Source organism: Coregonus clupeaformis, chromosome 27 (genome assembly GCF_020615455.1).
Source record: "Coregonus clupeaformis isolate EN_2021a chromosome 27, ASM2061545v1, whole genome shotgun sequence".
NCBI classification, from domain to species: domain Eukaryota; kingdom Metazoa; phylum Chordata; class Actinopteri; order Salmoniformes; family Salmonidae; genus Coregonus; species Coregonus clupeaformis.
Genome location: NC_059218.1, coordinates 46,115,685 through 46,187,773, shown reverse-complemented (window position 1 = coordinate 46,187,773; position 72,089 = coordinate 46,115,685). Strand labels below are relative to the sequence as shown.

Here is a 72,089-nt window from a genome sequence, read left to right as displayed (position 1 = left end):
ACTCTCAGTAACAACTACTCCCAGTGACAGCTACTCTCAGTAACAGCTAGTGTCAGAGACATCTACTCTCAGTGACAGCTACTCTCAGTGACAGCTACTCTCAGTGACAGCTACTCTCAGTGACAGCTACTCTCAGTAACAGCTAGTGTCAGTAACAGCTAGTGTCAGTGACAGCTACTCTCAGTAACAGCTACTCTCAGTGACAGCTACTCTCAGTGATAGCTACTCTCAGTAACAGCTACTCTCAGTGACAGCTACTCTCAGTAACAGCTACTCTCAGTGACAGCTACTCTCAGTGACAGCTACTCTCAGTGACAGCTACTCTCAGTAACAGCTACTCTCAGTGACAGCTACTCTCAGTAACAGCTACTCTCAGTAACAGCTACTCTCAGTAACAGCTACTCTCAGTGACAGCTACTCTCAGTGACAGCTACTCTCAGTGACAGCTACTCTCAGTGACAGCTACTCTCAGTAGCAGCTACTCTCAGTAACAGCTAGTGTCAGTGACCGCTACTCTCAGTAACAGCTACTCTCAGTGACAGCTACTTTCAGTAACAGCTACTCTCAGTAACAGCTACTCTCAGTGACAGCTACTCTCAGTAACAGCTAGTGTCAGTGACAGCTACTCTCAGTAACAGCTACTCTCAGTAACAGCTAGTGTCAGAGACATCTACTCTCAGTGACAGCTACTCTCAGTGACAGCTACTCTCAGTGACAGCTACTCTCAGTGACAGCTACTCTCAGTAACAGCTACTCCCAGTGACAGCTACTCTCAGTGACAGCTAGTGTCAGTGACAGCTACTCTCAGTGACAGCTAGTGTCAGTGACAGCTACTCTCAGTAACAGCTACTCTCAGTAACAGCTACTATCAGTGACAGCTACTCTCAGTGACAGCTACTCTCAGTAACAGCTACTCTCAGTGACAGCTACTCTCAGTGACAGCTACTCTCGGTAACAGCTACTCTCAGTAACAGCTACTCTCAGTAACAGCTACTCTCAGTAACAGCTACTCTCAGTAACAGCTACTCTCAGTGACAGCTACTCTCAGTGACAGCTACTCTCAGTGACAGCTACTCTCAGTAACAGCTACTCTCAGTAACAGCTAGTGTCAGTAACAGCTACTCTCAGTAACAGCTACTCTCAGTGACAGCTAGTGTCAGTGACAGCTACTCTCAGTGACAGCTACTCTCAGTGACAGCTACTCTCAGTGACAGCTACTCTCAGTGACATCTACTCTCAGTAACAGCTAATCTCAGTGACAGCTACTCTCAGTAACAGCTACTCTCAGTGACAGCTACTCTCAGTGACAGCTACTCTCAGTGACAGCTACTCTCAGTGACAGCTACTCTCAGTAACAGCTACTCTCGGTGACAGCTACTCTCAGTAACAGCTACTCTCAGTAACAGCTAGTGTCAGTAACAGCTACTCTCAGTAACAGCTACTCTCAGTGACAGCTAGTGTCAGTGACAGCTACTCTCAGTGACAGCTACTCTCAGTGACAGCTACTCTCAGTGACATCTACTCTCAGTAACAGCTAATCTCAGTGACAGCTACTCTCAGTTACAGCTACTCTCAGTGACAGCTACTCTCAGTGACAGCTACTCTCAGTGACAGCTACTCTCAGTGACAGCTACTCTCAGTAACAGCTACTCTCAGTGACAGCTAGTGTCAGTGACAGCTACTCTCAGTAACAGCTACTCTCAGTGACAGCTACTCTCAGCGACAGCTACTCTCAGTAGCATCTACTCTCAGTGACAGCTACTCTCAGTGACAGCTACTCTCAGTAACAGCTACTCTCAGTGACAGCTACTCTCAGCGACAGCTACTCTCAGTAACATCTACTCTCAGTGACAGCTACTCTCAGTAACAGCTACTCCCAGTGACAGCTACTCTCAGTAACAGCTACTCCCAGTGACAGCTACTCTCAGTAACATCTACTCCCAGTGACAGCTACTCTCAGTAACAGCTAGTGTCAGAGACATCTACTCTCAGTGACAGCTACTCTCAGTGACAGCTACTCTCAGTGACAGCTACTCTCAGTGACAGCTACTCTCAGTAACAGCTACTCCCAGTGACAGCTACTCTCAGTAACAGCTAGTGTCAGTGACATCTACTCTCAGTGACAGCTACTCTCAGTAACAGCTACTCTCAGTGACAGCTACTCTCAGTGACAGCTACTCTCAGTAACAGCTACTCCCAGTGACATCTACTCTCAGTAACAGCTACTCCCAGTGACAGCTACTCTCAGTAACAACTACTCCCAGTGACAGCTACTCTCAGTAACAGCTAGTGTCAGAGACATCTACTCTCAGTGACAGCTACTCTCAGTGACAGCTACTCTCAGTGACAGCTACTCTCAGTAACAACTACTCCCAGTGACAGCTACTCTCAGTAACAGCTAGTGTCAGAGACATCTACTCTCAGTGACAGCTACTCTCAGTGACAGCTACTCTCAGTGACAGCTACTCTCAGTGACAGCTACTCTCAGTAACAGCTAGTGTCAGTAACAGCTAGTGTCAGTGACAGCTACTCTCAGTAACAGCTACTCTCAGTGACAGCTACTCTCAGTGATAGCTACTCTCAGTAACAGCTACTCTCAGTGACAGCTACTCTCAGTAACAGCTACTCTCAGTGACAGCTACTCTTAGTGACAGCTACTCTCAGTGACAGCTACTCTCAGTAACAGCTACTCTCAGTGACAGCTACTCTCAGTAACAGCTACTCTCAGTAACAGCTACTCTCAGTAACAGCTACTCTCAGTGACAGCTACTCTCAGTGACAGCTACTCTCAGTGACAGCTACTCTCAGTGACAGCTACTCTCAGTAGCAGCTACTCTCAGTAACAGCTAGTGTCAGTGACCGCTACTCTCAGTAACAGCTACTCTCAGTGACAGCTACTTTCAGTAACAGCTACTCTCAGTAACAGCTACTCTCAGTGACAGCTACTCTCAGTAACAGCTAGTGTCAGTGACAGCTACTCTCAGTAACAGCTACTCTCAGTAACAGCTAGTGTCAGAGACATCTACTCTCAGTGACAGCTACTCTCAGTGACAGCTACTCTCAGTGACAGCTACTCTCAGTAACAGCTACTCCCAGTGACAGCTACTCTCAGTGACAGCTAGTGTCAGTGACAGCTACTCTCAGTGACAGCTAGTGTCAGTGACAGCTACTCTCAGTAACAGCTACTCTCAGTAACAGCTACTATCAGTGACAGCTACTCTCAGTGACAGCTACTCTCAGTAACAGCTACTCTCAGTGACAGCTACTCTCAGTGACAGCTACTCTCGGTAACAGCTACTCTCAGTAACAGCTACTCTCAGTAACAGCTACTCTCAGTGACAGCTACTCTCAGTGACAGCTACTCTCAGTGACAGCTACTCTCAGTGACAGCTACTCTCAGTAACAGCTACTCTCAGTAACAGCTAGTGTCAGTAACAGCTACTCTCAGTAACAGCTACTCTCAGTGACAGCTAGTGTCAGTGACAGCTACTCTCAGTGACAGCTACTCTCAGTGACAGCTACTCTCAGTGACAGCTACTCTCAGTGACATCTACTCTCAGTAACAGCTAATCTCAGTGACAGCTACTCTCAGTAACAGCTACTCTCAGTGACAGCTACTCTCAGTGACAGCTACTCTCAGTGACAGCTACTCTCAGTGACAGCTACTCTCAGTAACAGCTACTCTCAGTAACAGCTAGTGTCAGTAACAGCTACTCTCAGTAACAGCTACTCTCAGTGACAGCTAGTGTCAGTGACAGCTACTCTCAGTGACAGCTACTCTCAGTGACAGCTACTCTCAGTGACATCTACTCTCAGTAACAGCTAATCTCAGTGACAGCTACTCTCAGTTACAGCTACTCTCAGTGACAGCTACTCTCAGTGACAGCTACTCTCAGTGACAGCTACTCTCAGTGACAGCTACTCTCAGTAACAGCTACTCTCGGTGACAGCTACTCTCAGTGACTGCTACTCTCAGTGACAGCTACTTTCAGTGACAGCTACTCTCAGTAACAGCTACTCTCAGTGACAGCTACTCTCAGTACTCTCAGTGACAGCTACTCTCAGTGACAGCTACTCTCAGTGACAGCTACTCTCAGTGACAGCTACTCTCAGTAACAGCTACTCCCAGTGACAGCTACTCTCAGTAACAGCTAGTGTCAGTGACATCTACTCTCAGTGACAGCTACTCTCAGTAACAGCTACTCTCAGTGACAGCTACTCTCAGTGACAGCTACTCTCAGTAACAGCTACTCCCAGTGACAGCTACTCTCAGTAACAGCTACTCCCAGTGACAGCTACTCTCAGTAACAACTACTCCCAGTGACAGCTACTCTCAGTAACAGCTAGTGTCAGAGACATCTACTCTCAGTGACAGCTACTCTCAGTGACAGCTACTCTCAGTGACAGCTACTCTCAGTGACAGCTACTCCCAGTGACAGCTACTCTCAGTAACAGCTAGTGTCAGTGACATATACTCTCAGTGACAGCTACTCTCAGTGACAGCTACTCTCAGTGACAGCTACTCTCAGTAACAGCTAGTGTCAGTAACAGCTAGTGTCAGTGACAGCTACTCTCAGTAACAGCTACTCTCAGTAACAGCTACTCTCAGTAACAGCTACTCTCAGTGACAGCTACTCTCAGTAACAGCTACTCTCAGTGACAGCTACTCTCAGTGACAGCTACTCTCAGTGACAGCTACTCTCAGTGACAGCTACTCTCAGTAACAGCTACTCTCAGTAACAGCTAGTGTCAGTAACAGCTACTCTCAGTAACAGCTACTCTCAGTGACAGCTAGTGTCAGTGACAGCTACTCTCAGTGACAGCTACTCTCAGTGACAGCTACTCTCAGTGATAGCTACTCTCAGTGACATCTACTCTCAGTAACAGCTAATCTCAGTGACAGCTACTCTCAGTAACAGCTACTCTCAGTGACAGCTACCCTAAGTGACAGCTACTCTCAGTGACAGCTACTCTCAGTAACAGCTACTCTCGGTAACAGCTACTCTCAGTAACAGCTACTCTCAGTGACAGCTACTCTCAGTGACAGCTACTCTCAGTGACAGCTACTCTCAGTGACAGCTACTCTCAGTAACAGCTACTCTCAGTAACAGCTACTCTCAGTGACAGCTACTCTCAGTGACAGCTACTCTCAGTAACAGCTACTCTCAGTGACAGCTACTGTCAGTGACAGCTACTCTCAGTGACAGCTACTCTCAGTAGCAGCTACTCTCAGTAACAGCTAGTGTCAGTGACCGCTACTCTCAGTAACAGCTACTCTCAGTGACAGCTACTTTCAGTAACAGCTACTCTCAGTAACAGCTACTCTCAGTGACAGCTACTCTCAGTAACAGCTAGTGTCAGTGACAGCTACTCTCAGTAACAGCTACTCTCAGTAACAGCTAGTGTCAGTGACAGCTACTCTCAGTGACAGCTACTCTCAGTGATAGCAAAAGTTATCAAAAACCAACCTGTCTAAAGAATGCATTCTGTGAAAAAACCAGTTTAATTTAATTTGAAGTTAGAAATAGTTTTTATCTCCAATAAGATTTATTGTAAAGTCATGATGACGGTTGAATGGGTCCTAACGTCATGCTGACGGTACATACAATATGTTTGTGTATGTGTGTGTGTGTGTGTTGAGGGTTGGTTAGGTTGCTTATACCTTTGTACTCCGCAGTTTTAGGCTCAAAGTCCTCTGGAGAGGCTGAGAACAGCAGCTGACACTGAGATCGTGAATAATCAGCAGTACTCATGGTGTGTGTGTGTGTATTGTCATATTGTACTGTGTTTATTGGTGTGTATGTGCATGCGTGTGTGTGCATGAGTTTGTATGAACGTGTGTGTGTGTGTGTGTGTGGTCCAGCCACAGTCATTTGCTTCATTGCCCCCATGCTTGTTGTTTCAGCTAATACTCCACCAGGGACATTACTAAGTGGATAAGGGGATTACAATGCCACATTGTCTTTGAAGGAGTGGATTGAGTGTGTGTGTGGGTCGTGTGTATGTGTGTGTGTGTGTGTGTGTAGTGGGAGTCTCTGTGTGTGTGTATGTTGTGTGTCTGTGTGTCTGTGTGTAGTGTAGTGTGTGTTTGTGTGTGTGGGTGGCTCACAACGATAAGCACTCTGGGGTCACAGGTTTACTGGGGGGGGACACACAGGATGCATCCCAAATGGCACCCTATTCCCTATATACTGTAGTGCACTACTTTTGATCAGGGCCAATAGCTCTCTGGTCAAAAGTAGTGCGCTATGTAGGGAATATAGTGGCATTTGGAACGCAAACACTGACACCTTGCAGTGAGACTAGTTAAGGTGGGATGACGGTAGGATGTGTGTGTGTGTCTGTGTGAGGGGGAGCCAGGGAGGTAGGATGTGTGTGGGGGGAGGAGGGGGGTTGGGTATGTGTGTTTGGGGAGGGGGCAAGGGGGGTTAGGGGTGTGTGTGTGTATTAACATGTGAACTCTGACATACAAGGATTTTGAAGAGTTTGTACAGTGGGGAAAAAAAGTATTTAGTCAGCCACCAATTGTGCAAGTTCTCCCACTTAAAAAGATGAGAGAGGCCTGTAATTTTCATCATAGGTACACGTCAACTATAACAGACAAATTGAGAAAAAAATTCCAGAAAATCACATTGTAGGATTTTTTATGAATTTCTTTGCAAATTATGGTGGAAAATAAGTATTTGGTCACCTACAAACAAGCAAGATTTCTGGCTCTCACAGACCTGTAACTTCTTCTTTAAGAGGCTCCTCTGTCCTCCACTCGTTACCTGTATTAATGGCACCTGTTTGAACTTGTTATCAGTATAAAAGACACCTGTCCACAACCTCAAACAGTCACACTCCAAACTCCACTATGGCCAAGACCAAAGAGCTGTCAAAGAACACCAGAAACAAAATTGTAGACCTGCACCAGGCTGGGAAGACTGAATCTGCAATAGGTAAGCAGCTTGGTTTGAAGAAATCAACTGTGGGAGCAATTATTAGGAAATGGAAGACATACAAGACCACTGATAATCTCCCTCGATCTGGGGCTCCACGCAAGATCTCACCCCGTGGGGTCAAAATGATCACAAGAACGGTGAGCAAAAATCCCAGAACCACACGGGGGGACCTAGTGAATGACCTGCAGAGAGCTGGGACCAAAGTAACAAAGCCTACCATCAGTAACACACTACGCCGCCAGGGACTCAAATCCTGCAGTGCCAGACGTGTCCCACTGCTTAAGCCAGTACATGTCCAGGCCCGTCTGAAGTTTGCTAGAATGCATTTGGATGATCCAGAAGAGGATTGGGAGAATGTCATATGGTCAGATGAAACCAAAATAGAACTTTTTGGTAAAAACTCAACTAGTCGTGTTTGGAGGACAAAGAATGCTGAGTTGCATCCAAAGAACACCATACCTACTGTGAAGCATGGGGGTGGAAACATCATGCTTTGGGGCTGTTTTTCTGCAACGGGACCAGGACGACTGATCCATGTAAAGGAAAGAATGAATGGGGCCATGTATCGTGAGACTTTGAGTGAAAACCTCCTTCCATCAGCAAGGGCATTGAAGATGAAACGTGGCTGGGTCTTTCAGCATGACAATGATCCCAAACACACCGCCCAGGCAACGAAGGAGTGGCTTCGTAAGAAGCATTTCAAGGTCCTGGAGTGGCCTAGCCAGTCTCCAGATCTCAACCCCATAGAAAATCTTTGGAGGGAGTTGAAAGTCCGTGTTGCCCAGCGACAGCCCCAAAACATCACTGCTCTAGAGGAGATCTGCATGGAGGAATGGGCCAAAATACCAGCAACAGTGTGTGAAAACCTTGTGAAGACTTACAGAAATTGCCAACAAAGGGTATATAACAAAGTATTGAGAAAATTTTGTTATTGACCAAATACTTATTTTCCACCATAATTGGCAAATAAATTCATTAAAAATCCTACAATGTGATTTTCTGGATTTTTTTGTCTCATTTTGTCTGTCATAGTTGACGTGTACCTATGATGAAAATTACAAGCCTCTCTCATCTTTTTAAGTGGGAGAACTCGCACAATTGGTGGCTGACTAAATACTTTTTTCCCCCACTGTATACCCCTCCACCCACACACAGACACACACACACAGCACACACTCTTTTGGTAACTTTGAGAAGGGAAAATAAATTGTTCCGGTGAGGGACTTCATCAGACAGACAACTCTCCCAACACATCACAAGCAGACATGCCAGAACGTTGCGAATAAAAACCAAAGTTTGGAGGCTAAACCTTTTATTGGTTTTGATGCAAACTAGCCACTTGCGAAATAAATGTTAGCAAATTTATTTAAAATAAATAAATAAATGAAATATCAAATTTACTTAAGTATTCAGACCCTTTACTCAGTACTTTGTAGAAGCACCTTTGGCAGCAATTACCGTCTCGAGTCTTCTTGACGCTACAAGCTTGGCACACCTGTATTTGGGGAGTTTCTCCCATTCTTCTCTGAAGATCCTCTCAAGTTCTGTCAGGTTGGATTGGGAGCATCGTGGCACAGCTATTTTCAGGTCTCTCCAGAGATGTTCGATTGGGTTGATGTCCGGGCTCTGGCTGGGCCACTCAAGGACATTCAGAGACTTGTCCCGAAGCTACTCCTGCGTTGTCTTGGATGTGTGCTTAGGGTCGTTGTCCTGTTGGAAGGTGAACCTTTGCCCCAGTCTGAGATCCTGAGCACTCTGGAGCAGGTTTTCATCAAGGATCTCGCTGTACTTTGCTCCGTTCATCTTTCCCTCGATCCTGACTAGTCTCTCTGCCACTGAAAAACTTCCCCACAGCATGATGCTGCCACCACCATGCTTCACCGTAGGGATGGTGCCAGGTTTCCTCCAGATGTGATGCTTGGCATTCAGGCCAAAGAGTTCAATCTTGGTTTCATCAGACCAGAGAATCTTGTTTCTCATGGTCTGAGAGTCCTTTAGGTACCTTTTGGCAAACTCGAAGCGGGCTGTCATGTGCCTTTTACTGAGGAGTGGCTTCCGTCTGGCCACTCTACCACAACTGCTGTGGAGATGGTTGTCCTTCTGGAAGGTTCTCCCATCTCCACAGAGGAACTCTGGAGCTCTGTCAGAGTGACCATCGGGTTCTGGTCACCTCCCTGACCAAGGTCCTTCTCCCCTGATTGCTCAGTTTGGCCGGGAGGCCAGATCTGGGAAGAGTCTTGGTGATTCCAAACTGCTTCCATTTAAGAATGATGGAGGCCTCTGTGTTCTTGGGGACCTTCAATGCTGCAGACATTGGTTGGTACCCTTCCCCAGATCTGTGCCTCGACACAATCCTGTCTCGGAGCTCTACGGACAATTCCTTCAACCTTATGGCTTGGTGTTTGCTCTTACATGCACTGTCAACTGTGAGTCCTTATATAGACAATTGTGTGCCTTTCCAAATCATGTCCAATCAATTGAATTTACCACAGGTGGACTCCAATCAGGTTGTAGAAACATCTCAAGGATGATTAATGGAAACAGGATGCACCTGAGCTCAATTTCGAGTCTCATAGCAAAGGGTCTGAATACTTATGCAAATAAGGTATGTCTAAAAACCTAAAATGTCTAAAAACCAGTTTTCACTTTGTCATTATGGGGTTTTGTGTGTAGATTGATGAGAAAATATTTTTATTTAATCCATTTTAGAATAAGGCTGTAACGTAACAAAATGTGGAAAAAGTTAAGGGGTCTGAATACTTTCCGAATGCACTGTAGGTAGGGATAAAGTGACTAGGCAACAGGATGGATAATGAATAGTAACAGCAGCGAATGTGAGGAGTAAAAAAAGTCAATGCAGACAGTCCGGGTAGCTATTTGGTTAAATATTTAACTAACTATTTAGCAGTCTTATGGCTTGGAGGTAGAAGCTGTTCAGGGTCCTGTTGGTTCCAGACTTGATGCATTGGTACCGCTTGCCACAGTCTATGATTTGGGTGGCTGGAGTCTTTCACAATTTTTAAGGCATTCCTCTGACACTACCTGGTATAGAAGTCCTGGATGGCAGGGAGCTCGGCCCCAGTGATGTACTGGGCTGTACACACTACCTTCTGTAGCGCCTTGCGGTCGGATGCCGAGCAGTTGACGCAGCCAGTCAAGATGCTCTCAATGCTGCAGTTTAGAACTTTTGGAGGATCTAAGGGCCCATGCCAAATATTTTCTGCTTTAATTTCTGGTGAGTGACCGCCGATCTAATGTCCAAAAGTTATTTTCGGCTGTAGGAAATAATACAAGAAAAGTTCTGAGCAAATAATGTAAGGAATAACACCAAAAATAAGCTAGAAACAGGGTGACTGTGTCTGTTGGCGCCATCTTGTTTGGGTCATCTTGCGTGGGTGAACTACACCAGTTGTTCTCAGGAGACAGGTCAGTGTGTGTAGAGATAACACATTTGACCAGGTGGAGTCGGACTTCTACTTCATCGCCCTGGACCACTACACCAATGAAGCAGAGGACCTCAAGTTTGGACCAGTGAGTCACCAACTCATCTTATGCCTTACACAACTCAGCACATATGTATCGCTCCACCTTCCTCAAACTCCAGTACCTTACTTTTGTTGACCTTTTTACCAATGTCTATGGATGCGAGGACTCACCATCCCACCTCCAATGGGTTTTGAGAAGGATGCGAGTAGAGAGGAAGTGAGGAGTTTTAGGTGGAATCTTATGTTGAATGATACTTTTAGTATCTGTTTGCACTTATTCTTTGTTCTACTTGTCCTCTTTCCACAGATTGCTATGGCTTGATGATAACATCTGATCTGATGAGACTCCTCTTTCCACAGATTGTTATGGCTTGATGATAACATCTGATCTGATGAGACTCCTCTTTCCATAGATGGCTATGGCTTGATGATAACATCTGATCTGATGAGACTCCTCTTTCCACAGATGGCTATGGCTTGATGATAACATCTGATCTGATGAGACTCCTCTTTCCACAGATGGCTATGGCTTGATGATAACATCTGATCTGATGAGACTCCTCTTTCCACAGATGGCTATGGCTTGATGATAACATCTGATCTGATGAGACTCCTCCTTCCACAGATGGCTATGGCTTGCTGATAACATCAGATCTGATGAGACTCCTCTTTCCACAGATGGCTATGGCTTGATGATAACATCTGATCTGATGAGACTCCTCCTTCCACAGATGGCTATGGCTTGCTGATAACATCTGATCTGATGAGACTTCCTGGGCTCTATTTTAACAAACCTAACGCAAATCTAAGCACAGGCGTTAGATGTTCTAGCCATAAAACAGGATAGTGAATCATTGTGATAAGTTATACATTTACATTACATTTTAGTCATTTAGCAGACACTCTTATCCAGAGCGACTTACAGGAGCAATTAGGGTTAAGTGCCTTGCTCAAGGGCACATTGACATATTTTTCACCTAGTCGGCTCGGGGATTAGAACCAGCGACCTTTCGGGTACTGGAAATACAACGATGGCCGTTATACAACAATACATGTAAAATGTAATGATATTATAAAATCGGCAGCATAAAAAAAATACACAAGTCATTGTTGCTGAACCAGCTTTCTTTATAGTAGGACTAGGGTAAGGGGAGCCTACAGAGGACTTGGGTTTTAAAAATATGAAACGGGAAACAAACAATTGTTACAGGAAAATTACTTCTAAATAACAGTTTCACTGGTATTCACCGAGGTTCTCATCTCTTGTTTCATGATGGGCATGAACACATGTAGCCTACATCATGGAGGGAGTCTTACGCACGTCCAAAGCATGGCTAAAATAATGTGGGCCTGCCTACAATACATAGATAAAAAGGGAATGTCAGCTCACTGTTTTACTCCTCTCAAACTAGATATTTTTATAAAGCTTTGGTGATGAAGATTTATTTCCAAGTGGTCTCAGGAGCCAAACCCTTTAGACGGTCTTGACTAGCCTACTTCATTAAATTGGGCAGGACAAAAAGAAAAGAGAGGAGGGGAGGCTGGTTTTTAATCATATAAAACTAAACGGGGAAAAAATATCAGTGTTTTATGTTTCTAAATACGAAGTATACAGGCACCAAAAACACATCTTGTCCCATGTGCATATGGACAGTGTATCAGACCTCAGGATAAGACCCAGATGCAGACAGTTCGAAGTAACAAAAGTTTATTACAACAACAGGGGCAGGCAAGCAACAGGTCAAGGGCAGGCAGAGGTCATTAATCCAGGGCAGTGTCACAAAGTACAGAACGGCAGGAAAGAGGAGACAGAGTGCTGTGAGAGAGGTTTAATCCTTGATACATGAAACGTGGGATGTATACGGAGGGTGCGGGGCAACAGAAGACGAACAGCAGAGGGGCTAAGGATCTTGGAAATGGGGAAAGGGGAAAGGGCATATAAAATGGGGGGAATGTTTGCGGGACTCTACCAGGAGGGGCAGATCCCGAGTGGACAGCCATACCCTCTGCCCAAGACGATAGCGGGGAGCCGGGGCCCGGTGGCAGTCCTCCTCTCCCTCCTAGGGACGGCCATCTATCCGGATGGTCAAGGCGATGAGCGAATTGAGATCAGTAGGCAGCTCACGGGCTGCGTGCTCGTCCTTAACCTCCTCCGATAATCCATGAAGGAATGTGTCGAACAGGGATTCCGGGTTCCAGGCACTCTCGGCAGCCGACGTGGGGAAATCAACCGCATAGTCCGCCACACTGCGGGAGTCTTGGCGAAGCTGGAGTAACTTCCGGGCAGCCTCTCTCCCGGATAATGGAGAATCGAAAACCTTTTTCACCTCAGCCACAAACTCCTCCAGGCTGAAACACACGGCAGATTGTTGTTTCCACACCGCCGTAGCCCAGGTGAGAGCCCTCCCGGACATCAGCTTTATGAGATACGCTACCTTCGAGTGGTCCGAGGGGAAGGACGAGGGCTGCAACTGGAAGATGAGGGAACACTGGGAGAAAAACGCCCGACAGGTTCCTAACCCTCCCGTGAAGCATTCCGGAGGAGGTAAGCGGGGTTCTCAGGAAGCCGGGGTGGCCTGGAGAGACACACTACTGACAGCGGTGTTACTGGGGGGCTGGGAGGCTACTGTCGTGGCCGGCTGCCTCACAGATAATCAGCGGAATTGCTCCAGCAATGTATTCAAGGCACAGTCATGGCGTTCTGCCAAGGTCTGGAATCCGTCCATAAGACCTTGAAGTAACTCCTCGTGTCTCCTTACATTTTACATTTTATATTTGAGTAATTTAGCAGACGCTCTTATCCAGAACCACTTACAGTTAGTGAGTGCATACATTTTTCATCCTTGGGCGGAGATGGCGTTACGGAGCTGGTCCGAGTCTGCTGGGTCAGTCATGGCCAGTTCGTACTATCAGACCTCAGGATAAGACCCAGATGCAGAAGTAACAAAAGTTTATTACAACAACAGGGGCAGGCAAGCAACAGGTCAAGGGCAGGCAGAGGTCAGTAATCCAGAGCAGAGTCCGAAAGGTACAGAACGGCAGGCAGGCTCAGGGTCAGGGTCAGGCAGAGGTCAGAAATCCAGGGCAGTGTCACAAGGTACAGAATGGCAGCCAGGCTCAGGGTCAGGGCAGGCAGAATGGTCAAAACCGGGAAAACTAGAAAACAGGGACTAGGGCGAAAACAGGAGTACTGGAAAACCGCTGGTAGGCTTGACCAGACAAGACGAACTGGCAACAGACAAACAAAAAACACAGGTATACATGCACAGGGGATAATGGGGAAAATGGGCGACACCTGGAGGGGGGTGGAGACAAGCACAAGACAGGTGAAACAGATCAGGGTGTGACACAGTGTGCGTCACGGCTGGATAGGCTGCATTTCCGCTGTCAAAAGTAATGCCATAACCAACTGCATTACTGTTAAAACCAGCTTTTGGTTGTATTAAATATCCCTAACTGCCTGAAATTAGCACTTTGGATCATGTTTTTAAGGACACACCTCAAATATATTCACCCATCTGAGCGCGAGCTTGCTAATGTTAGACAGGTAAATTGCCGAATCTGGTGTTAGGCCTGGAAAATGCCATTGCGGCAGTTTTTACATGACGAAATTGCAAACTAACGTGTGTTTGATGCTAGCGCCGCCTTAATGCCAGTTGAAAATAGAGCCCCCTATGTGATTTGACTCCCGTATTATTAGATTTTAGTCATTTAGCAGACGCTCTTATCCAGAGCGACTTACAGTTAGTGAGTGCATACATTAAAAAAATTATAATAATTCATACTGGCCCCCCGTGGGAATCGAACCCACAACCCTGGCGTTGCAAACGCCATGCTCTACCAACTGAGCGACACGGGACTGTATTCAATAAAACTTCCAATGCCAAATTGAAATAATTTGAGATTCTGTAATTGATAGACGATGGTAGTTCCCAATCAGACAATTACTATAACACTAATCTGTTTTCATCAGTGCAATGTTTGGAGAATGCATGGTGTTGTTTTGTCCTCAGTCCTCCTTTGAATGCTGTGTGTACTGATTCAGTTCTAAACGAGTCCATCCTCACCTCCTCCATCACTGCAACAGATTGTCTGGTCTACTGAGAGGGTCTTTGGCCCTCCATCGAGGTCCTGCACGACTCCAGGGCAAGGAAACGCACAGGAAAGATCATCGCCGACCCATTCCACCCACTCTTCCAAAGACTCCCCTCTGGCAAACGGTTCAGGTAAATCATGACCAAAACCTCTCGCCACCTGAACAGTTTCTTCCCCCTGCGCCGTGGCCATCACCAACCGGTCACCTGGTCCACGATGATCCTCTCATCTATGGACTTTGCACTCTGCACTATTCATCCACAGACTACGCACCCTGCACTATCATCCCAGAAGTGCACATTGCTCTTTGCACTCTCTGCACATCTCTTACATGCATAATTTATAATGTAGCTTATAGTGTTCACAGTGCAGTCAATATAGTTTTTAGTTTATAGTGTTCATAGTGTAGTCTATATAGTTTACAGTGTTCATAGTGTAGTCTATATAGTTTATAGTGTTCATAGTGTAGTCTATATAGTTTATAGTGTTCATAGTGTAGTCTATATAGTTTATAGTGTTCATAGTGTAGTCTATATAGTTTATAGTGTTCATAGTGTAGTCTATATAGTTTATAGTGTACATAGTGTAGTCTATATAGTTTATAGTGTTCATAGTGAAGTCTATATAGTTTATAGTGTAGTCTATATAGTTTATAGTGTAGTCTATATAGTTTATAGTGTTCATAGTGTAGTCTATATAGTTTATAGTGTTCATAGTGTAGTCTATATAGTTTATAGTGTTCATAGTGTAGTCTATATAGTTTCTAGTGTTCATAGTGTAGTCTATATAGTTTATAGTGTTCATAGTGTAGTCTATATAGTTTATAGTGTTCATAGTGTAGTCTATATAGTTTATAGTGTACATAGTGTAGTCTATATAGTTTATAGTGTTCATAGTGTAGTCTATATAGTTTACAGTGTTCATAGTGTAGTCTATATAGTTTATAGTGTTCATAGTGTAGTCTATATAGTTTATAGTGTTCATAGTGTAGTCTATATAGTTTATAGTGTTCATAGTGTAGTCTATATAGTTTATAGTGTTCATAGTGTAGTCTATATAGTTTATAGTGTTCATAGTGTAGTCTATATAGTTTTTAGTTTATAGTGTTCATAGTGTAGTCTATATAGTTTATAGTGTTCATAGTGTAGTCTATATAGTTTATAGTGTTCATAGTGTAGTCTATATAGTTTATAGTGTTCATAGTGTAGTCTATATAGTTTATAGTGTTCATAGTGTAGTCTATATAGTTTATAGTGTTCATAGTGTAGTCTATATAGTTTATAGTGTTCATAGTGTAGTCTATATAGTTTATAGTGTTCATAGTGTAGTCTATATAGTTTATAGTGTTCATAGTGTAGTCTATATAGTGTTCATAGTGTAGTCTATATAGTTTATAGTGTTCATAGTGTAGTCTATATAGTTTACAGTGTTCATAGTGTAGTCTATATAGTTTTTAACTTATAGTGTTCATAGTGTAGTCTATATAGTTTATAGTGTTCATAGTGTAGTCTATATAGTTTTTAACTTATAGTGTTCATAGTGTAGTCTATATAGTTTATAGTGTTCATAGTGTACGTATGTGGATCTGTGGAAATTCTGCATGTATATATCTTGTCTGTATATTCTGTTTATCGTCTGTCAATTCAGTTTATGTGACAGTACCATTTTACTGAGTCAAATTCCTGTACAAGAAAATGTATTTGGCGAATAAAGCTGATTCTGACATGTTAACCCGAGTTTAGCTGGTTTATCATTTCAGTTTACATTCTATTATTTGGGACTGGTTATGTACTGGATGAACGGTAGCAGGTAGCAGATTCTCCTCTTTGTGTCTTCATATAATCCAAAATCCCTGTGTGTGTGTGTGTGTGTGTGTGTGTGTGTGTGTGTGTGTGTGTCCTTGGGCTTAATACCCTAAATATTGGCTTCCATTTTGGTGTTTCACTAGAGCTGACTGTCTGCTTTTGGTTTTACAGACGAACGTTGCTGGCTAACAAGTAATTACTTAACTTACTTTAGCAAATAGATTTCACTCAACTTAATTTAAATGTAAATGTATTTCCCAATTAATTTGGTTATCAAGCTGCTGGGTATCCCCTATCTGGAATCTTTGGGACATCCCTACCCCATTGAAGTTTAAATGTAAAATGGTTAACGTAAGGGTTATGGTTAGGGTAAGGGTTAGGGACGTCCCAAGGATCCTGATAGCACTGACCCGTACTTCTCAAGCCGGCTAGCTAGCTAAACCTTACAGTCTATGAGCTAAACAGACTCAACAACCGATTCACAATCACTAGCCCTCTCTGTGAACCTCTTACACACTAGTCCTGCCATAGACACACCCTCTGTGTGTGTGTGTGTGTGTTTGTGTGTGTGTCTGTATATGTGTTTTTGTGCATGTGTGTGCATCAAAGAACTGTGTGTGTGTGTGTCAGTGTGTGTGTGTACGTTGTATGTGTGTGTCAGTGTGTGTGTGTATCAAAGACCTCCAAATTAAGATTCTTAGAGCGTCTTGGACTTCGGCTCTGGGTAGCAAGAGAATGGACACACTGAAACACTTCCATCACACAGATTAGGGTTAACACACACACACACACAAACACATACATCATATCTTAGCCCCTTTGAATTGAATTGACAGAGTTGATCTGGTGACGTATTGAGAGTCTTGGCCTACAGGCTGAAGAGTTCAGAGGGCCCCTCTCACACACACAGACACACAGGCAGGCCCTGTCTGAAGGTTTTTTACGTACTTTACTTACAATTTTCACCCCTGTTCCAAGATGAACCCCTAAACCCCGGCACCCCCCCCCAGTACTGGCTGCTCTCAGAACCAGAGATACGGGCCCAGATCTGCTCTGCTCTCCCCCAGTCAGGACCTCAACCATCGGTGGAAAACCACCATACTGCCCCAGGAATTATACGCCTTTTAGATCTCCCATACCTCTCACTGACCAAGCGTCAGACATGCATTATAGGCCTATAATATTATTCATAAACATTCATTTCCTTTTTTAATGTTCCAAACAAAAACATAGGGTTATGTATATAAATTAATATATAATTTATAATGTACCAGGCAAGTATACAGTCAACTACAGCGATTTAATTACATTAACCCTTATGACTCATATAGTAGGCTATAAAATATGGGTGCTGCCAAAACATCCTGATTAATCTAACTCAAATTCGAGCAAGCCTATTAGTAAAACATGAATCATAGTTTAGTGCCACAGTGAAGAATGGCCTTCTGTTTAATCATGTAGTTTCTTTAGTCTTTTTATAGACTGGTCACCTTGGTGTGTCTAGGGTCACTTTGACTCGACCCCCCTGGGAGTGTGAGTGTGCCTGTGTTCATTCGTGTGAAAATAACCCCCCCACTTTCTGCCCCCTTCTCAACACCGAGGCCTATGCAAGCAAGCGTTCCTCCACCAAACGACACCGAGACCGTTTTATCTTTCCAACTCGCAACAGTAGTCTCCCCCTCCTCCCTTCAGTTCAGCGCTTTTTTCCTACTGTGAAGTGAACTGCCGCCATGTTCTTCTGAGCCATTATGACAGTCAGACGGGAGGAAGAGAGACAGGGACACAGTCTGTGACTAAACCGACGGTTTAACTCAGCTTTTCGGAGTATGACCGAGATATTTTAACGCCACAGAACGTCTAGAACGGTGGAAGTTTTCCGTTTTTTAACATTTGAAACAAAAGAGTCGTTCGGATTTACAGCGAGATCGGTGTGTCCGGATGTTACAGCGCGATATATTTGAGTTTCCTATGGCGTAGGCACCTTTTTATAAAGGCAGATCTTTTTACATATTTGGGGGCTCGGAGTGGGGGCCTCCTGTCGAATCTATAAGCACATCTAGTCTTTTTTTAAAAACCTGTTTTTTAACGTAAAAAAATACACGGAGTAAATGTGTAATTTATGTGAAATAGAAGAAAAACACATTCCAACATTCGTTCGTGACTCTGAAAGGATGACTATCGATACCAACGTCATTTAATTGGTATTTTGGACGTTTAACTGATTATCAAAGACTCATCATTTGCAGTCTACGGGATTTTAAAGACGACGATAGAGGAAATACTATTATTTCCTTCAGTGAAGCGGATTCCAAAGATGACGGGCTCTACCCCGGCGGACATGGTGAGAAATTGTGCTAAATGTTTCAGAAAATGTAACCAGTTCGGTGCCCTCCAACGTCAAACACATATTGTGAATAGGTCTATAATAAATTATCTTATTAGTGTGATCAAACTCTGTCTACAAACTGAAGAATAGACCAACTTGAAGATGACTAGATAACAATATTAATCTATCAAATAATGTTATTTTGGCTGGTCAGATGGCTATCATTGATTTTTTTATTAAATAAAAGGTTAATAATTAAGCGATATTTGATATCAAATAAAGAAAAGGACGAGAAGCACAGATAGCAGCAGTAGCTATAACATTTGGCACAGTAGGGCTACTGTTTACATTTAGCTGCTGTCTGTGTGGGGTGCCCTTGCAGTCCTCAGTCATGCTGCTTTTCTATAGGCGTATCTTTGAGTTACATATTGGGGGGTCAGGGTTAATTGACTCCGGTGTCAATGTCCCTCTAGGGGGATCCATGTGGATACCCCCCCCCCTCCCAATGGTGCTCTCTCTATTAGGGTTGTGAGAAATTGATTTAACGTTTTTCTGTTAAAATTATAAGAAAAATCATAAAATTCCACCTCAATATACAGTGCAGGATAATGGTCCTATTATGTATGTATGACCGTTAGGGCCAGGCTATCTACCGCAACCCTTTACAGACATAGAACGCAGCTACAGTAACATGTCGATAGCGACAATTGGTAACTTTTTCAGACAATAAAGAAAAGTGACAGAATTCTGCTCCAGCATAAAATGTTCAGTATTTTTTTCCTAACAACAATAAATGTTGCTGATTTGATGTACTGCTGTTGTTTTTTATGCTGTGTTTTTATGGTATGGTAGCTAGATGTGTTTTATTTCTACTAAATGTATTGGTAAGTCACAGTATTTAACAAACTTTAAAGTACTTTTTTTAGGAGCGATGGTCCTGAGTGCAGGCAGCAGCTAGTCGCCTAGTGATGGACTTTAGTCCCGCTTCAGAAGCCTCATTCCTTTACAGACAAGTAAAATGCCTGTTCATATCTCCAGAGAAGGTTTCGTGTTGGTATTTAAAAATCCGTAGTGTAGCCTACCCTAACAAACAAACAGACAAAGATGCCGTAGCCAAGGCGCTTTCAAGGGGCCACATTGCATTATTTCTGAAAAGACATAAAGACACAATGCTAAACACATGTATGTGACAAATAAAATTTGATTTGATTTGAGTAATCGATAACGTAGCTATCAGTAGAGTCAGAACTAGAAGGGGGGGGCGAGGTGAGGAGGGGGATAATTTAAGATGCTGTTTGAAGAGGTAAGGTTTCCGATGTTTTCGGAAGATGAGCAAGGACTCTGCTGTCCTAGCTTCAGGGGGAAGCTGGTGCCACCATTGGGGTGTCAGGACAGAGAAGAGCTTGGACTGGGCTGAGCGGGAGCTGCCCCCCCCCAGGCCAAGAGACCTGAGGTGGCAGAACGGAGTGCTCGGGTTGGGGTGTATGACAAACATGGCTGGCCTTAACAATGATGGGGTAAGCTTAGTAACATGAATTAGATTTTGCTTTTATTAGCTACATTATTTATTTACTGTCTGGCGATATGTATCAACTAGCTCTCACAGTCTCACGTCAGAATTAGACGTTCATCTATGTTTCTCAAACATCACATTTAGAAGTGTTTAAGGTTAAGTTTAGGCATTAACTCTGAAATCTTAAGGTTAGGCATTAACTCTGAATGGTTAAGGTAAAGGTTAATGTTTGGGATAGGCTTACAACAAAAATCTCAACAACAACTTTCTATCGCTGGATTCGAACTTGCAACCTTTGGAATCAGAGGGAGATGCTTACTCCCATCCCTGTCCACAACACTTTAGCAAAACTGAAACCCTTCAAAATTGATTCCCCTCATCAATCTACACACAATACCCCATAATGACAAATCAAAACTGTTTTTTAGAAATGTTTGCAAATGTATTAAAAATAAAAAACTGATATCACATTTATGTAAGTATTCAGACCCTTTACTCAGTACTTTGCTGAAGCACGTTTAGAAATGATTACAGCCTCGAGTCTTCTTGGGTATGACACTACAAGCTTGGCACACCTGTATTTGGGAAGTTTCTCCCATTCTTCTCTGCAGATCCTCTCAAGCTCTGTCAGGTTGGATGGGGAGTGTCGCTGCACAGATATTTTCAGGTCTCTCCAGAGATGTTCGATCAGGTTCAAGTCCAAGGTCTGGCTGGGCCACTCAAGGACATTCAGAGACTTGTCTCGCAGCCACTCCTGCATTGTCTTGGCTGTGTGCTTAGGTTCGTTGTCCTGTTGAAAGTCTGAGGTCCTGAGCGCTCTGGAGCATGTTTTCATCAAGGATTTCGCTGTACTTTGCTCTGTTAATCTTTCACTCGATCCTGACTAGTCTCCCAGTCCCTGCCGCTGAAAAACATCCCCACAGCATGATGCTGCCACCACCATGCTTCATCGTAGGTATGGTGTCGGGTTTCCTCCAGACGTGACGCTTGGCATTCAGGCCAAAGAGTTCAATCTTTGTTTCATCAGACCATATAATCTTGTTTCTCATGGTCTGAGAGTCCTTTAGGTACCTTTAGGCAGACTGCAAGCGGGCTGTCATGTTCCTTTTTCTGAGGAGTGGCTTCCGTCTGGCCACTGTACCATAAAGGCCTGATTGGTGGAGTGCTGCAGAGATGGTTGTCCTTCTGTAAGGTTCTCCCATCTCCACAGAGGAACTCTGGAGCTCTGTCAGAGTGACCATCGGGTTCTTGGTCACCTCCCTGACCAAGGCCCTTCTCCCCCGATTGCTCAGTTTGGCCGGGACGGCCAGCACTAGGAGGAGTCTTGGTGGTTCCAAACGTCTTCCATTTAAGAATGATGGAGGCCACTGTGTTCTTGGGGACCTTCAATGCTGCAGACATTTTTTGTTACCCTTCCCCAGTTCTGTGCCTCGACACAATCCTGTCTCGGAGCTCTAAAGACAATTCCTTCGATCTCATGGCTTGGTTTTTGCTCTGACATGCACTATGGGACCTTATATAGACAGATGGGTGCCTTTCCAAATCATGTCCAATCATGCAAAAATGTCTAAAAAACTGTTTTTGCTTTGTCATTATGGGGTATTGTGTGTAGATTTATGAGATTTTTATTTTATTTTAGAATAAGGCTGTAACGTAACAAAATGTGGAAAAAGTCAAGGGGTCTGAATACTTTCCGAATGCATCATTGGTTGGAACCTCCATTAAGGGCACTAGCTATGTTTTCACTGACCACTGACTCTCTGAGTGCTGCCCATCTGAAACTGCAGTTAAAAAGGGGAAGATCCAGATACTGCGCTAGCATTGGCGCTAGGTTAGCGTCCTAACATTGGCCTAGCTAAAATAGCCAACCTAGCTTTGGCGCTAGCTTAGCATCCTAACATTAGCCTAGCTAAAATAGCCAACCTAGTTTTGGCGCTAGCTTAGCTTCCTAACATTAGGCTAGTTTTCAAGCCCTGCCACATCCGAGGAGCGTCAGAGCTGGTGTAGTACGATTCAATCTTACTCCTGTATTGACTCTTTGCCTGTTTGACGGTTCGTCGGAGGGCATAGCAGGATTTCTTATAAGCGTCCGGGTTAGAGTCCCGCTCCTTGAAAGCGGCAGCTCTACCCTTTAGCTCAGTGTGGATGTTGCCTGTAATCCATGGCTTCTGGTTGGGGTATGTACGTACGGTCACTGTAGGGACGACGTCATCGATGCACTTATTGATGAAGCCAGCGACTGATGTGGTGTACTCCTCAATGCTATCGGAAGAATCCTGTAACATATTCCAGTCTGTGCTAGCAAAACAGTCCTGTAGCTTAGCATCTACGTCATCTGACCACTTCCTTATTAACCGATTAACTGGTGCTTCCTGCTTTAGTTTTTGCTTATAAGGAGGAATCAGGAGGATAGAATTATGGTCAGATTTTCCAAATGGAGGGCGAGGGAGAGCTTTGTACGCGTCTCTGTGTGTGGAGTAAAGGTGGTCTAGAGTTTTTTTCCCCCTCTGGTTGCACATTTAACATGCTGGTAGAAATAAGGTAGAACGGATTTAAGTTTCCCTGCATGAATGTCCCCGGCCACTAGGAGCGCTGCCTCTGGATGAGCGTTTTCCTGTTTAGTTATGGCCTTATACAGCTCATTGAGTGCAATCTTAGTGCCAGCATCGGTTTGTGGTGGCAAATAGACAGTTATGAAAAATATAGATTAAAATTCTCTTGGTAAATAGTGTGGTCTACAGCTTATCATGAGATACCTTACCTCAGGCGAGCAAAACCTTAAGACTTCCTTAGTATTAGATTTTGTGCACCAGCTGTTGTTTTCAAATATACACAGACCGCCACCCCTTGTCTTACCGGAGTCAGCTGTTCTATCCTGCCGATGTAGCGTATATCCCGCCAGCTATATGTTGTCCATGTCGTCGTTCAGCCACGACTCGTTGAAACATAAGATATTACCGTTTTTAATGTCCCGTTGGTAGGATAACCTTGATCTTAGGTCGTCCAATTTATTTTCAAATGATTGAACATTGGCTAATAGGATTGATGGAAGAGGCAGTTTACGCGCTCGCCGTTGGATTCTTACAAGGCACCCCGACCTACGTCCACGATATCTCCATCTTTTTCTCATGTGAATGACGGGGATTTGGGCCTTGTCGGGTATCTGTAGAATATCCTTCGCGTCCGACTCGTTGAAGAAAAAATCGCTGTCCAGATATCCAGAAGCTCTTTTTGGTCATTTGAGACGGTGGCAGAAACATTATGTACAGAATAAATTACAAATAAAGTGAAAAAACACACATAATAGTACAATTGGTTAGAGGGCTGTAAAACGGCAGCCATCTCCTCCGGCGCCACATTATAGTATTTTTACTGATATCAAGTTTGTGTATGAATTATTAAGTGATTGAAAACTCATTCTGTTACCAAAATCAGTAATGTAATTATTGATATTGAATTGGCAACAATGAGAAATCATAATAGTCACAAACCACAGTTGGGTCACCTGCTGCTGTCTTCCCTTCCACTGGCATACTGTTATGTCATCTGGTGGTCAAAGCAAGACTGTGAACACGGTCTGGACAACCCCTCCCTCCCACTCTCTCTCTCTCTCTGTCGCTCTCTCTCTTCTCTCTCTCTCCAGTTAATGTCACCTCTCCCTCTCTCTCTTCTCTCTCTCTCCAGTTAATGTCACCTCCCCCTCTCTCTCTCTGTCGCTCTCTCTCTTCTCTCTCTCTCCAGTTAATGTCATCTCTCCCTCTCTCTCTCTCTCCCTCTCTCTCTTCTCTCTCTCTCCAGTTAATGTCACCTCTCCCTCTCTCTCTCTGTCGCTCTCTCTCTTCTCTCTCTCTCCAGTTAATGTCACCTCTCCCTCTCTCTCTCTCCCTCTCTCTCTTCTCTCTCTCTCCAGTTAATGTCACCTCTCCCTCTCTCTCTTCTCTCTCTCTCCAGTTAATGTCACCTCTCCCTCTCTCTCTTCTCTCTCTCTCCAGTTAATGTCACCTCTCCCTCTCCCTCTCCCTCTCTCTCTCTTCTCTCTCTCTCCAGTTAATGTCACCTCTCCCTCTCTCTCTCCCTCTCTCTCTCTTCTCTCTCTCTCCAGTTAATGTCACCTCTCCCTCTCTCTCTCTGTCGCTCTCTCTCTTCTCTCTCTCTCCAGTTAATGTCACCTCTCCCTCTCTCTCTGTCGCTCTCTCTCTCCAGTTAATGTCACCTCTCCCTCTCTCTCTCTGTCGCTCTCTCTCTTCTCTCTCTCTCCAGTTAATGTCACCTCTCCCTCTCTCGCTCTCTCTCCAGTTAATGTCACCTCTCCCTCTCTCTCTTCTCTCTCTCTCCAGTTAATGTCACCTCTCCCTCTCTCTCTTCTCTCTCTCTCCAGTTAATGTCACCTCTCCCGGCTCTGACAGACACCTACCATGACACCTACCGTCTTTGCATTTACTGTAACAAGCATCGACCGACACCGGACGTACATGGACGTTGAAAAGTAGTTGAAATTTGCTCAGTCCAACCATAGACGTCTATGTTTCGCAAGTTCTGACAGCACAGTACAGTAGAGAACAGTACAGTGAAGTAGAGCACAATGTAATGTACTTCACTGTACTCAACATGTCTACCGTAATGTACTGTGCGTGCGGTATTGTGATGTCCAAACTTGTGAAACATAGATGTCAATGATTGTTTCAGATTTGGTCTGGTCCGGACCAACCAAAATGTGGTGTTGTTAGGGGGCGGAGCTCGTTACAATAATAGCCAGTGTGTTGAATAATACCCAAACATGCAAAAGAAGAATATTGCATATTTCTACCTTTGTGTACCTGTTCATGACACGTCACTATAAAGAGAATGACATTCATATCCATAATTAGGCGTTTCTGTATAGTACAGATCAGGGACCCATGATGTAATTCCGTTACCGCAATTCTGTTACCGGATGTAAATCCACTTCACTTACTGTAGTTCAATAACCAAAATAGATTTTTTCAAACTCAAGGTGTCCTGTCATAGCTGACACCTCATTCTTTCAGCAGACATATTTGAATCTTAATTCGGAGCAGATATTTAAAAGTTTTCAGAAAACCCTGGTCGCATAAAAAACTGAGGGAGATTTTACTGTAATTCTGTTACCAAACTTTGCATCTGCACAGTTCTTCCAGTAAATGTGTTTTTGTGAAATGTTCGGTGTAAATTGTTCAAATTAGTCTTTGTGCATGGAGTTGTATGGTTTGTTAAACTTTGAACTCTATGGTTTTTGGCATACATTTTAAAGTGAGAAATCTGAGTAGAAGTGTAATTCAGTTACTGTGGAATTGACACACACACACACACACACACACACACACACACACACACACGCACAGTTAGAGGGGAAAGAGCCTTGCAGTCATTCCTTAGCTGTTGGCGGTTTTCATTAAAAATGGTTTGACTGAGACATACTGTATGAACACACATACAGAGACCCTGTGGTACCAGAGACCCTGTGGAACCAGAGACCCTGTGGTACCAGAGACCCTGTGGTACCAGAGACCCTTTGGTACCAGAGACCCTTTGGTACCAGAGACCCTTTGGTACCAGAGACCCTGTGGTACCAGAGACCCTTTGGTACCAGAGACCCTTTGGTACCAGAGACCCTGTGGTACCAGAGACCCTGTGGTACCAGAGACCCTGTGGTACAGAGTGGAAAACCATTGGCAGAACTAGTGCTGCTCTGACTAAATGATGACTACAGAATGTCATGTACGTCGACAATGTCATTGACAATGTCATTCCCAGGCTAAGTTATGTATTGCGTCAGTTTGATTATGTCATGTCACGTGTAGACATGGCTGTATCGACTACGGGGTAATAGGCTAGTTCATTAAGAGTGCGTGGAGTTAATCCAGAGATATTGATAGATGTCCAGATAAAGCTCATTGGTACAAACATATAATCAATCAATCACTTATGTAACAGTTACGGAATAGACCACCGTGTGTGTGTGTGTGTGTGTGGGTGTGTGTGTGTGTGTTTGTGTACATGGCTGGTGTGAATAGTTCTGCTAACCCTTTACTAATAGAAAACCCAGTTTGTTATAATACCTGTTTGTCCATGTTAGGTGAGTTAAGCTGAACACAGACAGACAGGCAGACAGGTGAGACAGGTAGGCGTTAAACAGGTGTATGTATTATGAAACCAGCTGTAACCTGTCTGACCTGTTCAGAATGCTGTCACTGTGAGACGAACCAGGAAGTGGAGCTCTGACCCAGCACCGTGAGGAAGGATAAGGTAATCACAAAGGGACACAAGGCTCTGGTATAACTCTGGGAGGACAAACTCTGGGAGGACAAACTCTGGGAGGACAAACTCTGGGAGGACAAACTCTGGGAGGACAAACTCTGGGAGGACTAACTCTGGGAGGACTAACTCTGGGAGGACTAACTCTGGGAGGACTAACTCTGGGAGGACTAACTCTGGGAGGACTAACTCTGGGAGGACTAACTCTGGGAGGACTAACTCTGGGAGGACTAACTCTGGGAGGACTAACTCTGGGAGGACTAACTCCAGAGAACATACAAGTAAATAGAAAGAATAGAATGATGTAATGTACAGCGCATTCCGAAAGTATTCAGACCCCTTGACTTTTTCCACATTTTGTTGCGTTACAGCCTTATTCTAAAATGGATCAATTTTTTTTCCTCATCAATCTACACACAATACCCCATAATGACAAAGCGATTCAATTGATTGGACATGATTTGGAAAGCCACACACCTGTCTATATAAGGTCCCACAGTTGACAGTGCATGTCAGAGCAAAAACCAAGCCATGAGGTCGAATGAATTATCCGTATAGCTCCGGGACAGGATTGTGTCGAGGCACAGATCTGGGGGAAAAGCACACAAAATATTCTGCAGCATTGAAGGTCCCCAAGAACACAGTGGCCTCCATCATTCTTAAATGGAAGACGTTTGGAACCACCAAGACTCTTCCTAGAGCTGGCCGCCCGGCCAAACTGAGCAATCTGGGTGAAGGGCCTTGGTCAGGGAGGTGACCAAGAACCCAATGGTCACTCTGACAGAGCTCCAGAGTTCCTCTGTGGAGATGGGAGAACCTTACAGAAGGACAACCATCTCTGCAGCACTCCACCAATTAGGCCTTTATGGTAGAGTGGCCAGACGGAAGCCACTCCACAGTAAAAGGCACATGATAGCCCGCTTGGAGTTTGCCAATAGACACCTAAAGGACTCTCAGACCATGAGAAACAAGATTATCTGGTCTGATGAAACCAAGATTGAACTCTTTGGACTGAATGCAAAGCGTCAAGTCTGGAGGAAACCTGGCACCATCCCTACGGTGAAGCATGGTGGTGGCAGCATCATACTGTGGGGAGGTTTTTCAGCGGCAGGGACTGGGAGACTAGTCAGGATCGAGGGAAAGATGAATGGAGCAAAGTACAGAGATATCCTTGATGAAAACCTGCTCCAGAGCGCTCAGGACCTCAGACGGGCAAAGGTTCACCTTCCAACAGGTCAACTATCCTAAGCACACAGCCAAGACAACGCAGGAGTGGCTTCGGGACAAGTTTCTTGAGAGGATCTGCGTAGAAAAATGGGAGAAACTCCCCAAATACAGGTGTGCCAAGCGTTGTAGCGTCATACCCAAGAAGACTCGAGGCTGTAATCGCTGCCAAAGGTGCTTCAACAAAGTACTGATTAAACGGTCTGAATACTTATGTAAATGTGTTATTTCCGTAAGAAAAATCTAAATAATGTCCATCCCTAGTTGGAGTATTATGGGTTAAAGAGGGGTTAGTGTGGATGTTTTTAGAAAGAAAGAAAGGGATTTTGAGAGAGAGAGAGAGAGAACGGTTACACAACCATTGCAGCTACTGAATGAGGGAGAGGGAGATAGAATACATTCACTACAGCTGAAAAAAGGAGAGGTGAAGAGAATTACATTCACCACAGAAATACATTTCCAAATCAAATGTTATTTCGTAGACTAACAGTGAAATGGCCTTTCCCAACAATGCAGAGTTAAAGATAAGATAAATAATAAAATAAAACATAGAAATAGTGACACAAGGAATAAATACACAGTGAATAATGAAGGGAGGGAAAAAGGGAGAGACTGAGAGGGAGAGACTGAGGGACAGACTGAGGGGGAGAGACTGAGAGGGACAGACTGAGGGGGAGAGACTGAGAGGGAGAGACTGAGGGGGAGAGACTGAGAGACTGAGAGGGAGAGACTGAGAGACTGAGGGGGAGAGACTGAGAGGGAGAGACTGAGAGGGAGAGACTGAGGGGGAGAGACTGAGAGGGAGAGACTGAGAGGGAGAGACTGAGGGGGAGAGACTGAGGGGGAGAGACTGAGGGGAGAGACTGAGGGGGAGAGACTGAGGGGAGAGACTGAGGGGGAGAGACTGAGGGGGAGAGACTGAGGGGGAGAGAGACTGAGGGGAGAGACTGAGAGGGAGAGACTGAGAGGGAGAGACTGAGAGACTGAGAGGGAGAGACTGAGAGGGAGAGACTGAGGGGGAGAGACTGAGAGGGAGAGACTGAGAGACTGAGAGGGAGAGACTGAGAGGGAGAGACTGAGAGACTGAGAGGGAGAGACTGAGAGGGAGAGACTGAGAGGGGGAGACTGAGAGGGGGAGACTGAGAGGGAGAGACTGAGAGGGAGAGACTGAGAGGGAGAGACTGAGAGGGAGAGACTGAGAGGGGGAGACTGAGAGGGGGAGACTGAGAGGGGGAGACTGAGAGGGAGAGACTGAGAGGGGGAGACTGAGAGGGAGAGACTGAGAGGGAGAGACTAGAGAGAGGGAGAGACTGAGAGGGAGAGACTGAGAGGGAGAGACTGAGAGGGAGAGACTGAGAGGGAGAGACTGAGAGGGAGAGACTGAGAGGGAGAGACTGAGAGGGAGAGACTGAGAGGGGAGAGACTGAGAGGGAGAGACTGAGAGGGAGAGACTGAGAGGGAGAGACTGAGAGGGAGAGACTGAGAGGGAGAGACTGAGGGGGGAGAGACTGAGGGGGAGAGACTGAGAGGGAGAGACTGAGAGGGGAGAGACTGAGAGACTGAGAGGGAGAGACTGAGAGGGAGAGACTGAGAGGGAGAGACTGAGAGGGAGAGACTGAGAGGGAGAGACTGAGAGGGAGAGACTGAGAGGGAGAGACTGAGAGGGAGAGACTGAGGGGGAGAGACTGAGGGGGAGAGACTGAGGGGGAGAGACTGAGGGGGAGAGACTGAGAGGGAGAGACTGAGAGACTGAGAGGGAGAGACTGAGAGACTGAGAGGGAGAGACTGAGAGGGAGAGACTGAGAGGGAGAGACTGAGAGGGAGAGACTGAGAGGGAGAGACTGAGAGGGAGAGACTGAGAGGGAGAGACTGAGAGGGAGAGACTGAGAGGGAGAGACTGAGGGGGAGAGACTGAGGGGGAGAGACTGAGGGGGAGAGACTGAGAGGGAGAGACTGAGAGGGAGAGACTGAGACTGAGAGGGAGAGACTGAGAGACTGAGAGGGAGAGACTGAGAGGGAGAGACTGAGAGGGAGAGACTGAGAGGGAGAGACTGAGAGGGAGAGACTGAGAGGGAGAGACTGAGAGGGAGAGACTGAGAGGGAGAGACTGAGGGGAGAGACTGAGGGGGAGAGACTGAGGGGGAGAGACTGAGGGGGAGAGACTGAGGGGGAGAGACTGAGGGGGAGAGACTGAGGGGGAGAGACTGAGAGGGAGAGACTGAGAGACTGAGAGGGAGAGACTGAGAGGGAGAGACTGAGGGGGAGAGACTGAGAGGAGAGACTGAGAGACTGAGAGGGAGAGACTGAGAGGGAGAGACTGAGAGACTGAGAGGGAGAGACTGAGAGGGAGAGACTGAGAGGGGGAGACTGAGAGGGGGAGACTGAGAGGGGGAGACTGAGAGGGAGAGACTGAGAGGGAGAGACTGAGAGGAGAGACTGAGAGGGAGAGACTGAGAGGGGGGAGACTGAGAGGGGGAGACTGAGAGGGGAGACTGAGAGGGAGAGACTGAGAGGAGAGACTGAGAGGGAGAGACTGAGAGGGAGAGACTGAGAGGGAGAGACTGAGAGGGGAGAGACTGAGAGGAGAGACTGAGAGGAGAGACTGAGAGGGAGAGACTGAGAGGAGAGACTGAGAGGGAGAGACTGAGAGGGAGAGACTGAGAGGAGAGACTGAGAGGGAGAGACTGAGAGGGAGAGACTGAGAGGGAGAGACTGAGAGGGAGAGACTGAGAGGGAGAGACTGAGAGGGAGAGACTGAGAGGGAGAGACTGAGAGGGAGAGACTGAGAGGGAGAGACTGAGAGGGAGAGACTGAGAGGGAGAGACTGAGAGGGAGAGACTGAGAGGGAGAGACTGAGAGGAGAGACTGAGAGGGGAGAGACTGAGAGGGAGAGGAGAGGAGAGACTGAGAGGGAGAGACTGAGAGGAGAGACTGAGAGGGAGAGACTGAGAGGGAGAGACTGAGAGGGAGAGACTGAGAGGGAGAGACTGAGAGGGAGAGACTGAGAGGGAGAGACTGAGAGGGAGAGACTGAGAGGGAGAGACTGAGAGACTGAGAGGGAGAGACTGAGAGGGAGAGACTGAGAGACTGAGAGGGAGAGACTGAGAGGGAGAGACTGAGAGGGAGAGACTGAGAGGGAGAGACTGAGAGGGAGAGACTGAGAGGGAGAGACTGAGAGACTGAGAGGGAGAGACTGAGAGACTGAGAGGGAGAGACTGAGAGACTGAGAGGGAGAGACTGAGAGACTGAGAGGGAGAGACTGAGAGACTGAGAGGGAGAGACTGAGAGACTGAGAGGGAGAGACTGAGAGACGGAGAGACTGAGACTGAGAGGGAGAGACTGAGAGACGGAGAGACTGAGACTGAGAGGGAGAGACTGAGAGACTGAGACTGAGAGGGAGAGACTGAGAGACTGAGAGGGAGAGACTGAGAGGGAGAGACTGAGAGGGAGAGACTGAGAGGGAGAGACTGAGAGGGAGAGACTGAGAGGGAGAGACTGAGAGGGAGAGACTGAGAGGGAGAGACTGAGAGGGAGAGACTGAGAGGGAGAGACTGAGAGGGAGAGACTGAGAGACTGAGAGGGAGAGACTGAGAGACTGAGAGGGAGAGACTGAGAGACTGAGAGGGAGAGACTGAGAGACTGAGAGGGAGAGACTGAGAGACTGAGAGGGAGAGACTGAGAGACTGAGAGGGAGAGACTGAGAGACTGAGAGGGAGAGACTGAGAGACGGAGAGACTGAGACTGAGAGGGAGAGACTGAGAGACGGAGAGACTGAGACTGAGAGGGAGAGACTGAGAGACTGAGACTGAGAGGGAGAGACTGAGAGACTGAGAGGGAGAGACTGAGAGGGAGAGACTGAGAGGGAGAGACTGAGAGGGAGAGACTGAGAGGGAGAGACTGAGAGGGAGAGACTGAGAGGGAGAGACTGAGAGGAGAGACTGAGAGGGAGAGACTGAGAGGGAGAGACTGAGAGGGAGAGACTGAGAGACTGAGAGGGAGAGACTGAGAGACTGAGAGGGAGAGACTGAGAGACTGAGAGGGAGAGACTGAGAGACTGAGAGGGAGAGACTGAGAGACTGAGAGGGAGAGACTGAGAGACTGAGAGGGAGAGACTGAGAGGGAGAGACTGAGAGGGAGAGACTGAGAGGGAGAGACTGAGAGGGAGAGACTGAGAGGGAGAGACTGAGAGGGAGAGACTGAGAGGGAGAGAGACTGAGCGAGGGGGAGAGGGAGAGACGGGGAGAGGGAGAGACGGGGAGAGGGAGAGACGGGGAGAGGGAGAGACGGAGAGCGAGAGATGGAGAGGGAGTGAAATAAAGAGAGAGAGAAATGTATCACTTTAGCTACTGCTGTAGAGACCAGACCAGTAATGTTGTAATCCAATAGATGACATTGAATTCAATCATATTGAACTGAAATGAATACGATATTCATCTAGAGAAGGGGAAATTAGATTAACAGCATACAGACAGAGCACACAGACAGACAGACACACAGGCTTTCATACAGTAGACACCGAGATAGACAGACAGACACATGGCTTTCAGAACACGGACACCAAGAACGATATGATGCTTATTGGATTACATTGTATTTATTACATGATATCCTGTATAAATTAAATAAACTGTACAATTAAAAAGGGCAATACATGGCATTCTCACGTTTTAATGAGGTCAGTCATTGGAGTCCAGATATCTGTGAGATCCCGTAGTCATTCAGTTCTCTGATCAATAGAAGACATTGAGGTTAGCACAGAGAGTTGGCTAAACAGTAGCAGCAGTGAGTAGAGCAGTCAGCCAAGGTTCAGGCCAAACATCTTTAACCTCTAAACAGGATCAAGATTGATACAACCCCAATCTCTAACCTCTAGCCCCTGAGCTGTAGCCTTAATCCTAACTTCGAACCACTGAACCGTAACCCTAAACCTAACCCCTGACCTCTAACCTTAATCCTAACTTCGAACCACTGAACCGTAACCCTAAACCTAACCCCTGACCTCTAACCTTAATCCTAACTTCGAACCACTGAACCGTAACCCTAAACCTAACCCCTGACCTCTAACCTTAATCCTAACTTGAACCACTGAACCGTAACCCTAAACCTAACCCCTGACCTCTAACCTTAATCCTAACTTCGAACCACTAAACCGTAACCCTAAACCTAACCCCTGACCTCTAACCTTAATCCTAACTTCGAACCACTGAACCGTAACCCTAAACCTAACCCCTGACCTCTAACCTTAATCCTAACTTCGAACCACTGAACCGTAACCCTAAACCTAACCCCTGACCTCTAACCTTAATCCTAACTTCGAACCACTGAACCGTAACCCTAAACCTAACCCCTGACCTCTAACCTTAATCCTAACTTCGAACCACTGAACCGTAACCCTAAACCTAACCCCTGACCTCTAACCTGATCGGCTATGAAAAGCCAACTGAGATTTATTCCTGATTATTATTTGACCATGCTTGTCACTTATGAACATTTTTGAACATCTTGGCATGGTTCTGTTATAATCTTCACCCGGCACAGCCAGAAGAGGACTGGCCACCCCTCATAGCCTGGTTCCTCTCTAGGTTTCTTCCTAGGTTTTCGCCTTTCTAGGGAGTTTTTCCTAGCCACCGTGCTTCTACACCTGCATTACTAGCTGTTTGGGGTTTTAGGCTGGGTTTCTGTACAGCACTTCGAGATATTAGCTGATGTAAGAAGGGCTATATAAAATAAAATTGATTGATTGATTGATAACCTTAATCCTAACTTCGAACCACTGAACCGTAACCCTAAACCTAACCCCTGACCTCTAACCTTAATCCTAACTTCGAACCACTGAACCGTAAACCTAACCCCTGACCTCTAACCTCTAACCTTAATCCTAACTTCGAACCACTGAACCGTAACCCTAAACCTAACCCCTGACCTCTAACCTTAACAGGCAGTCATACCATCAATTAGCATTGTGGCTTGGTTATGTGAAAATGTATGCACTCACTACTGTAAGTCACTCTGGATAAGAGTGTCTGCTAAATGACTAAACTGAAAATGAATATTACTCATAGGTACACTTTAGATTTTGATAGAAAATACAGGGAAACTGAACATGGGAAGGTAAGATGGAGCTGTAATATTGAACATGGGAAGGTAAGATGGAGCTGTAATATTGAACATGGGAAGGTAAGATGGAGCTGTAATATTGAACATGGGAAGGTAAGATGGAGCTGTAATATTGAACATGGGAAGGTAAGATGGAGCTGTAATATTGAACATGGGAAGGTAAGATGGATCTGTAATATAGAACATGGGAAGGTAAGATGGAGCTGTAATATTGAACATGGGAAGGTAAGATGGAGCTGTAATATTGAACATGGGAAGGTAAGATGGAGCTGTAATATTGAACATGGGAAGGTAAGATGGAGCTGTAATATTGAACATGGGAAGGTAAGATGGAGCTGTAATATTGAACATGGGAAGGTAAGATGGATCTGTAATATTGAACATGGGAAGGTAAGATGGAGCTGTAATATTGAACATGGGAAGGTAAGATGGATCTGTAATATTGAACATGGGAAGGTAAGATGGAGCTGTAATATTGAACATGGGAAGGTAAGATGGATCTGTAATATAGAACATGGGAAGGTAAGATGGATCTGTAATATTGAACATGGGAAGGTAAGATGGAGCTGTAATATTGAACATGGGAAGGTAAGATGGATCTGTAATATAGAACATGGGAAGGTAAGATGGAGCTGTAATATAGAACATGGGAAGGTAAGATGGATCTGTAATATAGAACATGGGAAGGTAAGATGGATCTGTAATATTGAACATGGGAAGGTAAGATGGAGCTGTAATATTGAACATGGGAAGGTAAGATGGATCTGTAATATAGAACATGGGAAGGTAAGATGGAGCTGTAATATTGAACATGGGAAGGTAAGATGGAGCTGTAATATTGAACATGGGAAGGTAAGATGGATCTGTAATATAGAACATGGGAAGGTAAGATGGATCTGTAATATTGAACATGGGAAGGTAAGATGGAGCTGTAATATTGAACATGGGAAGGTAAGATGGATCTGTAATATAGAACATGGGAAGGTAAGATGGAGCTGTAATATAGAACATGGGAAGGTAAGATGGATCTGTAATATAGAACATGGGAAGGTAAGATGGATCTGTAATATTGAACATGGGAAGGTAAGATGGAGCTGTAATATTGAACATGGGAAGGTAAGATGGATCTGTAATATAGAACATGGGAAGGTAAGATGGAGCTGTAATATTGAACATGGGAAGGTAAGATGGAGCTGTAATATTGAACATGGGAAGGTAAGATGGATCTGTAATATAGAACATGGGAAGGTAAGATGGAGCTGTAATATTGAACATGGGAAGGTAAGATGGATCTGTAATATAGAACATGGGAAGGTAAGATGGAGCTATAATATTGAACATGGGAAGGTAAGATGGAGCTGTAATATTGAACATGGGAAGGTAAGATGGAGCTGTAATATTGAACATGGGAAGGTAAGATGGATCTGTAATATAGAACATGGGAAGGTAAGATGGATCTGTAATATTGAACATGGGAAGGTAAGATGGAGCTGTAATATTGAACATGGGAAGGTAAGATGGATCTGTAATATAGAACATGGGAAGGTAAGATGGAGCTGTAATATAGAACATGGGAAGGTAAGATGGATCTGTAATATAGAACATGGGAAGGTAAGATGGATCTGTAATATTGAACATGGGAAGGTAAGATGGAGCTGTAATATTGAACATGGGAAGGTAAGATGGATCTGTAATATAGAACATGGGAAGGTAAGATGGAGCTGTAATATTGAACATGGGAAGGTAAGATGGAGCTGTAATATTGAACATGGGAAGGTAAGATAGATCTGTAATATAGAACATGGGAAGGTAAGATGGAGCTGTAATATTGAACATGGGAAGGTAAGATGGATCTGTAATATAGAACATGGGAAGGTAAGATGGAGCTGTAATATTGAACATGGGAAGGTAAGATGGAGCTGTAATATTGAACATGGGAAGGTAAGATGGAGCTGTAATATTGAACATGGGAAGGTAAGATGGATCTGTAATGACAAGACGGAAGAGAGAGGGAGGCAAGAAAACAAGAAAGGAGAGGAGAAAGAGAAAGATATATATATATAGAGAGGGAAGGGGACAGAGAGATGTCAGAACCAAGGCAGAGGAGGAGAGCGAGAGGAAGGGATATGATGAGAGAAACCAAGAAACAGAGGTTGGAAGAGAAACAGGGTTGGGGGTAGAGAGGGGTAGTGAGAGGGCTAGAGAGGGGGAGGGAGGGCGAGAGAGGGCTAGAGAGGGCTAGAGAGGGGGAGAGAGGGGGAGAGAGGGCTAGAGAGGGGGATGCAGAGGTAGAGATATAGAGAGAGAGACCGATGGAGAGGGTAGAGAGAGACCGATGGAGAGAGTAGAGAGAGACATGAAAAGAGTACAGTTGCCCTTCATGCATTCTTGCACACATTTGTCATCATCGGGTGCAGTCTACACAACCTTCCTCCAACTGGGACTAATGTGTGTGTGTGTGTGTGTGTGTATGACCAGAGCGCACTTGGACTAATTCTCAGGATGTGTCCCTACGTGTGTGTTTTTGTCTATACCTAAAGCATACTTTGAGTCATCAGGGTGTGTGTGCAAACACTACCTCAGCCTTGGACCAAAGTGACTAAGGGTTTTTAATCCAGTTCATCATTACATGGAGTGTTGCAAAACAGGAAACACAACAGAAAACACACACACACACACTGTGGACAGTAGTTTATCTGAGTAGACTGCAGCAGAGCAGACTATACTAGGCACATGTTCTTAATGTAGGTCACGACAAGGTTAAGGGTTCATTAATTGACTGATTGGATTGATATATCGCTTCTTGACGTGGAGGATCAAAGCACTAGGGTTTGTGGTTACAATCTTATTTGTATCAGTCCTCTCTAGCATGGTCAAATAGTGATATCCTGTCTGTCCTCATGGTCAAATAGTGATATCCTGTCTGTCCTCATGGTCAAATAGGGATATCCTGTCTGTCTGGCCTCATGGTCAAATAGTGATATCCTGTCTGTCCTCATGGTCAAATAGTGATATCATGTCTGTCTGGCCTCATGGTCAAATAGTGATATCCTGTCTGTCTGTCCTCATGGTCAAATAGTGATACCCTGTCTGCTCTTATTGTCAAGTGGTGATATCCTGTCTGTCTGTCCTCATGGTCAAATAGTGATATCCTGTCTGTCTGGCCTCATGGTCAAATAGTGATATCCTGTCTGTCCTCATGGTCAAATAGTGATATCATGTCTGTCTGGCCTCATGGTCAAATAGTGATATACCCTGTCTGTCTGTCCTCATGGTCAAATAGTGATATCCTGTCTGTCCTCATGGTCAAATAGTGATATCATGTCTGTCTGGCCTCATGGTCACATAGTGATATACCCTGTCTGTCTGTCCTCATGGTCAAATAGTGATACCCTGTCTGTCGGTCTGTCCTCTTGGTCAAATAGTGATATCCTGTCTGTCTGCCCTTATGGTCAAGTGGTGATATCCTGTCTGTCTGTCCTCATGGTCAAATAGTGATCTCTGTCTGCCCTTATGGTCAAGTAGTGATATCCTGTCTGTCTGTCCTCATGATCAAATAGTGATATCATGTCTGTCCTCATGGTCAAATAGTGATATCCTGTCTGTCTGTCCTCATGGTCAAATAGTGACATCCTGTCTGTCTGTCCTCATGGTTATATAGTGACATCATGTCTCTCCTCATGGTCATAGTGATGTCTGTCTGTCTGTCTGTCTGTCTGTCTGTCTGTCTGTCTGTCCTCATGGTCATATAGTGCTAGCTGTGTTCAGTGACAGTACAACCCTACCAGTTTCTTGTGTCACCGACAGCCTCCTCTGTAGCTCAACTGGTAGAGCACGGCGCTTGTAACGCCAAGGTAGTGGGTTCGATCCCCGGGACCACCCATACACAAAAAAATGTATGCACGCATGACTGTAAGTCGCTTTGGATAAAAGCGTCTGCTAAATGGCATATTATTATTATTATTATTAGGTCCCAACCCTTGCTGTCGTCTCCCATTCTCCTCCCTTTCCCCCTCTTCCTCCCCCCTGCTCTGTTCCTTTCCGGTTGTTGGTTTGTTTGTTGTTTATTGAACCTGGTCATGGTGTCTAGACATTCCGTACTGTAGGCCACAGCCATGGTGTCTAGACATTCCGTACTGTAGGCCACAGCCATGGTGTCTAGACATTCCGTACTGTAGGCCACAGCCATGGTGTCTAGACATTCCGTACTGTAGGCCACAGCCATGGTGTCTAGACATTCCGTACTGTAGGCCACAGCCATGGTGTCTAGACATTCCGTATCTGGTCTGATAGACCCACTAATACCTGTCATGTGTGCAGAGCTGAATGATGACAGCTTCACCTGTTTATGTGCGGCTTCCGCTGTATAGCCAGTTGCTTTAGATCTGTTAACACACACACAGATCTGCAGACAGAAAACCGTCAGGACAGGACAGGGCAGGACAGGGCAGGACAGGGCAGGGCAGGACAGGGCAGGGCAGGGCAGGACAGGACGGGGCAGGGCAGGGCAGGGCAGGGCAGGGCAGGGCAGGGCAGGACAGAGCAGGACGGGCCAGGACAGGACGGGCCAGGACAGGACGGGGCAGGACAGGACAGGGCAGGACAGGACAGGGCACGGCAGGACAGGGCAGGACAGGGCAGGGCAGGGCAGGACGGGGCAGGACAGGACAGGGCAGGGCGGGACAGGGCAGGGCAGGGCAGGGCAGGACAGGACAGGACAGAGCCACATTTGTATGGACGTATGTGTGACAGCTTGTGTGTGTGTTTGGGACAGACTGAGGCAGGGTCACATCAGTGTGTGTGTGTTTGGGACAGACTGAGGCAGGGTCACATCAGAGTGTGTTTGGGACAGACTGAGGCAGGGTCACATCAGAGTGTGTTTGGGACAGACTGAGGCAGGGTCACATCATAGTGTGTGTGTTTGGGACAGACTGAGGCAGGGTCACATCAGTGTGTGTGTTTGGGACAGACTGAGGCAGGGTCACATCATAGTGTGTTTGGGACAGACTGAGGCAGGGTCACATCAGTGTGTGTGTTTGTCTGTATATATATGTGTGTGTGTGAGGGCCAGATGTCTGTGTGTGTGTTGGTTTTGCTAATCTGCCCTGGGGTAGAGGGTGTGACAGTCACAGGACAAATCCAGGAAATAAAGTTATTTATAGCATGTTTATTTAATCATCTACTACACTGTCTGATAGTGGACAACATTGTCTGGCACAGAGACTGTATTATGGTGTGTGCGTGCGTGAATGGATGCCAATGGATGTTTCCAATGCCATCTGGTAAATCCAGGACAGAGAGCATTTCAGATCGCTGGTCCCCGCACGCAGGCTCTGACCGCAGGGCAATATATTAGAGAGAGAGAGTCTCTTCTTAGCTTCTGCCCTTATTCCTTCAGTCTCATCTGAAACATCTCTCCTCTCACGCCATCTACGGAGAGATGGAGAGAGGAGAAGACGAGTAGAGGTAGAGAGAAAGAGACCGAAGGAGAGGATAGTAGTCTGTGGGATTCTGGTGTCTGTCATTAGAGGGGTGGGTGGGGGTTAGGGACAGAGGGGTCTCTCTCTCTTCAGGGGTTCTTGGAGGCATGAGGGGGTTAGGGAGGAGGGGACATGGGACAGGGGGGATGAGGTGGTCGGGGGGTTAGGGAGGAGGGGACAGGGGGATGAGGTGGTCGGGGGTTAGGGTGGAGGGGACAGGGGATGAGGTGGTCGGGGGTTAGGGTGGAGGGGATGAGGTGGTCGGGGGTTAGGGTGGAGGGACATGGGACAGGGGATGAGGTGGTCGGGGGTTAGGGTGGAGGGGACATGGGACAGGGGGATGAGGTGGTCGGGGGGGTTAGGGTGGAGGGACAGGGGGATGAGGTGGTCGGGGGGTTAGGGGTGGAGGGGACAGGGGGATGAGGTGGTCGGGGGGTTAGGGTGGAGGGGATGAGGTGGTCGGGGGTTAGGGTGGAGGGGATGAGGTGGTCGGGGGTTAGGGTGGAGGGGACAGGGGGATGAGGTGGTCGGGGGTTAGGGTGGAGGGGATGAGGTGGTCGGGGGGTTAGGGTGGAGGGGACAGGGGATGAGGTGGTCGGGGGTTAGGGTGGAGGGGACAGGGGGGATGAGGTGGTCGGGGGTTAGGGGTGGAGGGGACAGGGGACAGGGGGATGAGGTGGTCGGGGGGTTAGGGTGGAGGGGACAGGGGGATGAGGTGGTCGGGGGTTAGGGTGGAGGGGACAGGGGGATGAGGTGGTCGGGGGTTAGGGTGGAGGGGACAGGGGGATGAGGTGGTCGGGGGTTAGGGTGGAGGGGACAGGGGGATGAGGTGGTTGGGGGTTAGGGTGGAGGGGACAGGGGGATGAGGTGGTCGGGGGTTAGGGTGGAGGGGACAGGGGGATGAGGTGGTCGGGGGTTAGGGTGGAGGGGACAGGGGGATGAGGTGGTCGGGGTTAGGGTGGAGGGGACAGGGGGGATGAGGTGGTCGGGGGTTAGGGTGGAGGGGACAGGGGGATGAGGTGGTCGGGGGTTAGGGTGGAGGGGATGAGGTGGATGAGGTGGTTGGGGGTTAGGGTGGAGGGGATGAGGTGGTCGGGGGTTAGGGTGGAGGGGACAGGGGGATGAGGTGGTCGGGGGTTAGGGTGGAGGGGACAGGGGGATGAGGTGGTCGGGGGGTTAGGGTGGAGGGGACAGGGGGATGAGGTGGTCGGGGGGTTAGGGGTGGAGGGGACAGGGGGATGAGGTGGTCGGGGGGTTAGGGTGGAGGGGATGAGGTGGATGAGGTGGTTGGGGTTAGGGTGGAGGGGATGAGGTGGTCGGGGGTTAGGGTGGAGGGGACAGGGGATGAGGTGGTCGGGGGGTTAGGGTGGAGGGGACAGGGGGATGAGGTGGTCGGGGGTTAGGGTGGAGGGGACAGGGGGATGAGGTGGTCGGGGGTTAGGGTGGAGGGGATGAGGTGGATGAGGTGGTTGGGGGGTTAGGGTGGAGGGGATGAGGTGGTCGGGGGTTAGGGTGGAGGGGACAGGGGGGATGAGGTGGTCGGGGGGTTAGGGGTGGAGGGGACAGGGGGATGAGGTGGTCGGGGGTTAGGGTGGAGGGGACAGGGGGATGAGGTGGTCGGGGGTTAGGGTGGAGGGGACAGGGGGATGAGGTGGTCGGGGTTAGGGTGGAGGGGATGAGGTGGATGAGGTGGTTGGGGGTTAGGGTGGAGGGGATGAGGTGGTCGGGGGTTAGGGGTGGAGGGGACAGGGGGATGAGGTGGTCGGGGGTTAGGGTGGAGGGGACAGGGGGATGAGGTGGTCGGGGGTTAGGGTGGAGGGGACAGGGGGATGAGGTGGTTGGGGGTTAGGGTGGAGGGGACAGGGGGATGAGGTGGTCGGGGGCAAGGTTAAGCCCTGTCATCGACTCTGTGTGGTCTCCTTACATACCCCACCCTAACAACGTGTCTGTGTGTGTGTGAGTCTGTCTGTGTGTTTGATCTTACAGGTATTTAGAGGTTGAGTGTGTGTCAGTGACTTGATACTTGTAGAGGACATTTTCCAGCAGTGGAAAATCTGTGGCAGTAGCAGTATTGTTAACAGTATTACAGATACACTATTGTATTAATGGCAGTAGCAGTATTAATAATATATTATTGTATTAATGACAGTAGCAGTATTATTGATACACTATTGTATTAATTACAGTAGTAGTATTATTGATACACTATTGTATTAATGACAGTAGTAGGATTATTGATACACTATTGTATTAATGTCAGTAGCAGTATTATTGATACACTATTGTATTAATTACAGTAGTAGTATTATTGATACACTATTGTATTAATGACAGTAGTAGGATTATTGATACACTATTGTATTAATGACAGTAGTAAATTATTGATACACTATTGTATTAATGACAGTAGTAGTATTATTGATACACTATTGTATTAATGACAGTAGTAGTATTATTGATACACTATTGTATTAATACTCTTCCTCTCTCTGCCCTCCTCTCTCTCTCCCTCTCTCCCTCTCTCTCTGCCAACTCTCTCCCTCTCTCTTCGCCCTCCTCTCTCTCTCCCTCTCACTCCGCCCCCTCTCTCTCCGCCCCCTCTCTCTCCGCCCCCTCTCTCCGGCCCCCTCTCTCTCCCTCTCTCTCCGCCCCCTCTCTCTCCCTCTCTCTCCGCACTCCTCCCTCTCTCCCGCTCTCTCCGCCCTCCTCCCTCTCTCCCGCTCTCTCAGCCCTCATCTCCCTCTCCCCCTCCCTCTCTCCGCCCTCCTCTCTCTCGCCCTCTCTCTCCGCCCTCCTCTCTCTCTCCCTCTCTCCCTCTCTCTCTGCCAACTCTCTCCCTCTCTCTCCGCCCTCCTCTCTCTCCCTCTCTCTCCGCCCTCCTCTCTCCGCCCCCTCTCTCTCCCTCTCTCTCTGCCCCCTCTCTCTCCCTCTCTCTCTGCCCCCTCTCTCTCCCTCTCTCTCTGCCTCCCTCTCTCTCTGCCCCCCTCTCTCTCCCTCTCTCTCTGCCCCTCTCTCTCTCCCTCTCTCTCCGCCCTCCTCTCTCTCTCTGCCAACTCTCTCCCTCTCTCTCCGCCCTCCTCTTTCTTTCTCTCCGCCCTCCTCTCTCTCTCTCCCTCTCTCTCCGCCCCCCTCTCTCTCCCTCTCTCTCCGCCCCCTCTCTCTCCCTCTCTCTCCCTCTGTCTCTCTGCCCCCTCTCTCTTTTATATGGTTATTTCCTCTATTCTGTCTATCATGGGATGGATGGATAGACAGACAGTTGAATTTTTAAGAAATAGACACATTTGACTTGTGGCTGAGTTATCTAGTGGAAACCCAGGAGAGGCGCGTGAGTGAAGAAAGACACCAAGTGCAGAGTCAAACAACGATGTGCTGGTGCAACCAAACATAGTTGTTGATGAGGCTCTGTAGGGTGTAGCTAGGAGAGAACTGTGACTGACAAGTGAATTCAAATGTCGCAGAGAGCGTGGGGGTTACCGCGTGAAATCCCATGGACAGGGTTGTATTCACTAGACAAAACAGAGGCAGACGGGCTGAAATTGGGGGAGGTACGATGTCAACTTGTCCAATAAGAAACACCTGCTTTCTTTTCCGGCACCACATCCGATTGAAAAGTACTGGGGCAGTTGCTTTCCAGTGGCTCTGCTCCCTCCATCCCCCTCTCCTCTCTCTTCTCTTCTCCCCCTGTCTATTTTATGTGAGGTGAATTCATCCTTCCTCTGTAGAGCTGGTCTGAAAGCACCCAGTGTCCTGCGTAGATGACCTCTTACAGATGTCCTGCGTAGATGACCTCTTACAGATGTCCTGCGTAGATGACCTCTTACAGATGGTCCTGTTACAGGCCTCTGAAGCGACACACTACGGAAATATCAGTGTCTCACTCTCTCTCTCTTCCTGTCAACCTCTGATTCTCTATATCTTTCTCTCTCTCTCTCTCTCTCTCACACACACACACACACACACACACTCCTCTAATCTAATTACCCAGATCATTAGTAAAGTGTGAGGCAGCTCTCATGTCTTGTAATGACATTAACACTCCTTCCTGTTTCAGAACCTTGTAATGTTAGAACAATACCTGACGCACACAGTACACTGTACTATACTATAATATAATATTATACTATACACTATACTATATACTATACACTATGCTATACACTATACTATATACTATACTATGCTATACACTATACTACGCTACACACAATAATATACACTATACTACACTGTACACTCTACTATACACTGTACTATACACTATGCACTATACTATATACTATACACTGTAGTACACTATACACTATACTACACTATACACTATACTATATACTATACACTATACTATACAATATACTACACTATACACTATACTATACACTATATGATATAATATACACTATACTATATACTCTACAGTATACTACACAGTACGCTATACTACACTATATAATATACACTATGCTATATACTATACTATATATTATAACTATACTACGCTATACACTATACTACGCTATACACTATAATATACTCTACAGTATACAACGCTGTACGCTTTACTAAACTATACACTTTACTACATACTATAAACAATGTCCCGTGTAGCTCAGTTGGTAGAGCATGGCGTTTTCAACGCCAGGGTTGTGGGTTCGATTCCCACGGGGGACCAGTATGAAAATGTATGCACTCACTAACTGTAAGTCGCTCTGGATAAGAGTGTGTGCTAAAATGACTAAAATGTAAGATGCTATACACTATACTATACACTATAATATACTATACTATATACTATACACTGTACTATACCCTATGCTATACACTGTATATACACTACACGCTATACACTATACTACATACTATACACTATGCTATACAATATACTATGCACTATAATATACACTATACCCTATACTATAAACTATACATAGACTACACACTATACAATATACTACACTATACACTATACGCTATACAATATACTACACTATACACTATACTATATACTATACACTATACTTCATACTAAACACTATGCTATGCACTATACTATACACTATAATATACTATACACTATACTATACACTTTACACTGTACTATACCATACACTATACATAAACTATACTATACCCTATACATACACTATGCTACACGATACACTATATACTAGGTACTATACACTATGCTATACACTATACTATACACTATAATATTATATACTATATACTATACACTATACTATACCCTATACATGCACATACAGTACACTAGACATACTATACACTACACTATATATACTATACATATATACCTGCACATTCAGTACACTAGACATACCATGCATTATAATGGACTTGCAGCACACATATATTAATTACACTCACATGGTCAGATTTCAGGCCAGTTTTTTAGTTTTACCGTAGGATTGGGGGATGGTAAGCAGATCCTAGATCTGTGCCTAAGGGCAACTTCTACCCAGTTCACAAATCAGTCACATGGTCTTATGAAAGGTGCCCTCCCCCCAAATGCCCCCCCCCCCCTTTATGTACAGAATCTAGAATGAGTTTGGATGTGAACACATTTGGGGCCGTCTGATAGGTCCAGAAACCGATGGGTTGGGCCAGAGCCAGAACACGTGGGTAAAGCAGCGGTTTGATAATTTGTCATTGGCTTTTATACTCTGATTGATTGGTTAAAGACCATCCAATTGCTGATTACTTTCTTTAGTACAACACCCCTTTTGCCCCTCGTCACCACAAATGACTTCAATGATGGCATTCTCAGATTAAAGTATGTAGCGAACAACAGAGCAGCAGTATAATTTAGTGTAAGTCATCAGGCTAGTGGCCACATCATTTCCCCATGGGTTTCAGCCCTAATGCTACGCAATCAATACAGGCCTGAGGGTGCGTGTGTGTGCTAATTTGTGTGTGTGCAGTACATTCCACGTGTGTGTGTGTGTTTGACATTTGACTGCTTGCTGTAGAGCACATGTATCTGTGCTGTTTGTGTCCCAGTGCAGTAGGATAGATGATATTCCTGTTTGTGTTACAGTGCAGTAGAATATATGATATTCCTGTTTGTGTCCCAGTGCAGTAGCATAGATGATATTCCTGTTTGTGTCACAGTGAAGTAGGATAGATGATATTCCTGTTTGTGTCCCAGTGCAGTAGGATAGATTATATTCCTGTTTGCTGTCACAGTGAAGTAGGATAGATGATATTCCTGTTTGTGTCACAGTGCAGTAGGATAGATGATATTCCTGTTTGTGTCCCAGTGCAGTAGGATAGATGATATTCATGTTTGTGTTCCAGTGCAGTAAGATATATGATATTTCTGTTTGTGTCACAGTGCAGTAGTATAGATGATATTCCTGTTTGTGTCACAGTGCAGTAGGATAGATGATATTCCTGTTTGTGTCACAGTGCAGTAGGATAGATGATATTCCTGTTTGTGTCACAGTGCAGTAGGATAGATGATATTCCTGTTTGTGTCACAGTGCAGTAGGATAGATGATATTCCTGTTTGTGTCACAGTGCAGTAGGATAGATGATATTCCTGTTTGTGTCACAGTGCAGTAGAATATATATGATATTCCTGTTTGTGTCACAGTGCAGTAGGATAGATGATATTCCTGTTTGTGTCACAGTGCAGTAGGATAGATGATATTCCTGTTTGTGTCACAGTGCAGTAGGATAGATGATATTCCTGTTTGTGTCACAGTGCAGTAGAATATATATGATATTCCTGTTTGTGTCACAGTGCAGTAGGATAGATGATATTCCTGTTTGTGTCACAGTGCAGTAGAATATAGATGATATTCCTGTTTGTGTCACAGTGCAGTAGGATGTACATTAGTTTGGGCCGGTGGCCAATAGGTTGCTGGTTCTGGTCCCCAATTTGACTTGGTGGGAGATCTGTCGACGTGCCCTTGGGCAGGGCGCTTGACCCTGGTTGCTCCTGTGGGTCGCTCTGGACGGGTGTCTGCTAAATGACTGAATGTAATATGTTGAGAAGCTTTACTGCAGGTAGAACTATAGAACACAACGTCCGATTTGGACCAAACCTCTTCTGAACAATGATTTAAGATGGAATGAATCCAAATAAATTGTCAAAAGCCACCCCACGGACACCCCCAAACTCCACATCAAGCCCACACCAATGACCGGTATATAGTATCAGTTATATATGTTTAACAAGTAGTATATAGCTGTGGCTTGGATAATTGTTTATTCAACCAATGTAATGTATTCTCAATGAATTTGGTGATGTTTTTTTCCCCCTGGTCAGAGAAATAGTCATTGAAGTTGTTATGGTTATGCGATGGGATGTACACCTGATGTTACCACGTTCTGACCACTAGGTGGTGTTTCTGCTATACAACTGACTCACTCTGTCATCCAGTTAGAGGTTGCCAGTTGCACATCCAATACAAATTCACCAATATGGTTTTGATTCAGAATGAGGAAGGGGTAACCTCCCTATCAGAATGGACCAATCAACATGTTAATTGGCCACAGTTGAAGTTGGGTCCTACCCAGATTATGCCATTACATTTGACTTGGTCCCTGGGAAACCTATAGATGATGAGCATACGATGGTGATTGTGTGAGCCTTTGATTTTTCTAGTTTGCTGCTATGATGATGAGTACTGGATTAGAATTGCGGATGCTGTGGATGAAGAAAACATGGACATAAAGGTGAAATTCATGCATCCAACTTATCCAGCATGGTCATAATTTTGGCCAAACATACAGGACACATGTTATATACCAAAACCAAGCATCATCTGCACCATTAAGGCAATTTACCACTGCAACTGGTTGCCAATATCATTTGGGGTGTAGTGACATCACTGCAATTGAAGGTGCACTTAAGACAGAAAAGAAAGTGAAAGAGTGACATTTCTTTACAATAATACATTTACTTGTGTTTGTGCTGTAGGTGCCGTCATTCTCTTATCAAACTTTACACTGTTCTTCACAGGGATTACCTTTGTACAATTTTCAATGGAAATTCATGTTTTATTTCTCTGTCCATATTGTCCATGAGTTTTTAGTAGATGGAAAACAGTCTAATTAAAATACCATTTTTTTCACAACACAATCAATCAAATATATTTATAAAGCCCTTTTTACATCCGCAGATATCACAAAGTGCTTATACAAAAACCCAGCCTAAAAAACTGCCAGCAGTTTGACTGAATTGCACAATAATTATACATTTATGGATTTTTTTCTGCATTATTTTCTCTTTATTCAACCTGCCTGCCACCCGCCATTCATCCACACAATATTTCATGACCCTAATCCCGCCTGCCCCACGGATATAACCACCCGTGCATCACTAGTGTGTGTGTAATGTGTCCATACACACATTAAAGGGAAGGCTTTGACCAAAATATGCTCAAATATATATATTTGAAATCTCTTCTCTTATCCCTTACTTAGATTTAAACCTTTTTGACGCGGTTGCTAGGTGTTGGGTTAAGGTTGCTACGCTATCACTTTCCATTGGGAGAGCTTGTCTCCATGCTTTTCTATACCAAGACCCTCATGGCATCTCTGATGGCCTCATGGACGCCATCCCACTTCTCACACTGTGTCTTGTTCTTTGTTGTGTGTGTGTGTGTATAGCAGCTACTAACCCCTCCTCTCCCCTTGTGTGTTTCAGATTAACCTGCGTCTCATCCTGGTCAGTGGGAAGACGAAAGAGTTCCTGTTCTCTCCCAATGACTCGGCCGCAGACATCGCCAAACACGTCTACGATAACTGGCCAATGGGTGAGTGACACCTCACAGACACACATTACAACTGGAGGCTGGTGGAGGGAGGATCGGCTATATTCAATTCCAGCCATTGCAATGAGCCTGTCTTAAAGTGACACCAGCCACTACTGGTACATACAGTATAACTACTGGTATACAGTGGGGAAAAAAAGTATTTAGTCAGCCACCAATTGTGCAAGTTCTCCCACTTAAAAAGATGAGAGAGGCCTGTAATTTTCATCATAGGTACACGTCAACTATGACAGACAAATTGAGAAAACATTTTCCAGAAAATCACATTGTAGGATTTTTTATGAATTTATTTGCAAATTATGGTGGAAAATAAGTATTTGGTCACCTACAAACAAGCAAGATTTCTGGCTCTCACAGACCTGTAACTTCTTCTTTAAGAGGCTCCTCAGTCCTCCACTCGTTACCTGTATTTATGGCACCTGTTTGAACTTGTTATCAGTATAAAAGACACCTGTCCACAACCTCAAACAGTCACACTCCAAACTCCACTATGGCCAAGACCAAAGAGCTGTCAAAGGACACCAGAAACAAAATTGTAGACCTGCACCAGGTTGGGAAGACTGAATCTGCAATAGGTAAGCAGCTTGGTTAGAAGAAATCAACTGTGGGAGCAATTATTAGGAAATGGAAGACATACAAGACCACTGATAATCTCCCTCGATCTGGGGCTCCACGCAAGATCTCACCCCGTGGTGTCAAAATGATCACAAGAACGGTGAGCAAAAATCCCAGAACCACACGGGGGGACCTAGTGAATGACCTGCAGAGAGCTGGGACCAAAGTAACAAAGCCTACCATCAGTAACACACTACGCCGCCAGGGACTCAAATCCTGCAGTGCCAGACGTGTCCCCCTGCTTAAGCCAGTACATGTCCAGGCCCGTCTGAAGTTTGCTAGAGTGCATTTGGATGATCCAGAAGAGGATTGGGAGAATGTCATATGGTCAGATGAAACCAAAATAGAACTTTTTGGTAAAAACTCAACTCGTCGTGTTTGGAGGACAAAGAATGCTGAGTTGCATCCAAAGAACACCATACCTACTGTGAAGCATGGGAGTGGAAACATCATGCTTTGGGGCTGTTTTTCTGCAAAGGGACCAGGACGACTGATCCGTGTAAAGGAAAGAATGAATGGGGCCATGTATCGTGAGATTTTGAGTGAAAACCTCCTTCCATCAGCAAGGGCATTGAAGATGAAACGTGGCTGGGTCTTTCAGCATGACAATGATCCCAAACACACCGCCCGGGCAACAAAGGAGTGGCTTCGTAAGAAGCATTTCAAGGTCCTGGAGTGGCCTAGCCAGTCTCCAGACCTCAACCCCATAGAAAATCTTTGGAGGGAGTTGAAAGTACGTGTTGCCTAGCGACAGCCCCAAGACATCACTGCTCTAGAGGAGATCTGCATGGAGGAATGGGCCAAAATACCAGCAACAGTGTGTGAAAACCTTGTGAAGACTTACAGAAAACGTTTGACCTGTGTCATTGCCAACAAAGGGTATATAACAAAGTATTGAGAAACTTTTGTTATTGACCAAATACTTATTTTCCACCATAATTTGCAAATTAATTGATTAAAAATCCTACAATGTGATTTTCTGGATTTTTTTCTCTCATTTTGTCTGTCATAGTTGACGTGTACCTATGATGAAAATTACAGGCCTCTCTCATCTTTTTAAGTGGGAGAACTTGCACAATTGGTGGCTGACTAAATACTTTTTTTCCCCACTGTATATGATACCTCATCCAGTATAACACTACTGGTACATATGATACCTCATCCAGTATAACACTACTGGTACATATGATACCTCATCCAGTATAACACTACTGGTACATATGATACCTCATCCAGTATAACACTACTGGTACATATGATACCTCATCCAGTATAACACTACTGGTACATATGATACCTCATACAGTATAACACTACTGGTACATATGATACCTCATCCAGTATAACACTACTGGTACATATGATACCTCATCCAGTATAACACTACTGGTATATATGATACCTCATCCAGTATAACACTACTGGTACATATGATACCTCATCCAGTATAACACTACTGGTACATATGATACCTCATCCAGTATAACACTACTGGTACATATGATACCTCATCCAGTATAACACTACTGGTACATATGATACCTCATCCAGTATAACACTACTGGTACATATGATACCTCATCCAGTATAACACTACTGGTATATATGATACCTCATCCAGTATAACACTACTGGTATATATGATACCTCATCCAGTATAACACTACTGGTACATATGATACCTCATCCAGTATAACACTACTGGTACATATGATACCTCATCCAGTATAACACTACTGGTACATGTGATATCGCATACAGTATAACACTACTGGTACATGTGATACCTCATCCAGTATAACACTACTGGTACATGTGATACCTCATACAGTATAACACTACTGGTACATGTGATACCTCATCCAGTACAATAAGTAATACAGGGAAGATGGAGGAACTCTGGTGGGAATGATGGGGTCATGTTACAGACCCTGGATCATACGCACACACCTAAACACTAACATGTTACAGATCCTGGATCATACGCACACACCTAAACACTAACATGTTACAGACCCTGGATCATACGCACACACCTAAACACTAACATGTTACAGATCCTGGATCATACGCACACACCTAAACACTAACATGTTACAGACCCTGGATCATACGCACACACCTAAACACTAACATGTTACAGATCCTGGATCATACGCACACACCTAAACACTAACATGTTACAGATCCTGGATCATACGCACACACCTAAACACTAACATGTTACAGACCCTGGATCATACGCACACACCTAAACACTAACATGTTACAGATCCTGGATCATACGCACACACCTAAACACTAACATGTTACAGACCCTGGATCATACGCACACACCTAAACACTAACATGTTACAGACCCTGGATCATACGCACACACCTAAACACTAACATGTTACAGACCCTGGATCATACGCACACACCTAAACACTAACATGTTACAGATCCTGGATCATACGCACACACCTAAACACTAACATGTTGCAGACCCTGGATCATACGCACACACCTAAACACTAACATGTTACAGACCCTGGATCATACGCACACACCTAAACACTAACATGTTACAGATCCTGGATCATACGCACACACCTAAACACTAACATGTTACAGATCCTGGATCATACGCACACACCTAAACACTAACATGTTACAGACCCTGGATCATACGCACACACCTAAACACTAACATGTTACAGATCCTGGATCATACGCACACACCTAAACACTAACATGTTACAGATCCTGGATCATACGCACACACCTAAACACTAACATGTTACAGATCCTGGATCATACGCACACACCTAAACACTAACATGTTACAGATCCTGGATCATACGCACACACCTAAACACTAACATGTTACAGAACCTGGATCATACGCACACACCTAAACACTAACATGTTACAGATCCTGCATCATACGCACACACCTAAACACTAACATGTTACAGACCCTGGATCATACGCACACACCTAAACACTAACATGTTACAGAACCTGGATCATACGCACACACCTAAACACTAACATGTTACAGATCCTGGATCATACGCACACACCTAAACACTAACATGTTACAGATCCTGGATCATACGCACACACCTAAACACTAACATGTTACAGACCCTGGATCATACGCACACACCTAAACACTAACATGTTACAGATCCTGGATCATACGCACACACCTAAACACTAACATGTTACAGACCCTGGATCATACGCGACACACCTAAACACTAACATGTTACAGATCCTGGATCATACGCACACACCTAAACACTAACATGTTACAGATCCTGGATCATACGCACACACCTAAACACTAACATGTTACAGACCCTGGATCATACGCACACACCTAAACACTAACATGTTACAGATCCTGGATCATACGCACACACCTAAACACTAACATGTTACAGACCCTGGATCATACGCACACACCTAAACACTAACATGTTACAGACCCTGGATCATACGCACACACCTAAACACTAACATGTTACAGACCCTGGATCATACGCACACACCTAAACACTAACATGTTACAGAACCTGGATCATACGCACACACTTAAACACTAACATGTTACAGATCCTGGATCATACGCACACACCTAAACACTAACATGTTACAGATCCTGGATCATACGCACACACCTAAACACTAACATGTTACAGACCCTGGATCATACACACACACCTAAACACTAACATGTTACAGATCCTGGATCATACGCACACACCTAAACACTAACATGTTACAGACCCTGGATCATACGCACACACCTAAACACTAACATGTTACAGATCCTGGATCATACGCACACACCTAAACACTAACATGTTACAGATCCTGGATCATACGCACACACCTAAACACTAACATGTTACAGACCCTGGATCATACGCACACACCTAAACACTAACATGTTACAGATCCTGGATCATACGCACACACCTAAACACTAACATGTTACAGATCCTGGATCATACGCACACACCTAAACACTAACATGTTACAGACCCTGGATCATACGCACACACCTAAACACTAACATGTTACAGACCCTGGATCATACGCACACACCTAAACACTAACATGTTACAGATCCTGGATCATACGCACACACCTAAACACTAACATGTTACAGATCCTGGATCATACGCACACACCTAAACACTAACATGTTACAGATCCTGGATCATACACACACACCTAAACACTAACATGTTACAGATCCTGGATCATACGCACACACCTAAACACTAACATGTTACAGATCCTGGATCATACGCACACACCTAAACACTAACATGTTACAGACCCTGGATCATACGCACACACCTAAACACTAACATGTTACAGACCCTGGATCATACGCACACACCTAAACACTAACATGTTACAGACCCTGGATCATACGCACACACCTAAACACTAACATGTTACAGACCCTGGATCATACGCACACACCTAAACACTAACATGTTACAGATCCTGGATCATACGCACACACCTAAACACTAACATGTTACAGACCCTGGATCATACGCACACACCTAAACACTAACATGTTACAGACCCTGGATCATACGCACACACCTAAACACTAACATGTTACAGATCCTGGATCATACGCACACACCTAAACACTAACATGTTACAGATCCTGGATCATACGCACACACCTAAACACTAACATGTTACAGATCCTGGATCATACGCACACACCTAAACACTAACATGTTACAGATCCTGGATCATACGCACACACCTAAACACTAACATGTTACAGACCCTGGATCATACGCACACACCTAAACACTAACATGTTACAGACCCTGGATCATACGCACACACCTAAACACTAACATGTTACAGATCCTGGATCATACGCACACACCTAAACACTAACATGTTACAGACCCTGGATCATACGCACACACCTAAACACTAACATGTTACAGACCCTGGATCATACGCACACACCTAAACACTAACATGTTACAGATCCTGGATCATACGCACACACCTAAACACTAACATGTTACAGATCCTGGATCATACGCACACACCTAAACACTAACATGTTACAGATCCTGGATCATACGCACACACCTAAACACTAACATGTTACAGATCCTGGATCATACGCACACACCTAAACACTAACATGTTACAGATCCTGGATCATACGCACACACCTAAACACTAACATGTTACAGATCCTGGATCATACGCACACACCTAAACACTAACATGTTACAGATCCTGGATCATACGCACACACCTAAACACTAACATGTTACAGACCCTGGATCATACGCACACACCTAAACACTAACATGTTACAGACCCTGGATCATACGCACACACCTAAACACTAACATGTTACAGATCCTGGATCATACGCACACACCTAAACACTAACATGTTACAGACCCTGGATCATACGCACACACCTAAACACTAACATGTTACAGATCCTGGATCATACGCACACACCTAAACACTAACATGTTACAGATCCTGGATCATACGCACACACCTAAACACTAACATGTTACAGACCCTGGATCATACGCACACACCTAAACACTAACATGTTACAGATCCTGGATCATACGCACACACCTAAACACTAACATGTTACAGACCCTGGATCATACGCACACACCTAAACACTAACATGTTACAGACCCTGGATCATATGCACACACCTAAACACTAACATGTTACAGATCCTGGATCATACGCACACACCTAAACACTAACATGTTACAGACCCTGGATCATACGCACACACCTAAACACTAACATGTTACAGATCCTGGATCATACGCACACACCTAAACACTAACATGTTACAGACCCTGGATCATACGCACACACCTAAACACTAACATGTTACAGACCCTGGATCATACGCACACACCTAAACACTAACATGTTACAGATCCTGGATCATACGCACACACCTAAACACTAACATGTTACAGATCCTGGATCATACGCACACACCTAAACACTAACATGTTACAGATCCTGGATCATACGCACACACCTAAACACTAACATGTTACAGACCCTGGATCATACGCACACACCTAAACACTAACATGTTACAGATCCTGGATCATACGCACACACCTAAACACTAACATGTTACAGATCCTGGATCATACGCACACACCTAAACACTAACATGTTACAGATCCTGGATCATACGCACACACCTAAACACTAACATGTTACAGACCCTGGATCATACGCACACACCTAAACACTAACATGTTACAGATCCTGGATCATACGCACACACCTAAACACTAACATGTTACAGATCCTGGATCATACACACACACCTAAACACTAACATGTTACAGATCCTGGATCATACGCACACACCTAAACACTAACATGTTACAGATCCTGGATCATACGCACACACCTAAACACTAACATGTTACAGATCCTGGATCATACGCACACACCTAAACACTAACATGTTACAGACCCTGGATCATACGCACACACCTAAACACTAACATGTTACAGATCCTGGATCATACGCACACACCTAAACACTAACATGTTACAGACCCTGGATCATACGCACACACCTAAACACTAACATGTTACAGACCCTGGATCATACGCACACACCTAAACACTAACATGTTACAGATCCTGGATCATACGCACACACCTAAACACTAACATGTTACAGATCCTGGATCATACGCACACACCTAAACACTAACATGTTACAGACCCTGGATCATACGCACACACCTAAACACTAACATGTTACAGATCCTGGATCATACGCACACACCTAAACACTAACATGTTACAGATCCTGGATCATACGCACACACCTAAACACTAACATGTTACAGATCCTGGATCATACGCACACACCTAAACACTAACATGTTACAGACCCTGGATCATACGCACACACCTAAACACTAACATGTTACAGATCCTGGATCATACGCACACACCTAAACACTAACATGTTACAGATCCTGGATCATACGCACACACCTAAACACTAACATGTTACAGATCCTGGATCATACGCACACACCTAAACACTAACATGTTACAGATCCTGGATCATACGCACACACCTAAACACTAACATGTTACAGATCCTGGATCATACGCACACACCTAAACACTAACATGTTACAGACCCTGGATCATACGCACACACCTAAACACTAACATGTTACAGATCCTGGATCATACGCACACACCTAAACACTAACATGTTACAGACCCTGGATCATACGCACACACCTAAACACTAACATGTTACAGACCCTGGATCATATGCACACACCTAAACACTAACATGTTACAGATCCTGGATCATACGCACACACCTAAACACTAACATGTTACAGACCCTGGATCATACGCACACACCTAAACACTAACATGTTACAGATCCTGGATCATACGCACACACCTAAACACTAACATGTTAACTGGCATGGTTTGTGAGGTGTGGGTGGGTTTGGACATGTGGTGTACTCCAGAACCTTTTCTCTCTCTACATCTCTCTCACGAGACATAATCACATGAAACAGAGGAACGATAATGGAGAAATGATCATGTTGTGGTTTATGATGACGGACATGATGACGGTGATGGTGATTATGATGACAGATGATGTTGTTGTTGGTGGTGATGACGGTGATAATGTTGTTGTTGGTGGTGATGATGTTGTTGTTGTTGGTGTTGGTTATGATGGTGATCTTAATCTCTCTACAGACTGGGAGGAGGAACAGGTCAGCAGTCCTAACATCCTGAGGCTTATCTACCAGGGCCGCTTTCTACATGGAAATGTCACGCTAGGAGGTGAGAACACACACACTCACACACATTTACACACACACACTTACACACACACACACACACACAGTCAAAATCAGTCAATTTAAATAAATTCATTAGGCCCTAATCTATGGATTTCACATGACTGGGAATACAGATATGTATCTGTTGGTCACAGATACCTTAAAAAAAAGGTAGGTAGGGCGGCAGGTAGCTTAGTGGGTAAGAGCGTTGTGCCAGCAACCGAAAGGTCGCTGGTTCTAATCCCCGAGCCGACTAGGTGAAAAATCTGTCGATGTGCCCTTAAGCAAGGCACTTAACCCTAATTGCTCATGTAAGTCGCTCTGGATAAGAGCGTCTGCTAAATGACTAAAATGTAAATGTAAATGTAGGGTCGTGGATCAGAAAACCAGTCAGTATCTGGTGTGACCACCATTTGCCTCGCGACACAGGCTGTTGATTGTGGCCTGTGGAATGTCGTCCCACTCCTCTTCAATGGCTGTGCGAAGTTGCTGGATATTGTCGGGAACTGGAACACGCTGTCGTACATGTCGATCCAGAGCATTTCAAACATGCTTAATGGGTGACATGTCTGGTGAGTATGCAGGCCATGGAAGAACTGGGACATTTTCAGTAGGTGGCTTATGGTAGAGAAATGAACATTACATTCTCTGGGAACAGCTCTGGTGGACATTCCTGCAGTCAACATGCCAATTGCACGCTCCCTCAAAACTTGAGACATCTGTGGCATTGTGCTATGTGACAAAACTGCATTTTAGAGTGGCTGAGTGAATGATCATGCTGTTTAATCAGCTTCTTGATATGCCACACCTGTCAGGTGGATGGATTATCTTGACAAAGGAGAAATGCTCACTAACAGGGATGTAAACAAATTTGTGCACCAAATTTGAGAGAAATACGTTTTTTTGTACGTATAGAAAACTTCTGGGATCTTTTATTTCAGCTCATGAAACACTTTACATGTTGCGTTGATATTTTTGTTCAGTATAGTTGACAGTGCTTTAGTGTTGTGTATGGTTAATGGGGATAACTGTAGTCATAACCCTTTTAGAGTTAACATTATGACCATTATCTAGCTCATAAAACCAAATGGTACCCTATTCCCTATGTAGTGCACTACCATAGGGATCTGGTCAAAGTAGTGCACTATGTAGGGAATAGGGTGCCATTTGGGACGCAACCATAGACATTTGAATCCTCTTACACTCAGGCCAATATTCCCATCGAAAGGATAATGCCCCAAAATTCCTGACATAAACATTCTTAGTTCAGAGAGGCTGAGGATTTGAGATATGGGTGTTCTGGGATTTGTGGTTGTTGGAATCCCAGCCCGGTCTCATAGACTAAACGTAACATAGTAAATGTAAATACTGTTGGTATCTTACGTATGTTACGTTTGGTATGGTTACATAAGGCAGATGATTAATTAAGGGCAAAAACGAAAGTAGGGTGGATGGGTGGGGGTATAACGCAAACGTTATACACGTCTAGCAACCCAAAGGATCCGAGTTTGAATCCCATCACAAACAACTTCAACATTTTAGCTAATTAGCAAATGTTGAACTACTTACAAATGTTTAGCTACTTTGCATCTACTTAGCATGTTAGCTAAGCCTAACTCTAACCTTAACACTTTCAGCTAACCCTTCCCATACCCCTAACCTAAACCCTTTAACCTAACTCTTAAACTTAACCCTAACCGTAACCCTAATGCCTAGCCTAGCTAATGTTAGCCAGCTAGCTAACGTTAGCCACCTAGCTAGAATTCGTAACATATCATACATTTTTCAAATTCATAACATATTGTACATTTAGCAAATTCATAACATATAATACAAATTGTAATTCATATCATAGAAAATAAGTGATAGACCTCCACAAATTAATACAAACCATATGAACTGTAACAATGGAGTGTCCCGGATTTACGTACAGAATAATACAAAATGCTCTGAGACCAGGTTGGGAATCCACGGAATACTAACCTAGCCTGGGATATGAAGAGGGATTGGAACAGGAGTAAAGACGGATAGAGTGGCAGGGATCTGGTCCATCAATGTTTAACACATCACTTCACTATAGCTTTTATGTGTTAGTACACTTCTCTTCTATATATGATGTCCAGTGGTGGAAAAAGTACCCAATTGTCATACTTGAGTAAAAGTAAAGGTAACGTAATAGAAAATGACTCAAGTAAAAGTGAAAGTCACCCAGTAAAATACTACTTGAGTAAAAGTCTAAAAGTATTTGGTTTTAAATATACTTAAGTATCAAAAGTACATATCAATGCTAAAAATGTGCTCCTGAGTGGCGCAGTGGTCTAAGGCACTGCATCGCAGTGCTAACTGTGCCACTAGATCCTGGTTCGAATCCAGGCTCTGTCGCAGCCGGTCGCGACCGGGAGACTCATGGGCGGCGCACAATTGGTCCAGGGTAGGGGAGGGAATGGCCGGCAGGGATGTAGCTCAGTTGATAGAGCATGGCGTTTGCATCGCCAGGGTTGTGGGTTCGATTTCCATGGGGGGCCAGTATAAAAAAAATAAATAAAATAATGTATTCACTAACTGTAAGTCGCTCTGGATAAGAGCGTCTGCTAAATGACAAAAAAAAAATACAAAAAAATACAAAAAATAAATATATACTTAAGTATCAAAAGTAAAAGTATGAATAATTTCAAAGTCCTTATATTAAGCAAACCAGATGGTGCCATTTTCTTGTTTTTTAAATTTACGGAATAGCCAGGGGCACACTCCAACACTGAGACATAATTTACAAACGAAGCATGTGTGTTTAGTGAGTCTGCCAGATCAGAGGCAGTAGGGATGACCACGTGTTCTCTTGATAATTGTTTGAATTGGATCAGAAAACCAGTCAGTATCTGGTGTGACCACCATTTGCCTCGCAACACAGGCTGTTGATTGTGGCCTGTGGAATGTTGTCCCACTCCTCTTCAATGGCTGTGAGAAGTTGCTGGATATTGTCGGGAACTGGAACACGCTGTAGTACACGTCGATCCAGAGCATCCCAAACATGATCAATGGGTGTCATGTCGGGTGAGTATGCAGGCCATGGAAGAACTGGGATATTTTCAGCTTTCAGTAATTGCGTACAGATCCTTGTGACATGGTGCCATGCATTATCATGCTGAAACATGAGGTGATGGTGGCGGATGAATAGCACGACACCCACAGTTTCATCAGCTGTCCGGTTACGAAGCCGGATGTGGAGGTCCTGGGCTGGCGGGTTACACGTGGTCTGCGGTTGTGAGGCCGGTTGGACGTACTGCCAAATTCTCTAAAAACAACGTTGGAGGCGGCTTATGGTAGAGAAATGAACATTACATTATCTGGGAACAGCTCTGATGGACATTCCTGCAGTCAACATGCCAATTGCACGCTCCCTCAAAACTTGAGACATCTGTGGCATTGTGCTATGTGACAAAACTGCACATTTTAGAGTGGCCTTTTTATTGTCCCCATCACAAGGTGCACCTGTGTAATGATCATTATGTTTAATCAGCTTCTTGATATGCCACACCTGTCAGGTGGATGGATTATCTTGGCAAAGGAGAAATGCTCACTAACAGGGATGTAAACAAATGTGTGCGAAATACGCAAATTTGAGAGAAATACGTTTTTTTGTACGTATAGAAAACTTCTAGGATCTTTTATTTCAGCTCATGAAACATGGGACCAACACTTTACATGTTGCGTTGATATTTTTGTTCAGTATAGTTGACAGTGCTTTAGTGTTGTGTTTGGTTAATGGGGATAACTGTAGTCATAACCCTTTTAGAGTTATCATTATCACCATTATCTAGCTCATAAAACCAAATGGTACCCTATTCCCTATGTAGTGCACTACCATAGGGATCTGGTCAAAGTAGTGCACTATGTAGGGAATAGGGTACCATAGCTTTCACCTGGATTCCCCTGGTTAGTCTGTCATGGAAAGAGCATGTGTTCTTAATGTTTTGTAAACTCAGTACTACTTAAGTCGTTTTTTAGGGGTATCTTTACTTTACTTTACTATTTATATTTTTGACTACTTTTACTTTTACTTCACTACATTCCTAAAGAAAATGATTTACTTTTCACTCCATACATTTTCCTTGACACCCAAAAGTACTCGTTATAGTATGAATGCTTAGCAGGACAGGAAAAGGGTCCAATTCACACAATTATCAAGAGAACATCCCTGGTCAATCTCTACTGCCTCTGATCTGGTGGATCAGCATATGTGGGGACTCCTTCAAGGCTGTTGGAAAAGCATTGCAGGTGAAGCTGGTTGAGAGAATGCAGAGAGTGGACAAAGCTCCTCCGCACACTCCACTGGCTTCCAGTTGAAGCTCGCATCTGTTACAAGACCATGGTGCTTGCCTATGGAGCTGTGAGGGGAACGGCACCTCCGTACCTTCAGGCTCTGATCAGTCCCTACACCCAAACGAGGGCATTGCGTTCATCCACCTCTGGCCTGCTGGCTCCCCTTCCTCTGCGGAAGCATAGTTCCCGCTCAGCCCAGTCAAAACTGTTCGCTGCTCTGGCACCCCAATGGTGGAACAAGCTCCCTCACGACGCCAGGACAGCGGAGTCACTCACCACCTTCCGGAGACATTTGAAACCCCACCTCTTTAAGGAATACCTGGGATAGGATAAAGTAATCCTTGGTATACTCAGTGGACTGTATGCATCTCTTGCTCTCGTTCCCTCTCTCTCTCTCGCTCTCTCCATCTCTTTCTATTGCTTTTGCCCACTTCCTCTCTCTCCATCTCTCTCTCTCCCTCTGTCTCTCTCTCGCTGTCTCTCTCACGCTGTCTCTCTCTCTGTCTCTCTCTCCTGTCTCTCCTCTCTCGGTTGTGTTGTGTATTCTATGTTAGATCAGTCAGATGATGGTAGTTATGATGATATATTTGCTTTGTCCGGTAACTAACCACTTTATTTCCCCCTCTTTCTTTTTCTCTTCTCTTCTACTCTCTCTCTCTCTCTCTCTCTCTCTCTCTCTCTCTCTCTCTCTCTCTCTCTCTCTCTCTCTCTCTCTCTCTCTCGCTCCCTCCCCTCTTTCTCTCTCTCTCTCTCAGCTCTCAAACTGCCTCTGGGGAAAACCACAGTGATGCATTTAGTGGCCAGAGAGACGTTGCCTGAGCCAAACTCCCAAGGTAACCCGCTTTTCATTTATCCCACCTTCCAGACTTTCATTCATCCCTTGTTCCTCCCCCTCACTGGGACTTTCACACGCTGAAACACAGTAATACATGCTACTTTTATTGTAGATGATGGTAGTACAGTTATTACAGTTGTTCCTAATGATGCACGATGAATACTTCTAACCTATTACCAATACTATACAGTCTAGTAAGACATTTGTGTTTTAGTAAGCCTATATAACACTATTTAAATAATGACAGATGGTTGTTTTTTTTGCAATTCCACATTTGAGCTGAAGCTCTTGTTAGACTTGCCTTTAGACTTTTGCATCCCAACATTGTCTTGTGAAAAAAGGGTTGATTTCTCAACAATATTGCTACTATGTAGTTAAACAGTATCAGGGTCCTGACCGTGTCCTGACTGTTTGACCGCATCATGACTTTGTCCTGACTGTGTTTGACTGTTTGACCGCATTCTGACCGCGTTCTGACCGCATCCTGACTGTGTCCTGACTGTGTTTGACTGCGTCCTGACCGCGTCCTGACTTTGTCCTGACCGTGTCCTGACCGTGTCCTGACCGTGTCCTGACCGTGTCCTGACCGTGTCCTGACTGTGTCCTGATCGCGTCCTGACTGTGTCCTGACTGTGTTTGACCGCGTTCTGACCGCATCCTGACTGTGTCCTGACTGTGTCCTGACTGTGTTTGACTGCGTCCTGACCGCGTCCTGACTTTGTCCTGACCGTGTCCTGACCGTGTCCTGACCGTGTCCTGACTGTGTCCTGACCGTGTCCTGACCGCGTCCTGACTGTGTTTGACTGTTTGACTCTCTGACCGCGTCCTGACTGTGTCCTGACTGTGTCCTGACTGTGTCCTGACCATGTTCTGACCGTGTCCTGACCGTGTCCTGACCGTGTCCTGGCCGTGTCCTGACCGTGTCCTGACCGTGTCCTGATCGTGTCCTAACTGTGTCATGACTGTGTTCTGACCGTGTCCTGACCGCGTCCTGACCGCATCCTGACTGTGTCCTGACTGTGTTTGACTGCGTCCTGACCGCGTCCTGACTTTGTCCTGACCGTGTCCTGACCGTGTCCTGACCGTGTCCTGACTGTGTCCTGACCGTGTCCTGACCGCGTCCTGACTGTGTTTGACTGTTTGACTCTCTGACCGCGTCCTGACTGTGTCCTGACTGTGTCCTGACTGTGTCCTGACTGTGTCCTGACCATGTTCTGACCGTGTCCTGACCGTGTCCTGGCCGTGTCCTGACCGTGTCCTGACCGTGTCCTGATCGTGTCCTAACTGTGTCCTGACTGTGTTCTGACCGTGTCCTGACCGCGTCCTGACCGCATCCTGACTGTGTCCTGACTGTGTCCTGACTGTGTCCTGACTGTGTCCTGACTGTGTCCTGACTGTGTCCTGACTGTGTTTGACTGTTTGACTCTCTGACGCGTCCTGATCGTGTCCTGACTGTGTTCTGACCGTGTCCTGACCGCGTCCTGATCGTGTCCTGACTGTGTCCTGACTGTGTCCTGACCGTGTCCTGACCGCGTCCTGACTGTGTTTGACTGTTTGACTCTCTGACCGCGTCCTGACTGTGTCCTGACTGTGTCCTGACTGTGTCCTGACTGTGTCCTGACTGTGTCCTGACTGTGTCCTGACCATGTTCTGACCGTGTCCTGACCGTGTCCTGGCCGTGTCCTGACCGTGTCCTGACCGTGTCCTGATCGTGTCCTAACTGTGTCCTGACTGTGTTCTGACCGTGTCCTGACCGCGTCCTGACCGCATCCTGACTGTGTCCTGACTGTGTCCTGACTGTGTCCTGACTGTGTCCTGACTGTGTTTGACTGTTTGACTCTCTGACGCGTCCTGATCGTGTCCTGACTGTGTTCTGACCGTGTCCTGACCGCGTCCTGATCGTGTCCTGACTGTGTCCTGACTGTGTCCTGACCGCGTCCCGACCGCGTCCCGACCGTGTCCTGACTGTGTCCTGACTGTTTCCTGACCGTGTCCTGACCGTGTCCTGAACGCGTCCTGAACACGTCCTGACTGTGTCCTGACTGTGTCCTGACTGTGTCCTGACCGTGTCCTGACTGTGTTTGACTTTTTGACCATTTCTGACTGTGTCCTGACTGTGTCCTGACTGTGTTTGACTGTGTTCTGACCGCGTTCTGACCGCATCCTGACTGTGTCCTGACTGTGTTTGACTGCGTCCTGACCGCGTCCTGACTTTGTCCTGACCGTGTCCTGACCGTGTCCTGACCGCATCCTGACTGTGTTTGACTGTTTGACTCTCTGACCGCGTCCTGACTGTGTCCTGACTGTGTCCTGACCATGTTCTGACCGTGTCCTGACCGTGTCCTGACCGTGTCCTGGCCGTGTCCTGACCGTGTCCTGACCGTGTCCTGATCGTGTCCTAACTGTGTCCTGACTGTGTTCTGACCGTGTCCTGACCGCGTCCTGACCGCATCCTGACCGTGTCCTGACTGTGTCCTGACTGTGTCCTGACTGTGTCCTGACTGTGTTTGACTGTTTGACTCTCTGACGCGTCCTGATCGTGTCCTGACTGTGTCCTGACTGTGTTCTGACCGTGTCCTGACCGCGTCCTGATCGTGTCCTGATCGTGTCCTGATCGTGTCCTGACTGTGTCCTGACTGTTTCCTGACCGTGTCCTGACCGTGTCCTGACCGTGTCCTGACCGTGTCCTGAACGCGTCCTGAACACGTCCTGAACACGTCCTGACTGTGTCCTGACTGTGTCCTGACTGTGTCCTGACTGTGTCCTGACCGTGTCCTGACCGTGTCCTGACTGTGTTTGACTTTTTGACCATTTCTGACTGTGTCCTGACTGTGTCCTGACTGTGTCCTGACTGTGTCCTGACCGTGTCCTGACCGTGTCCTGACTGTGTTTGACTTTTTGACCATTTCTGACCGCGTCCTGACCGTGTCCTGACCGCGTCCTGACCGTGTCCTGACTGTGTCTTGACCGCGTCCTGACCGCGTCCTGACCGCGTCCTGACTGTGTCCTGACTGTGTCCTGACTGTGTCCTGACTGTGTCCTGACTGTGTCCTGACCGTGTCCTGACTGTGTCCTGACCGTGTCCTGACTGTGTTTGACTTTTTGACCATTTCTGACCATGTTCTGACCGCGTTCTGACCGCATTTGACTGTGTGTTGTGTTCCTCCTCAGGTCAGAGGAACAGAGAGAAGACTGGAGAGAGTAACTGCTGTGTCATCCTGTAAATACAAACCTCCCTCCCTCTTTCATCCCCATCCTGGATCCAACCAACACACTGTCCTGTCCTGCAGTCTCTCTAGAATTCTACTGCTACACACACACACACAAAACATTCTGTGTTCCTCATAGCAATACATTGCACTTGCTCATAAACTGTGTGTGTGTGTGTGTGTGGGCCGGTCTCTCTCACACAGACTTAACCACTAAATAAACCCACGCTCCCACCTGTCCTCCCCCGACACACATAGACACACACACCCTTCGCCCACCCACTCATCCAGATGTGCTGTCTATCTCCCATAGTGCAGCAAAGCATTGATGTGCCTGATCAGAGACACACACACACACACACGCCTGTGTCCTTTTTACCTCCCACTCTAAAACTTCTGTATATGTCCTTAAATCGTACACTAGTGACAGACAGATTCACTCTTTTATTCACTCATGAAGGTTCTAGCCAATTACTAACAAACACACAAACAAACAATGTTGTTGTTTGGCCATAATATCATGTTGTTGACTGTGTTTTGACAGTCGGTCCTCTCCTCCTTTCTGACCAGTCAGTGTTTTAGATCACTCCTCTGTCAGAACCCTCATCTCCCCTTTCCCCCTGAACGGGGAGAAAAAAGACAGACATATTCCCCTTTCCTCCTGATTGGAAAGACAGACAGATTCCCCTTTCCTCCTGATTGGAAAGACAGACAGATTCCCCTTTCCTCCTGATTGGAAAGACAGACAGATTCCCCTTTCCTCCTGATTGGAAAGACAGACAGATTCCCCTTTCCTCCTGATTGGAAAGACAGACAGATTCCCCTTTCCTCCTGATTGGAAAGACAGACAGATTCCCCTTTCCTCCTGATTGGAAAGACAGACAGATACCCCTTTCCTCCTGATTGGAAAGACAGACAGATTCCCCTTTCCTCCTGATTGGACAGACAGATCTCCTCCCGTTTGTATTCCTGTAGTCTTGTGATGGGTCGGGTCTGCTTGCCAATCCAAGCCAAGGGAAAGAACCAATCTGAAATAAAGTGTTATTTTCTTCCAGATCTCTTTTTCTCTCTTTATTAGAGAGAGAGAGAGAGAGAGAGAGAGAGAGAGAGATTTTTGCACAACACTGAACGCATGTGCCCTCCCCACCGAACGACCTGTAAAGAAAAAATAAAGTTTCTTATTTTACTTAATATTTTTTCGATGGGAATAATATAAAAAAAAAACGAAGGAAACATATGTGTAGAATATATTGAATATGAATCTTCTATAGAACATGATGATGCCTCTAGATCCTGTTGATAAAGTATATTGATGTTTTAGTGTCTGTGTGTACCATCGTTAGCTAGCTAGCTTCCTAGACAGCAGTTCAAACTGTCACCTTGCTGACAACGCTGCGTCCCAAATGGGACCCTATTCCCTATAGTGCACTACCTTTTGACCAGGGCCCGTAGGACCTGCGGTAGACTAGCATCCAGGGGGTGTACTTCTACATCATGGTGCCTCAAGCTAAAGAAACAGGAGATGGGGCTTTTCTGGCTCAGACAAAGCTACTTACTTACATAGGGCCCTGGTCCAAAGTAGAATAGGGTATCACTTGGGACACAGTCAACTTGTTGTACTTTTAAGCAGAAAAAAACAGAGCCATCCTCCTAATCATTGACATGCAGAACTATTTTAAACATTTGTTTTATGTATTTTTATTTTTCTGACTGTTCATAGTTTTAATATAATCCTTTGTTTTTTGTTGCATTGTAACAGCACTAGGTCTTAAAGGATACGTCCCAAATGGCACCTCTTTTTGTTGCATTGTAACAGCACTAGGTCTTAAAGGATACGTCCCAAATGGCACCTCTTTTTGTTGCATTGTAACAGCACTAGGTCTTAAAGGTTACTTCCCAAATGGCACTCTGTTCCCTATAGATTGTACTACTTTTCACCAGGGCCCATACGGCTCTCGGCCAAAGTAGTTCACTATGTAGCAAATAGGGTGGCATTTGGGATGCACCCAAAGAGTATAGTTTCTCTTGCTCAGTGATCAGGGTTTCAAGCTGTACAGTGATAATATTAAAAAGCTTTTTCTAAATGATTGTAAATAGCACTAATCTAATGCGTATCCCCTATACTCCTCTTCCAAACTTCAAATGGAATAAATCCATCTGTCAACTAAATAAAGATTATTGAAGTGCAGCCATTGATTTATGACTTAATACATCTATAAACTAAATAAAGATTATTGAGGTGCAGCCATTGATTTATGACTTAATACATCTATAAACTAAATAAAGATTATTGAGGTGCAGCCATTGATTTATGACTTAATACATCTATAAACTAAATAAAGATTATTGAAGTGCAGCCATTTGACTTATGTGATCATTACTCTCATTAAACAATCATTACATTGTGCCTTGTTACAGCCCTCTGTCCTCTGTAGTGCCACTCTGAGAGCAAACAGACAGACAGACAGACAGACAGACAGACAGACAGACAGAGAGAGAAGGGCGTAATCTCTTACAGTAACAGTACCTCCACTCAATACACCAGTGTGTTTCATTACACCAAGCACGAAACAACACAGGACTATTAGTGATATTACACCACTGACTAACTCAGTCAGCCCAAACACTGGCCTACTGTACTCTGTTTTAGAACCCAAACACTGGCCTACTGTACTCTGATTTAGAACCCAAACACTGGCCTACTGTATACTTGTTTTAGAACCCAAACACTGGCCTACTGTACTCTTGTTTTAGAACCCAAACACTGGCCTACTGTACTCTGTTTTAGAACCCAAACACTGGCCTACTGTACTCTTGTTTTAGAACCCAAACACTGGCCTACTGTACTCTTGTTTTAGAACCCAAACACTGGCCTACTGTACTCTTGTTTTAGAACCCAAACACTGGCCTACTGTACTCTTGTTGTAGAACCCAAACACTGGCCTACTGTACTCTTGTTTTAGAACCCAAACACTGGCCTACTGTACTCTTGTTTTAGAACCCAAACACTGGCCTACTGTACTCTTGTTGTAGAACCCAAACACTGGCCTACTGTACTCTTGTTTTAGAACCCAAACACTGGCCTACTGTACACTTGTTTTAGAACCCAAACACTGGCCTACTGTACACTTGTTTTAGAACCCAAACACTGGCCTACTGTACACTTGTTTTAGAACCCCAACACTGGCCTACCGTACTCTGTTTTAGAACCCAAACACTGGCCTACTGTACTCTTGTTTTAGAACCCAAACACTGGCCTACTGTACTCTTGTTTTAGAACCCAAACACTGGCCTACTGTACTCTTGTTTTAGAACCCAAACACTGGCCTACTGTACTCTTGTTTTAGAAACCAAACACTTGCCTACTGTACTCTTTTTTAGAAACCAAACACTGGCCTACTGTACTCTTGTTTTAGAACCCAAACACTGGCCTACTGTACTCTTGTTTTAGAACCCAAACACTGGCCTACTGTACTCTGATTTAGAACCCAAACACTGGCCTACTGTACACTTGCTTTAGAACCCAAGCACTGGCCTACTGTACTCTTGTTTTAGAAACCAAACACTGGCCTACTGTACTCTGATTTAGAACCCAAACACTGGCCTACTGTACTCTGTTTTAGAACCCAAACACTGGTCTACTGTACTCTGTTTTATAAACCAAGCACTGGCTTAGTGTACTCTTGTTTTAGAACCCAAATACTGGCCTACTGTACTCTGTTTTAGAACCCAAACACTGGCTTAGTGTACTCTTGTTTTAGAACCCAAATACTGGTCTACTGTACTCTTGTTTTAAAACCCAAACACTGGCCTACTGTACTCTTGTTTTAGAACCCAAACACTGGCCTACTGTACTCTTGTTTTAGAACCCAAACACTGGCCTACTGTACTCTTGTTTTAGAACCCAAACACTGGCCTACTGTACTCTTGTTTTAGAAACCAAACACTTGCCTACTGTACTCTTTTTTAGAAACCAAACACTGGCCTACTGTACTCTTGTTTTAGAACCCAAACACTGGCCTACTGTACTCTTGTTTTAGAACCCAAACACTGGCCTACTGTACTCTGATTTAGAACCCAAACACTGGCCTACTGTACACTTGTTTTAGAACCCAAGCACTGGCCTACTGTACTCTTGTTTTAGAAACCAAACACTGGCCTACTGTACTCTGATTTAGAACCCAAACACTGGCCTACTGTACTCTGTTTTAGAACCCAAACACTGGTCTACTGTACTCTGTTTTATAAACCAAGCACTGGCTTAGTGTACTCTTGTTTTAGAACCCAAATACTGGCCTACTGTACTCTGTTTTAGAACCCAAACACTGGCTTAGTGTACTCTTGTTTTAGAACCCAATTACTGGTCTACTGTACTCTTGTTTTAGAACCCAAACACTGGCCTACTGTACTCTGATTTAGAACCCAAACACTGGCCTACTGTACTCTGTTTTAGAACCAAAACACTGGCCTACTGTACTGTGTTTTAGAACCCAAACACTGGCCTACTCTACTCTGTTTTAGAACCCAAACTCTTGCCTATTGTACTCTGTTTTAGAACCCAAACAATGGCCTACTGTACTCTGTTTTAGAACCCAAACACTGGCCTACTGTACTCTGTTTTAGAACCCAAACACTGGCCTACTGTACTCTGTTTTAGAACCCAAACACTGGCCTACTGTACTCTGTTTTAGAAACCAAACACTGGCCTACTGTACTCTGTTTAGAACCCAAACACTGGCCTACTGTACTCTGTTTTAGGACCCAAACACTGACCTACTGTACTCTGTTTTAGAACCCAAACACTAGCCTACTGTACTCTGTTTTAGAACCCAAACACTTGTCTACTGTACTCTTGTTTTAGAACCCAAACACTGGCCTACTGTACTCTGATTTAGAACCCAAACACTGGCCTACTGTACTCTCTTTTAGAACTCAAACGCTGGCCTACTGTACTCTGTTTTAGAACCTAAACACTAGACTACTGTACTCTGATTTAGAACCCAAACACTGGCCTACTGTACTCTTGTTTTAGAACCCAAACACTGGTCTACTGTACTCTGTTTTAGAACCCATACACTGGTCTACTGTACTCTGTTTTAGAAACCAAACACTGGCTTAGTGTAGTCTTGTTTTAGAACCCAAACACTGGCCTACTGTACTCTGTTTTAGAACCCAAACACTGGCCTACTGTACTCTGTTTTTGAACCCAAACACTGGCCTACTGTACTCTGTTTTAGGACCCAAACACTGGCCTACTGTACTCTGTTTTAGAACCCAAACACTAGCCTACTGTACTCTGTTTTAGAACCCAAACACGTGCCTACTGTACTCTGTTTTAGAACCCAAACACTGGCCTACTGTACTCTTGTTTTAGAACCCAAACACTGGCCTACTGTACTCTGTTTTAGAACCCAAACACTGGCCTACTGTACTCTGTTTTAGAAACCAAACACTGGCCTACTGTACTCTGTTTAGAACCCAAACACTGGCCTACTGTACTCTGTTTTAGGACCCAAACACTGACCTACTGTACTCTGTTTTAGAACCCAAACACTAGCCTACTGTACTCTGTTTTAGAACCCAAACACTTGTCTACTGTACTCTTGTTTTAGAACCCAAATACTGGCCTACTGTACTCTGATTTAGAACCCAAACACTGGCCTACTGTACTCTCTTTTAGAACTCAAACACTGGCCTACTGTACTCTGTTTTAGAACCTAAACACTAGACTACTGTACTCTGATTTAGAACCCAAACACTGGCCTACTGTACTCTTGTTTTAGAACCCAAACACTGGTCTACTGTACTCTGTTTTAGAACCCATACACTGGTCTACTGTACTCTGTTTTAGAAACCAAACACTGGCTTAGTGTAGTCTTGTTTTAGAACCCAAACACTGGCCTACTGTACTCTGTTTTAGAACCCAAACACTGGCCTACTGTACTCTTGTTTTAGAACCCAAACACTGGCCTACTGTACTCTGTTTTTGAACCCAAACACTGGCCTACTGTACTCTGTTTTAGGACCCAAACACTGGCCTACTGTACTCTGTTTTAGAACCCAAACACTAGCCTACTGTACTCTGTTTTAGAACCCAAACACGTGCCTACTGTACTCTGTTTTAGAACCCAAACACTGGCCTACTGTACTCTTGTTTTAGAACCCAAACACTGGCCTACTGTACTCTGATTTAGAACCCAAGCACTGGCCTACTGTACTCTGTTTTAGAACCCAAACTCTTGCCTATTGTACTCTGTTTTAGAACCCAAACAATGGCCTACTGTACTCTGTTTTAGAACCCAAACACTGGCCTACTGTACTCTGTTTTAGAACCCAAACACTGGCCTACTGTACTCTGTTTTAGAAACCAAACACTGGCCTACTGTACTCTGTTTAGAAACCAAACACTAGCCTACTGTACTCTGTTTTAGAACCCAAAAACTGGCCTACTGTACTCTGTTTTCGAACCCAAACACTGGCCTACTGTACTCTGTTTTAGATCCCAAACATTTGCCTACTGTACTCTGTTTTAGAACAAAAACACTGGCCTACTGTACTCTTTTTTAGAACCCAAACTCTTGCCTATTGTACTCTGTTTTAGAACCCAAACAATGGCCTACTGTACTCTGTTTTAGAACCCAAACACTGGCCTACTGTACTCTGTTTTAGAACCCAAACACTGGCCTACTGTACTCTGTTTTAGAAACCAAACACTAGCCTACTGTACTCTGTTTTAGAACCCAAAAACTGGCCTACTGTACTCTGTTTTCGAACCCAAACACTGGCCTACTGTACTCTGTTTTAGATCCCAAACATTTGCCTACTGTACTCTGTTTTAGAACAAAAACACTGGCCTACTGTACTCTGTTTTAGAACCCAAACTCTTGCCTATTGTACTCTGTTTTAGAACCCAAACAATGGCCTACTGTAATCTGTTTTAGAACCCAAACACTGGCCTACTGTACTCTGATTTAGCATTAGCATACGTCCTGGACACACTAAACAAAGGCCATAGCCATATCCCAGGGACAACTCAGGGCCTCCTGGTCCACAGCGGCACATCGACATTGCAGTGCGCTTGGCGACATCACACCTTTGATTTCATCCCGGCATAAATTGCTCTCTGCTTGGTTTGGCCCTCTGTGGATAATGTTAGCCACC

At 45.2% G+C, this 72,089-nt stretch overlaps 1 protein-coding gene and 1 non-coding gene across 2 annotated transcripts; both read left to right on the top strand.

Annotated features, from left to right (window-relative positions):
- Positions 1-17,999: 17,999 nt before the first annotated feature.
- ubl3a (ubiquitin-like 3a) lies at positions 18,000-67,284 on the top strand. The gene is made up of 5 exons (XM_041851433.2): positions 18,000-18,670; positions 47,934-48,042; positions 56,479-56,565; positions 61,640-61,717; positions 64,891-67,284. The coding sequence occupies exons 1-5, from the start codon at positions 18,644-18,646 to the stop codon at positions 64,941-64,943; spliced, it is 354 nt and encodes a 117-aa protein (XP_041707367.1). The 5' UTR covers positions 18,000-18,643; the 3' UTR covers positions 64,944-67,284.
- On the top strand, positions 43,857-43,930 carry trnae-uuc. Its single transcript has one exon. It is a non-coding gene; the product is annotated as a tRNA-Glu (tRNA).
- Positions 67,285-72,089: the final 4,805 nt, after the last annotated feature.

Excerpts from the sequence above, each read along its gene's own strand:
- ubl3a (XM_041851433.2), top strand. The coding sequence starts at position 18,644 with ATGACGGGCTCTACCCCGGCGGACATG. Across the intron at positions 48,043-56,478 it reads CTACGATAACTGGCCAATGG|ACTGGGAGGAGGAACAGGTC; the intron begins GTGAGTGACACC and ends ATCTCTCTACAG. Across the intron at positions 56,566-61,639 it reads TGGAAATGTCACGCTAGGAG|CTCTCAAACTGCCTCTGGGG; the intron begins GTGAGAACACAC and ends TCTCTCTCTCAG.